Source organism: Euphorbia lathyris, chromosome 10 (genome assembly GCF_963576675.1).
Source record: "Euphorbia lathyris chromosome 10, ddEupLath1.1, whole genome shotgun sequence".
NCBI lineage: Eukaryota > Viridiplantae > Streptophyta > Magnoliopsida > Malpighiales > Euphorbiaceae > Euphorbia > Euphorbia lathyris.
Window position 1 is genome coordinate 44,978,324 of NC_088919.1, and position 72,089 is coordinate 45,050,412.

The 72,089-nt window shown below is 40.0% G+C and overlaps 2 protein-coding genes across 4 annotated transcripts; one reads left to right on the forward strand and one right to left on the reverse strand.

Moving 5' to 3' along the window:
• Window positions 1-8,021: 8,021 nt before the first annotated feature.
• On the forward strand, window positions 8,022-18,559 carry LOC136208805 (uncharacterized). The gene is made up of 18 exons (XM_066000048.1): window positions 8,022-8,254; window positions 8,953-9,022; window positions 9,316-10,245; window positions 10,331-10,477; window positions 10,600-10,713; window positions 11,233-11,291; window positions 11,606-11,672; window positions 11,824-11,875; window positions 11,983-12,075; window positions 12,200-12,283; window positions 12,414-12,802; window positions 13,484-13,545; window positions 14,013-14,082; window positions 14,498-14,578; window positions 14,713-14,814; window positions 15,167-15,291; window positions 16,111-16,207; window positions 18,010-18,559. Exons 1-18 carry the CDS (start codon window positions 8,208-8,210, stop codon window positions 18,100-18,102), a joined length of 2,682 nt encoding a protein of 893 aa, XP_065856120.1. The 5' UTR covers window positions 8,022-8,207; the 3' UTR covers window positions 18,103-18,559.
• Window positions 18,560-46,519: 27,960 nt separating this feature from the next.
• Window positions 46,520-50,610, reverse strand: LOC136208385 (WRKY transcription factor 44). 3 transcript variants are annotated; one of them, XM_065999231.1, is made up of 7 exons: window positions 50,182-50,610; window positions 49,985-50,061; window positions 48,649-48,959; window positions 48,438-48,566; window positions 47,602-48,290; window positions 47,234-47,380; window positions 46,520-47,141 (listed from the first exon to the last, which is right to left on the reverse strand). In XM_065999231.1, the coding sequence occupies exons 3-7, from the start codon at window positions 48,865-48,867 to the stop codon at window positions 46,955-46,957; spliced, it is 1,371 nt and encodes a 456-aa protein (XP_065855303.1). In that variant the 5' UTR covers window positions 48,868-48,959; window positions 49,985-50,061; window positions 50,182-50,610; the 3' UTR covers window positions 46,520-46,954. The 3 variants fall into 3 exon arrangements, with proteins under 3 accessions (XP_065855303.1, XP_065855306.1, XP_065855305.1); XM_065999234.1 differs by lacking the exons at window positions 49,985-50,061; window positions 50,182-50,610 and adding an exon at window positions 49,424-49,633; XM_065999233.1 differs by lacking the exons at window positions 49,985-50,061; window positions 50,182-50,610 and adding an exon at window positions 49,176-49,633.
• Window positions 50,611-72,089: the final 21,479 nt, after the last annotated feature.

The following is a 72,089-nucleotide window of genomic DNA, read 5'->3' on the forward strand; positions in this document are numbered from 1 at the left end:
GCGTCAATTGAGACGGCTTATAAATATACTTGCATCAAATGAGACGGTTTATGAATATAATTGCGTCAATGAAGACGGCTTATGAATATAGTTGCGTCAATTGAGACGGCTTATGAATATAATTGCGTCAATAGAGACAGCTTATGAATATAGTTGTGTCAATTGAGACGGCTTATGAATATAATTGCGTCAATTAAGACGGCTTATGAATAATAATTACGTCGCTTGGGACGGCTTATGAATAATAATTGCGTCGCTTAGGACGGCTTATGGATAATGGTTGCGTCCCTTGGGACGATTTGTGAATAATTGTGGCGTCGCTTGGGACGGTTTTCGAGGAGTAGATGAATATATACACGTCCGGAGACGGCCTTTGAGAATAAATGAAATAAATACACGTCCAGAGACGGTCTTCGAGAATAAATGAATATATACACGTCCGGAGACGGCCTTCAAGAATAAATGAAATAAATACATGTCCGGAGACGGTCTTCGAAAATAAATGAATATATACACGTCCGGAGACGGCCTTCGAGAATAAATGAAATAAATACACGTCCAGAGATGGTCTTCGAGAATAAATGAATATGTACACGTCCGGAGACGGCCTTCGAGAATAAATGAAATAATTACACGTCCGGAGACGGTCTTTGAGAATAAGTGAATATATACACATTCGGAGACGGCCTTCGAGAATAAATGAAATAAATACACGTCTAGAGATGGTCTTCGAGAATAATAAATGAAATAATTACACGTCCATAGACGGTCTTCGAGAATAAGTGAATATATACACCTTCGGAGACGGCCTTCGAGAATAGATGAAATAAATACACGTCCAGAGACGGTCTTCGAGAATAATAAATGAAATAATTACACGTCCGGAGACGGTCTTCGAGAATAAGTGAATATATACACGTCCGGAGACGGTCTTCGAGAATAAGTGAATATATACACGTCCGGAGACGGCCTTCGAGAATAAATGAAATAAATACACGTTCGGAGATGGTTTTCGAGAATAAGTGAATATATACACGTCCGGAGACGACCTTCGAGAATAAATGAAATAAATACATGCCCGGAGACGGTCTTCGAGAATAAATGAATATATACATGTCCGGAGATGACCTTCGAGAATAAATGAAATAAATACACGTCCGGAGACGGTCTTCGAGAATAAGTGAATATATACACATCCGGAGACGGCCTTCGAGAATAAATGAAATAAATACACGTCCGGAGACGGTCTTCGAGAATAAATGAATATATACACGTTCGGAGATGGCCTTCGAGAATAAATGAAATAAATACATGTCCGGAGACGGCCTTCGAGAATAAATGAATATATACACGTCTAGAGACGGCCTTCGAGAATAAATGAAATAAATACACGTCCGGAGATGGTCTTTGAGAATAAATATATATATATATATATATATATATATATATATATATATATATATATATATATGTCTAGAGACGGTCTTCAACAAATAAATGAATATACACGTCTAGAGACGACCTTCGAGAAATAGATGAATATACGCGTCCAGAGACGGCCCTCGACAAATAAGATAAATATACGCGCACGGAGACGGCCTTCGATAAATAGATAAAGATATACACGTCCCGAGACGGTCTTCGAGAGATAGATAAATATACACGTCCGGAGACGGTCTTCGAAAAATAGATAAATATACGCGTCTAGAGACGGCCCTCGAAAAATAAGATAAATATACGTGTCCGGAGACGGCCTTCGACAAATAGATAAAGATATACACGTCCCGAGATGGCCTTCGAGAGATAGATAAATATACACGTCCGGAGACGGTCTTCGACAAATAGATAAATATACGCGTCCAGATACGGCCTTCGACAAATAAGTGAAATAAATTGCTCGTGTACGATGGAGGGATACTATGTGCTTATTCCAAATGAGGAATAAAGAATAATTGCTTCAATATGTCCAGAAGTATTATGCTCTTGTTGAAAAATATTAGTGCTTGGAAAAATGTTGTTTAAAGTGCTTGCTTCCAGATATAAGGTAATAATGTAATTATGTATGAAATGGAAGTGTCATTGTGTAAGGATGAATGCAGGATACATCATAGAAAATATTATATCCATGATAAGTTAATGATCTCTTTAATTTGTGCAGTTTGTCATTTCGTAAGACATGTGTCCTCAAAGTGCCAATCAATAAGCCATGCATCATCAGGGAAATTGGCACATGGCATTCATAGTAAAAAGAGAGTTAAATAGGATACCTCTCTAATTGGCTTCTATGAACTTTAATCCCTCCTCTGCATGCTTCATCTTTTCTCTGCATTGAGATTTTTCTCTACTCTTTATTTTATGGGTTGACTGGACCGACCTCTACAGATTTAGAAGGAGCAGCTCGATGCGGACACACTCGGGCGGTGCAGATTGATACCAATTTTCAATATGCCTACTAGTCGGATGGGCTTGAATCAAGTAGCCATGCTCATGATAATCGGACAGCTTGAATCGAGGCAACAAAATTCATGATGAAAAACAGATCCGCAAATGTGTTCGGATAGCACAAACAGTAGATGCGAAGAGGTCCGAGTTGGCTCTAGGTATCGAGCGATTGTGAATCGACATTAGAAGGACCTCAGATTACAGGTGTTACTCGGATGCGAGGGTGATCTCAAGTTTCGAATAGCTTCTAACTTCGAGAGTAATTCGAACAAAAAGGGGTCGATTTGGATAGAGCTTCGAATGAGCTTCCGATTTCGAAACAAGTACTTTGACGGGGCTTCCGATTTCCCGAGGAGGACTTCGACGGAGCTTCCTATTTTAGCGGAGAGGTTCCGCCTTCGAACTTTGATTGGATTCGAGGACCTACAAGTGAGCTTGTTAATTATCTTCTATGTATTTTCACACTCTTGTTTACTGCTTTGTTTGTTCCTCCTATTTGTTCGACCTCCCCCTGCCTTTAATGTGTAGATTTGTGTGAACCGACATCTATAGATTTGGAAGGAGCTGTCCAACATGGTCACACCCGGACGGTGTAGATAGACACCAATTGGGCAATCCTGAGGAGGTCCAAATCGGCTAGCATATCCAAAGGGTGTGAATGGTAGATCCGGGGAGGTTCGGATTGGCTTCAGAAGTTCGGAAATTGCCGAACAACATCGAAAAGCCCAGAGATCATGGATCCACTTCAAAATGCTCGGAGAAGCACACATCGTCTTTGAAAGGTGTGTGGACCCGTTTTGAATAGTTAGAAATGCCGAAGGTCTGATCTCCACCTTTATGAATTGCAATATCTCTATCAAGGACCACTTTCCTGACCCTTTTTTAATGAAAATATGATCCAGGCCCACTAGAGCTATAATTCATGCTTAATGAGGCTTAGATTTGACGAAAGCTTTGCAACTCTCCAAAAATCTGAGTTTTATGCTCCTGGACTTTTGAAACTCGTTGGGTATTGATCAAAACCAAAGATTCCCTTCCATCAATGGTTAAAGGGAGAGACAGATTTGATGAATCGTGTGCTACTCCACGCTCACCGCACCAAATAATGAGGAAGTGGATCTTCGGAGTTCATCGGGTACAAAAGGCGAGGTTGCTTCCATTCCGCTCGTCGGACTTGCATCGGGGGAGGCCCCCGGTGTACACTCCGATGCTTAAGTTAGTAGGAGTATATAAGTAGAGAGATAAAGTAGTGTGTAGAGAGAGAGAGCTATACCTTCCATTTGTAGGGGTATTTATAGTGAATGTGGTGGGCTTATGGGTTTAGAAAGCCTTCGATCCATATTCCTCATCACTACCTATCGTATTATAGATGAGTATCACACATACTATACTCCTATGGCAGATATGGACTCACTAGTTTTTTCACTGCTCAATGAGTATGGAACCTTATCTTAATGGAAAAACTCAAGTGTACATGGATTTTCTCATATCTAATTCTTCTATCAAATCTACATCTATGTATTATTCTAATTGCAGATCTTTTTAGATAACACCGAGATTAAACTACAGTTGCTATAAGATACCATGCTCTTTTATAATAATTCAATATGCGTGTGTGAGTTGGACTCATATCTACTGAGTATCCTAATGGCATGACAAATATTTGGTCTTGTACACATCATAACGTACATCACAACTATCTATGATGCTTAGCATAAGGAACATTTCTCATGTTCAATCCTCTTTGTTGTGTTAAAGGACACATTTCAATGCGAAGAGACATACCATTGCCTATTGGACTGTCTACAGGTTTGAAATGTTGATGATGTATGTCTTTTAATACAATTGCAACAATTTGTTTAAACAATTTCTTGAAACCTTAATTCTAGGGACATATGTTACTTAACCTATGTAATCCATTTCAAAATTGAACTTAACCCGACTTTGATTTGGCGGTAAATTTCACTCATGGTGTACAACCTTTACTCTAAATCACACTTTGGTGTACAACCTTCAATTTGTCTCACTAATATATATGAACTTATAGGTGACCTCCCACTATGGTGTATAGCAGGTAAAAATGACCGGTCAACTCGAAGTCAACGCACCACATCAGCCGTTTGACCGGTCAAAAAGTCAAAAATTGACCCATCATATAAAATTACATTTATACCCTTGTTTTCTTCTCTCCTTCTCTCTCTGGTAATATTAATGCCTAAAGCTAAATTTGTGAACATCAATGGCAGTAACAGCTTCAACCTTGAGTAAATTTCTATCTATCTTCATCCTCTTCCTCCATCTGGGTTTGCTTCACTTTTAAATCTAAATATCAACCTTCCAAAAATACAAAGTCTCTCTCTCTTAATTTTTCCATTTCTTATTTATCTTCTTCGCAAAACTCTCTCTTCCTCTTTACCCTCTTAATCAACACTCCAAAATTTTTATAGATTCTCCCAAGACTTATTCTGCAAATCATGTTAGTCTAAATGAAGGATGCACAAGAGCTTGGGGGTACAAATCACATCTCATATATATTTATATATATATTTGGGTTTACTGAAATTTAAATTAGGATTTTAAAAAATAGTTATGATTAAGAATCAAATTCGATGGAAATGTCTCTTGCTTCTTAGTCCAGTTTAGCAGATGATCTTCTCAGACGAATATTTATTAAACTCAACACTGGTTTAGACTTTCATCGGAGCCATCGCGTCTGCTTCTCATGGTAACTAGTTGTCTCCGCCGTTATCTCCGCTCATACCCAGATACCGTTTCTATTAGTACTCAATAGAGAAGAAGAAAGTTGCAGTCATTTCGATACCCTGAGAGAAAAAAAATAATAATAAAACTGAAGAAATGGATTTATGAATTTACAACCACTAGATTTGTAATTCAATGTCTAATGGGTGGTTACTAGCCTAGATCTTTATTGTACAAAGGTCATCTCTGAAACCCAATTTCAGAAACTAAAATCTTTCTTTCTCCAGCAACCACATTTTCATTCGTTTGATAAAAAAAATTCATGGTCTCATAAAAAAAAAGCATCACCTCAATTAATGAGAAATATTGTGTTGTTTTGGTATTATGGGTCACAAAACCTTGCATTTTACAGACCAGCTCTTCAAACAGGCTCATCACATACTTAAAAAGAGGTTAGATAGAGAGAGGAGTTAAAGAGAGAAAAAAAATTGGAGAGAGAAAAAAATAGAGGGGAAGAGGATGAATGAATAAGATGAAAGGATGGGGGATAAGGGTAAAAAAGAGAAATATATAAAATTAATTTTTTTATAATTTGAGGGTCCCACTTTTATTAATGAAAATGATGAAAAAGGCTGATGTGGCACATTGACTTCGAGTTGATCGGTCATTTTTAACTGTTGTACACTATAGTGGGAGGTCACCTATAAGTTCATATATATTAGTGAGACAAATTGAAGGTCGTACACCAAAGTGTGATTTAGGGTAAAGGTTGTACACCATGAGTGAAATTTACCCTTTGATTTGGTTTACATATACAATGCCATTTCAATCTATGAGGATGTCATCAATGTATAATGACAAGAAGATAAATTTGCTTTTAGAGCATAACGGTCTTCTTCAATTGGATTGAAGTAATTCAATATCAATTCATTGTGAAATCTAATGTACCATTGTTTATAAGATTGTTTCAAGCCATAAATTGATTTACTCGATTTGCGAAGCTTTCGTTCGCAGTCTTGGTTCGATGAAACCTATAGGTTGACCCATATAGATTTCTTTGTTTAGTTCTCCATTTGAGAAGGACAATATTTACATCCATTTGATATAACTCTAGGTTCAAACTTGTCACAATAGCTAGAATTAGTCTCATTGATATAAACCTTACAATAAATGAGAATGTCTCCTCAAAGTCTCTCATTTTCTATTGTGTATAGCCTTTAGCGATCAAGTGATCTTTATTTCTTTCAATATTATCATCAACCTTTCACTTTATATTGAGAATACACTTGTTCCCAATTACTTTTCGCCCCTATGGAATACACTTATTATTCCATTGCTTAATCCACTTGCCCTCTTCGGGACATGCGAGAGCTTTTTGGATATTTCTGAGCTCCGTGCCGTCTTGAGTAGTTAAAGGAGTCGTGCTTCGATACTAAATCGTCAGTTTTAGACTTTTACCTTTTAGTACCACGCGTTTTCGAATCTAGATAAACATATGTTGTACATTCGTCATAGTTTCGAGTACTCTCACTTGAGCCATATTCCATACTCCCACTTAAGGCAAGATCTAGATCATTCGTAACGTTTTGAGGTACCATAACATTTTCTTGCTCCTCAAAATTTCTCCCACTCGAATGGAGAGGTCGGTTTGAGTAATTCTTAGAACAAAGTAAGATCATGGTCAATTTCGCCTAAGTTAGGGAACTTTTTCTCTAACAAGATAATGTCTTTGTGATTCAAATTTTCTCACTCTTCATTGTTTTCTCCTACTAGAACATATCCTTTCGATACGTCTGAATATCTTATAAAGATTTTCTTTTACCTCTTGGGACTAGTTTCATAAAACTTGTTCGAGGTATTATGATAAAAACAGTGTAATCCCATAATTTAAGTTGACTTAAATTGAGTTTGCTATATAACCATAACTCATATGGAGTAGAGGTGACCGATTTGGAGGGCACTCAGTTCAGAACATAAATGGTTGTAACTAGAAAATATCTTTTCAATAATTATTAAATTTGCTTTAGCCAACATAGACCTAATCATATTGAGAAAAGTTTAATTCCTCCTCTCGACAACATCCTTTTGTCACATAGCGCGCTGTATTGATAACTAATGTTCAATTTCTTTTCATCACATAAAACTTTGAATTAATCTAAAATATATACCTGATCATGCTCAGTTCTTAGAGCTTTGATCTTTCTATCTAATTGATTCTCAACAAAGTTCATAAACTTTCTGAAACATATTAATGCTTTAGATTTGTGAGAAATCAAGACCATACTAGATATAGTCAACAACGAAAGTGATGAAATAACATAAAGCCTCATGCTTTGTTCTCACATTTATCGAAAGCGGATAAATTCTCGTTTTTATCAAAGTGCAAACATAAGATTTTTATTGTTTAAATGTCATGCAAGACAGGCTGAGAGGAGCAGTAGCTTATGAATTGCTCACTAATTTTACAAATCTAATTACGACTTTTTGAATCAACATGTAATGAATAAGTGTGTAAGTATTATACTTTATTCAACGTAAAATATTTTTCTAATATTTTTTTATTTAATATTTTTCAAAATATAATATTTTTCTAAAATTAAACATAACATATTCATTATTTTTGTTTTATGATTTTTCTTATTAATTTAGAGAGTGTTTTCTTGGCTATTTCAATTTTGTATCCTCTTTAGTTTGAATTTATATAAACTTTTTCTTTTTTAAGAATATAAACTTTATTCATTTTCGTGTTTTTCTTGTATTTTTTTTTGCCTTAACAAAATAATATATGATATATATATATATATATATATATAAATGGTAGTGTTACAAATTAACTGCCAAAAAAAATAAGAAGCACGTGAGCATTGTTTTTATTTGTATCCTTCCTCCCAACTGAACATTCATTAACGACTATGACTCAGTTGCAGAATCACCATTTTCAACTCTTCTTCTTCTCCCTCTTCTTCGAATCCCCAAAACAATATTTCCAATTCTGTTACCTCAAATCAAGGATCTTGACAAATCTCGCCAAATCCTCATCCATATTCCAAGTTTGTTGATCGAATATGACGGATAACACCTTTAATCTCCTCCACAATGTCGATAACCGACGGTATATGCTTCATACCTACCTTGCACATTCACATACTTTCAAATTCATATTTGCTTCCACGCGTCACTTTCTGCTAAAGTTTCGCTAATTTCTTTGAAGAGTTCTTACTCTTATTTTCTTTTGATGCAAAAGCTCGTATGTTGATCTTTTTTGAACTGCTTCCTTTGGATTCGTAGCTGAATATGTTACTGTCGAAATTAAAAAATTTGATTGATGTTGTTTTTCTTTTCTTTTCTTTTCTCAATTTCATTGCGCTTTAGTTGATATCGCTGATGGAAAATTGAACATATAATCGAACTTCTCTTGTTCTTGTTCTTGTTCTTATTCTTCTTATTCTATTGATGATAACGCACGGATAGGGCTAGGCTAGATTGTTCGTATTTTGTGGTATGAGGAATAGAGTTGTGAAACTGGTTTAATAGAGAAGAGAGCTATGGGAATTAGAATTTTATTAATATTTTGTATGAAGTATGTTGTTGTCCTTGTTGAGTAGGCGCTCATTGGAGGTTGATTCGAGGTTAGTTTCGTTTCGATTCGGTTCACATGTCTTTTCTTCTTCCGTTTTTGCCTTATTTTCATTCTTTCTCTGCGCAATATTTGTGTTTTTACAATATTGAATCTCCTTACCTCAAGGATCTTTGGGGTTCGTTCAGTTAGTTTTACATGTATTATATCTAATAGTATATCATTCTATTTAGGGATGCCTATGGATTTGCTTTGAGACCTCAACATATACAAAGATATAGAGAGTACGCAAATATATACAAGGTATACTTCTGTTCTGAAGTGCTTTTCATGGTAACAGGACAGTTGATGTTGTTCCTATAAAAGTTTTCTTCGTATAAGGAATGAAATGATAAAAGAGACAAGTTTCCGCTTTTGTACATGCAATATTTCAACTTCCTACTTTATTGTAAACTATCCTTAAGATGTCACTCCTCTAGATTATTTGATGAGATGTTTTCTATTGAGAATAAAAGAATGGATTGTGTAGAAGTAAAAAGAGAAAAAAGATATGTTGTTTTTTCTTGTACTTATTAGTGAGATATTCATGATATCAGGAGGAAGAAGGGGAAAGATCAGAAAAATGGAGATTTTTCCTTGAACAGCAAGAAGAATCTGATCAATCTTGTTCATTTAAAGAGGAATCTAAAGCGAGATTGGAGACTGAAACTTTTGAATTGGGAGAAGAGAGCATTTCCAAAAGGGGTCAAGAGGGGAATGATTCAAGTGAGAAGAAGGATTCTGATGGTTCAACAGAATGTGATCATAGAAAGGAAGTGCAACCTTCTGCGGAACCACCTGAGACGGATGGGGAACTTTCACTGGAGCCTGAGACCAAGGTACAACTTTTTGTGAAACCTGAGTCAGAGGTGCAACTTTCAGGGAAACCTGAGGAAGAAGTGAAGTCAGTTGAACCTGAGGCAGAGGTGCAAGTATCAGTGGAACCTAAGGCAGAGGTGCAGCTTTCAGAGGAATACCAGAAGAAGCTGCAGGATCCAGAAGAACCTGGAAAGGAGGTACAGAACTTTGGAGAACCTGAAAAGGAGGTAGAGCATTCAGGAGAACTTCAAAACCAGAATTCCACAGAAACCAAAGAGCTAGTTCAGCATTCAGAAGAATCAGAAAACAGTGTGCTGCTTTTGGAAGAACCTAAAAAGGAGGAACAGCTTTCAAAGGAAGAAAGGGCTAGTAAAATTCGAACATGGGATGGGATTAGACAATCCCTTCTTCCACTTGAGAATATGATGAGGTCGCGTGTCAAGAACATAAAGACTACAAAAGAAAAAACTGCAAGTGGAGATCATCTTCTGTCCACAAAAGAGTCAGAGGATGTTGAGGGGGAGGAGGTCTGTGTTAATGATGCTTTAGATGAAAAGATCAGTGTATCCGCAGAAGAAAAAAATGCTTATGAGACTTCTTTATATGCTTGGAAAGAAGAACTTGAGTTCCTTGTTCGTGGAGGAGTACCGAAGGATCTCAGAGGAGAGGTAAAGCTGATACTGTGGATTTTTTCATCTTCTTTGGCTTCTTACACTGTAAAATAAATACATGTTCATGATTTCTGCACTATAGGTATGGCAAGCTTTTATTGGTGTAAAAGCGCGTCGTGTTGAGAGATACTATGAGGAGTTGGTGGCTGAAGAATCTGATGCTGACAAAAACGAAGACAATAGTAACTCCGCTGGTGCATTCAGGAAATGGAAAAGGCAGATTGAGAAGGTCGTTAGATGCATGCGCCTAGAACTTTATCGTTCAATCTTTTAATTTGTAGGTGCTACTTCTTTTGCTTTGGGTTGTAATCGGGGTTTCTCTTTAGAATGATTTTTATGTATAAATTGCAGGATATACCACGAACTTTCCCGGGTCATCCTGCTTTAGATGAACATGGAAGAGATTCCTTGAGGCGTTTACTTTTAGCATATGCACGGCATAATCCCTCTGTTGGTTATTGTCAGGTAGTGGGTTCCTAACCTAATCTTTGTCTGTGTAATCTAACTCACAAGCAAATAATGTTTGATTTATTTGTTTCAATCTTTGCTGAGTAGGATTTGTGTACACATTGTTATCTGAGTAAAACTGAAGTCTCCTGAACATTATAAAAGACCACCCATCGAGAAGGAAAAGAAAATAGAGTCCTTGTGGCGAATGCTAGTGTTGCTCTCCTTATGACACTCACCTTCTCTTCCTTTGTACATGAAAAAGGGAAAAAGAATTAGGAAAGCAAGTTAAGGAAGTCCTCCTTAGGTCACCCAAAAGAATAATTTTGCAATGTTGAATAATATGATATATTCTGCCGCAAATGATGTTATTCCCATTGGTTATGTTGGATTTATATGCTAAGGGTTGCACTTAGTCGTCTTCTTACTATATAATCCTTGTATATCTTCATTTATGTGGAACCATCAAAAGATTTGATTAGCACAGATTTGTATAACCAATTCTCATTATTAACTTTAGTATGAAAATAAATGCAGGCTATGAATTTCTTTGCTGGATTATTGCTACTTCTGATGCCTGAGGAAAATGCCTTTTGGTATGTTTGAGAAGTCTATCTCTTTTCTCTTTCATTATTACAAAACCAAAAATTTATTGACACTTCGTCCCAAAAAAAAAAAAGCACACCTCTCATTGGAGATTGGCATATCTGGAGCCAAGCGTTTCATCTTTCTCTCTCTCTGCAATGTAAAGATTTCACGACTTCTTTAAAAAAATATTACACTATCCTGTTATCAATTGTCTACTGTACATGAGTATATTGCATATTTATTGATGGTTTTATGTATTCTTATGTATGCAATTAAACAGAGAAGCTTGATGAATCATCGGCTTGTTTTGTTGAATTTTCAGGGCATTTGTGGGCATTATTGATGACTATTTTGATGGCTACTACACTGAAGAAATGATAGAATCTCAGGTGCGAGTCATCCATAGTCAAAATCAGTTGTTTCTACTTTGTCATACATGTAGATCTTTGTGTGTATTATATGATAGCCAAACTATTTATGTTGAGAGCAGTGACTTTTTAGTTGTTTGATCTTTTATTAAACCAGTTCTTTTATCATTAGGTGGACCAACTTGTTTTTGAGGAGTTAATGCGAGAAAGGTTTCCTAAACTGGGTTTGTCTATGTTCAGAACTGGTTATGCTAGCATTTTCTGTTTTCTTCTTATTCTCATAGGATCTGTGGATAGTTTTTTTTATTCTATTTATATGCCTTTGGTGCAGTTAATCATCTGGATTACTTGGGAGTGCAGGTGGCATGGATCTCCGGACCTTGGTTCCTTTCCATCTTTGTGAACATGCTTCCCTGGGAAAGTGGTGAGCTTATGGATTTTGCATGTCAATAAAATCTCAAATTGATTTTCTCTTTTTGGTTGATTATGTTTTATACTATTTTTAGTTTCAAGATTGATTTTGAACCTGCTGATTTCTTTTTCTTCAGTCCTCCGAGTTTGGGATGTTCTTCTTTTTGAAGGAAATCGGGTGATGTTGTTTCGAACTGCACTTGCTTTAATGGAATTATATGGTACTGGTTAATGCATATAATCAAGTATTCTTGCTTTTAATATCTTCCATATTCAAATTTTTCAGGTAAATTGTAATTTATATGTCTAGGGCCTTAATAGAATAATTATTTTTCGTGCCATTTTCTGTAGGTCCAGCATTAATGACTACCAAAGATGCTGGGGATGCGATTACTTTGTTGCAATCCCTTGCTGGGTCAACATTTGATAGCAGCCAACTCGTTTTTACTGCTTGCATGGGTTTTTTGGCTGTAAATGAAGCTAGATTGCAAGAGTTGAGAAAAAAGCATAGGCCATCTGTTCAAATAGTAATTGAGGAAAGATCAAAAGGTGGTAAAGTTTGGAAGGATTCAAAAGGGCTTGCATCTAAGCTATATAGTTTCAAGCATGAGCCCGGATCCCTAACTGAAGACAAAAACACTTCAGAAGGAGAGAAGAAGTCTAAATCAGCTACTAGTCTGGATGCTTTGCTTGATAGCCTAGGAGCTGAAGGTGATTCGCTACCAGATCTTCAAGAACAGGTACCTTTCTCTTTTCCTTCTCTTCTCTTTAGATTGTTGATGCCTAATTGTAATCTGCTACCTCAATGCCAGTTCAATTCTTAAAAGTCCGAACCAGCCATTCTGGGTTCCTTTTTATCATTGACATATCATTGAAAAGTGAAAACTCTCTGTGGCCTTCATCTGATGTTAGATGGTGTGAACTACTTTGGTGCTAAGACCTATGTTTTACGGAAACAGACACCAGGAAACATTATTTCTAAAAAAACATAGCTAGGAAACGGAAAGAGAAACAGACACGAAGTGCGAAAACTCTATTGAAGAGTTTCTGTGCAACATAGGCTAAGGCTCCTTTAACCTTTATGAAGCAATATGATGGTTCAGTTTCATAAATGATAATGAATTTTAACGCTATTTGGGAACTATTACTGAAGCCACTAGAAAATATATACTTGGCCTGAGATGTAGTAATAATAAACATTAATTTTGATCATAAGATTTTATGCCACATTATGCTACTTAAAATGGTTTCGTCGAACTTATACTCATGGTGGATGATCAATGTCAAACATTCCGTAATCCAATAATGTTTAAAGAAATATGGAGTTTATAATCTTCTTTCTTTCTTTGTATCATACACATTTGAAGAAAGAATCTGTTTCTAATCATTTTAAATTTCAGCAATTAACAGTTTTTGTGCAGGTGGTTTGGATGAAGGTTGAATTGTGCAGGCTGCTGGAGGAAAAAAGATCTTCCACACTCAGGTTCATACTTCTCTTGTGTCTACTTACTGCAACTTCTTAGGATGTATTAGTTTTATTTAGTGAATATGGCACAGTGGAAATGAAATGCATTCATCCTAGGAGTTAATATCATGCTGTCAGAATCCATATTTTTATTTCCTCATCAAATCCGCAGATTATGATGTCTGCAACTTGCATCGAAATATTCAGCTTCATTGTTTGTGTTGCTCTTATTATCCTGTATCCATTTTTCTGTTTAGCCTTCATGCACACCACAACAGAAGAGGTCGACGTCGAGTTCTGTGTCTAATAGTAGTTTCATCATACTGTTGATATCATTGGGACACTCGTGTTAACCAATAAGTGGAAACCAGTTTGAAAGCTATGAATGACTCATAAGAAGAATGTTTGATACTAATTTACCTATTATCTTGTAAATGTAGCAGTGAAAAGTTCATTTGTGTTTATTCGATCCTGTCCTTTTCCAGATCTGAAGAGTTGGAGACAGCACTCATGGAGATGGTCAAAGAAGATAATCGACTTGAATTGAGTGCAAAGGTACACTCAAAGTTTTACTTGGTAAATGATTGTTGCTTCTACTTATATTGAAAGTTATATGAGCTGAAGTTGGGTTACTGAGCTAGCTGAGTAACTCCCACTTGAACTTGATTGACTAGGCTTAATGCTCCAGCCAACTGAGTTGGAATTACCTGAGGGTTACTTGCTTGTTAACTCCATAGGCTCGACTGCTATTAAATCAACTTGACATCTACTAACTTTCTCCATTGCAATCTGAAGCAGTGGTTGCAGTTGTAATAAAACCTGACAAAGTGAATAAAACATATAAGATAGAGAGAAATACATCAACGATACACTAGCAGAAAGATTCTTTCATCTCTTCTTAAGCTGAATGTTCTTTATTTCAGCTTATTGCCACTTAATTTGCTTCTAATGCTTGAGATCCATTCTGCAGATTGAGCGATTGGAGTTTGACGTTAACGAGCTTCGGCAAATCCTTTCTGATAAAAAAGAACAGGAAGCTGCAATGATCCAGGTTAACATAACAAAATTTGTAGTCATTTTTTTTAATAGGTGAATATTTACTCTAATATCTGCTCATGGAAGAATGATCTATGCTTATCCTGTGTGTAGTCCTATATATATAGTTTATTATTGTTTAATTTATAGGTCCTAATGCGGGTAGAGCAAGAGCAGAGGATAACTGAAGAAGCTCGTGTAAGTGCTGAGCAAGATGCAGCTGCTCAGAGATATGCAGTAACTGTACTTCAGGTATTCTCCTCTTCTCTCTGGGTTTCTTGTTATTTCTGATTGCCATAGGTAGATCTATTCATTTCTTGAAAATGCAAAGATTGCTAAATTCATTTCTTGGAAGAAGCATATTCTTCACTTTCCAAGCTAAATTTATCAATATATTAGCATCCTCTTGGCACATTTTACTTGTACCTGGTCTTGGCAAGAAAAATTGTGAAACAGTCGTTTAATTAGATAACTGGAGGTTCATGTCTTCTTTAATCAAAGCATAACAAATTAATACCTCAGGAACTTGAACATTATTTTTCCTCTCTCCATTTTTACAGCATACATACAGCTGTATTTATTCACAATACAATTATATGTACAGGAGAAATATGAGAAGGCTATGGCTTCACTTGCTCAGATGGAGAAAAGGGTCGTTATGGCAGAATCAATGTTGGATGCTACAAGAAATTATGAATCTGGCCAAGCTAAAGCTCTATCTTCTCCAAGGTACAAGGAAAATCATCAACTTTTCTTGCTTTTATGTAGCAAAGATCATATGCTTGAAAACAATTGATATTAGCCACATGAATATATGTAATATGATGCCATGAGAAGTAATTTAACAATTCAAGTTATGCTTTCTGAAACTCCTATTACCCTGTCCAGCCAACTGCAAGCAAATATCTATTAACAGGTTATCGCCTTTCTCAGTGGGATTTGTTTTAGATGTTTCGTTGTCATTGAGGAGGCAGATGTGCCTCATGAACCATTCACCTCGATGTAGAAATTTCTCTTTGTGGTATTTGTTTGGAATTTCAATTTGGCAAAAAAATCAATATACCATGAACCGAAGTCATGCATGTCACTCTAGGTATAACCGCAACTAATTTCATACTACCTGATTTGAAGAGACTTATTCCTTATTTTCATCTACTTCCAGTAGTGGTAGACGTCCGACATTGCTTAATTAGGAAGCTCTATGACTCCTTATATATGTGAAACAATTCTCTTCCTTTAAAGTACCTTTTGGAGCGAGGTAGGTCTTTGTTTACATGGTATCGGAGCCTTGTATTTAAATGTTGGGTCACCCATGGATATTTGTTTCACGCTCCACATGGTTCTTGGTGTGAGGGAGGTGTGTTAGATTAATAAGTGCTTGCATACTTCAATGCATATGGTTGGTTGTGACTCTTGATTTTTTTTCACACTTCTAGAGCCAGATTTTTTTTTCTTTCTCCATCAACATCTCTGTTTTGAGGATTTTATGCATGTGTGTGAATATGTTCTTTAAATCCATGTAACAATAATATGCAATTTCACTTATAGGTTAGGGTCAGCAGCAAGCAATCAAAGTTCTGTGTCCAGTCCTGTAAGAAAGTTGAGCATACTGAAATTTGGCTTTGGCTGGCGTGACAGAAGCAAGGCAAGTGCTTATACTTTTACCAAAATTTTGGATAAATTACATTCATGGCCCCTAAACTATACGGCTACTCACATTATAAACTTCATTTCTTGACATAAAATTCTTGAACTTTACATTCTATACCATTAAAGTCCAAATCAACAAAAAATAGTTAAAAAATTAATGAAAGGATGAGGTAAAATAGGTACTTCACTATAATTTCATGAATAAAAAAAGAGTCAACAACAACAACAACAACAACAACAAAGCCTTAGTCCCGAAATGATTCGGGGTCGGCTAACATGAACCATCATATAAAACCGTGAAAATCAAGTCGTGTCAGCGACACAGATTCGCTCCCTCCACTCCGTCCTATCCACTACCATATTTTCCTCAATTCCCAATAAACTCATATCACTCTCGATCACCCTCCTCCAAGTTTGCTTAGGTCTTCCCCTACCCCTCACCACTACATCCCTTTGCCACTCTTCGGTTCTCCTAACCGGCGCATCAAGCGCTCTACGTCTCACATGGCCAAACCACCTTAGTCGGTTTTCTCTCATTTTATTCTCAATAGATGTAACCCCTACTTTTGTCCTAATTATTTCATTACGCACCCGGTCCTTTCTCGTGTGACCACACATCCATCTCAACATACGCATCTCCGCCACCGACATCTTATGGATGTGGCAGTGTTTCACTGCCCAACACTCCGTACCATATAACAATGCTGGTCTAATTGCCTTCCGGTAGAATTTTCCCTTCAATCTATTAGGCATGCCGGGATCACAAAGGAAACCCGTAGCACTCTTCCACTTCGACCAACCAGCTTTAATCCTATGGGCAACATCTCCATCTACTTCTCCATCCGTTTGGATAATAGATCCTAAATACCGGAAGCAATCCGAGGCCTGAACAACTCTCCCATCTAGGGTGATTGTCCCTGCCTCCCTACTCCTACGGCCGCTAAACTTACACTCCAAATATTCTGTCTTACTTCGACTCAACTTAAAGCCTCTAGATTCTAGAGTTTGCCTCCATAGTTCCAACTTCATCTCCACTCCTTCTTTCGTCTCATCAACCAACACAATATCATCTGCAAACAGCATGCACCATGGTATACCATCTTGAAGTGAACTTGTTAGTTCATCCATAACGATGGCAAAAAGAAATGGGCTTAGTGCGGAACCTTGATGCACTCCAATCGTAATAGGAAACTCTTCAGTTTTCCCAACACTAGTACGTACACTCGTGCATACTCCCTCATACATGTCCTTTATGATGTCAATATATTTCCGCGAAATGCCTTTCCTTATCAAGGCCCACCAAAGTACTTCCCTTGGTACCTTATCATATGCTTTCTCCAAGTCAATGAAAACCATATGCAAGTCTTTCTTCTTATTTCGATAGTGCTCCATTAATTGTCTCATTAGATGGATGGCTTCCATAGTTGATCTTCCCGGCATAAAGCCAAACTGGTTTTCCGAGATGTAGCCAAATTTGTCTAGGTTATCATTTCGTTAAATTGCCTTGCGGGTTTTTGTTGATTTGAAACTTTAATGTTAAAGAACATAAAGTTCAAGGATTTTTATGTCAAGAAATGAAGTTTAGGGGCCATAATGTTAGGGGTCGTAAATGTGTTTTACCCAAAAAAATCTGTTGGCTTAAGTTCATCCTCAAAGAAGGTTGAATGAATGCTAAAAATCTTTTAGAAAGCAGTCATAAATTGACAGAGAATAGTTGGACAAGAGTTCGTTTACATGTTGAAATGCAGAGAGTTCAACTCTAATTGTGGTTCTTCATCTGTTTTTAATATGTGACAGAACGCAGCAAATGAGGAGTCGGTTGCCAGTACAGCCAATAACGAGGAAAAAGATGCACAACAGAAAGAAAACAAAGACGAAGCGAAGATGTAGAATTTTCGGGAGCTTCATAGCATTCACTCAATTCTATCTGTAATCATGCATACAAAGATAGACCAAGTGATTCACTCATTCTTTGCTTACTCCCTTCTCTGTCATCTGTTCATCTTCTTCCAGAGAACAACCATATGTAAATTACAGTTCAGTTATAGCATTCTTTAATGCCATTGTTATTATTTAGATGAGTTTAACAGTGGAACTGGTTTTGTAAATATTTTTTCCTCAACATTTTCGTGCACGATGAACTCAGTTCGTTTTTGTTATGATGCATCAAAGTGAAGAAGATGCAACATGAAAGACAAGCTAAGCTGAAGACTGAGGTGTGATTTGAGTGATACCTGGTTTGAATTAGTTGTCACAGACTGAACTGTAACAACAGAACTGTAAAGAGTACAGAATAATGTTTAACAGGAGGATACATCTGCAATAATACTCCATTCATTGTTCTCTCTCTCTCATTTTTCTTCTGTAACTTCCTCTACTTTCTATCATTTTCTCACAAACCAATCAGCTATCCTAGTAAATAATAGGAAAGGCCGGAGCTTTCAATAACCTGTTACATTACAACACATACCGCCTTAGGTGTCCGTTTGATTTTCGTTACCGTGTATAGAGAGTATTTAGTTAGGAATTAGAAACATTTGCTAACTTTAGTTAATGCTGCAATTACATGTTGAAATGTTAAAAAATTTCCAGGTAGTGTAGTTTTTTAGGATGAGAAAGCGAAAGAGCCCAGCGAGAGACTGAACACAGCAAGATAGATCTCTGGGCATACAACAAACTGCTCAGGTTCTAAATATACTTCTGAGAAAGACATGTAGACCGGTATGCCAATGATGCAAAAATCGATAAGTAGGCGAAAATCAGATGTGTTATCTGCATAAATTCTTGAAAGCTAAAACCTGTACATAAATATTTGCTTGCCGGGCATAAATTCTTGAAAGCTAAAACCTGTACATAAGTTTATATTTGCTTGTCGGGTACCAGGAATCGAAGCTATTTCGGAGAAGCAACAATACAACATTTCAAATCGCGGTATATGACAAATGTTCCCATCGCCTCCACACTATATGCGTCCCTATAAGTGGATCGTGCTTGTGCCTTAACTATCATATTAGTTTAGTGTGAAATGAGTTAATCCTAATCCAATCTAAAAAATTCGTGGCATGAACATGTCACCAATCGGGCTCATATTGTATCGTGTTTGTCGCTCACATGTAATTTTACTACCTTTGTTAATGGGGATATTTAAAATTATAAAAAGATATAGTAATTCGAGATAATGTGTTGTTTCCAATTTGGTGTCTTTCTATGTCTCTCACACATAAAGAAGAAAAAAACAAATAATTTTATGTATGAGTCTTCCTAGTCCATATAATATTTATTTTAAATAAATATTAATTTTTTATATGAGAGGGACATAGAAGTGGACAACATATTGGGGATATCAGATTTTAATACTTCTAAATATTTATGTGATTATTGGATTATCATTAACTCTAACCTCAAAAAGCTTAATCCAAAATCTATTTAACAAACTTTTAATTCATTTATATTATGTTGGGGTCGTGTAATGTGTTTATGGGTAACAATTGTAATTTTATTATTAAAGTGACATGTAAAAATATGAAAAGATACGTAAATTAACCCTAATCCAACTCAAAATATAAGTATCAATCCAAAAATTACTCAAAAACAATAACCCATTAAATTTGTGTTAGATGACATATTAGTGTTAGATTCATGTCATGTGACCAATTACCACACCTACTTTAGGACTACTCCATGTTCAATTTAGATCTAAGCATCATGCATATGAAGGGCATTAGTGTCAATTATTAACATAATTTTACAAAGATAACACTACACTCTTTTGTACGATTATCCGTATCATAAGTGAGAATATACATCAGGCCCAGGCCCATAAAAGTCCAACCGCAGGACACCACCTTTACGTTCCAAACTCTCTCCCTAAATGGGGCTCCAAGAGAGTCTACATCCACCCATATGCATACGGGACAGATCCAAGAGCATATTTGTGAAAAATATAGTAACACTCCCGCCCTGTTTGTTTGAGGGAAAATATTCTGCAGGAAAATATTTTTTCAATTTTCCAGTGTTTGTTTGGACAGGAAAATAAGTCAAAGAAAAATAAGTGGCAAGTCAATGGAAAATGAAGGAAGAAATAAGGGTAAAACATTTTCCCCAAAACATATGCGTTTAGAGAAAAATGGGGAAAACGTTAAAAAATGTAAAAATACAAAAATATAAAACACGGAAAAACATGAATAACGTAAAAACGTTACAAAATACGAGAATATGAAAAAACCCCGCAAAAACATGAAAAGGTGAATAAACGTGAAAAACACAAAAACGCAAAAAAAAAGAGCAAACACTTGAAAAAGCACAAAACATGAATAACGCGAATTATACAAAAACGTGAAAAATACAAAAAACACGAAAACGTGAAAAAATACGAAAAACATGAAAACGCGAAAAATGCTAAAACACAAAAACGTGACAATAAGTGAAAAACACGATAAACATGAAAGGACGAAAAATGCAAACAAAACACGAAAACGTAAAAAACACAAAAACATGAAAAATACGAAAAACATGAAAACGTGAATAACACGAAAAAGTAACAAAGTGAGAAAAATAAAAAACGTGAAAAACCGAAAAACTAAACGTGAAAACACGAAAAAATAAAGTACAATGCAAAAAAACACAATAACGTTAATAACACGAGAAAACGTACAAAAAATGCCAAAAATGTGAAAAAAAACGTTTTTCGTATTTTTAACATTATTTTTTTTCACATTTTCGTGTTTTTCCACATTTTTCCATGTTTTTAATATTTTTTTTTTACTTTTCGTGATTTTCGTATTTTCCACTTTTCGTGTTTTTAACAAATTTTTACGCTTTTTTTTGTGTTTTTTTCACGTTTTTAGTGGTTGGAAAATATTTTCCAGTGTTGTAGCCAAACACCGAAATATATTTTCCAGTGTTGTTGCCAAACACAGAAAAATAATATTTTCTCTGCATAAAATTTTTCAAAACATAATATTTTCCCCTCAAACAAACGAAACCTTCTAAACATTTATGTGATTATTGAATTAGCACGTTAACTCTAGCCTCAAAAGGCTTGACCCATAATCTATTTAATAAACTTTTAATTCCTTTATATTATGTTGGTTTTGTGTAATATGTTCACGGGTGACAATTGTAATTGTATTATTAAACTAACATATAAAATTTTGAGAAGATATTTATGTCATTTTTGAGTTTGTAAGTAATTCTAATCCAACCAAAATTTATAAATCAACCCAAAAATTACTCATTATTTGCTTGATAATACAATAACCTAATAAATTTGTGTTAAATTCTTGTCATGTTGTCGGTAGTGTATACAATAACCATATCTACTCTAGACTACTCCATGTTCAATTTGGATCTAAAAGCAACTCCAACAGTCTTTTAGTTTGGCTCATAAATTAAAATTTGAAGATAGAGAGTTAAAAATCAACTCCAATAATCTCTTAGTGTCTTTTCAAATCACTAAGAGTCTTTTCATCGGCTTTATTAACAGAACATCTCTCCACTCTTAGTGTCATCTAGGGTTGGATACAGTTCGGTCCAGTCTGGTGATTCCTAAAAAAGAATCTCCAAGATTGGATTGAAAATTTCGGTCCGGTCCTATTCGGAGATTCGGGGATTCGGTTCCAGTCCAATCTGGTACAGTTATTTGACGAGTCAAATAATAAAATATCTATACTTTTACAAAAAAATAAAATAAAAATATAATTTACAAGATAATAAATATATAAAAAAATTTAATCAAAATAAATAACATGTGTTTACAATACCAAATATTAATTTCAACCTAAATATAGTAATTGGTGAACCGAATTGCTAAAGAACAAAATCTAAAATCAGTTGACTTGAGTTCTAAAACCATTTGCTTCCTCCAAATGTTGCTTTACATTAAAAAGAACTCAACAATCCAATTGAAACAGATACAAGATATGCTGCAACTTTATGACTCCTTTATTACTTTCTATCAACGAAGTGAGCAGTTAAACACATGTATGACAAATTCTGGAGACTTGTCCAAGTATTTGTAATGAAAGACATTCTTTGACATTGAGTATTGATTAAAGTTTTCAATTTCATTTTCTCCGTATTGAAAAGAGAAAAACAATCCCTATTAATGGTTCTCCTGGAAGAGATTTTGAATTCTGGAATATTATTAGTATAAAACTTCCTAAATCCACGTTTCTCAACTATCCTAGACAATTCATATATCACAATCATTCTAACCAAATCTCTTCTAGAAACTTCCTGATCAAAACGATGAAAAGATACTTTTGCTTGCTCATTATCAATTGGCTTCTTAAAGACTAAAGTTGACTGAGTTTTATCTTTATTTTTTTGTGCTTCAGCTAAATCTTGTTTATGTGGAAACTTTTTGCAAGATTCTCTAAAATGTTTCCACAAACCTGAAGTGTCTTTCACAGGTTTTCCTTAATAATTTCCATTACACCAAATACATAAAACTCTTACAGTTTCAACTTCTTTTGAATCAAGAATTTTCTTAAAGTTTTCCCAAACTTGAGATCTAGACTTGCTATCTTTTTGAGACACAGATACATCACATGTTGTCTCCGGAGGCGCAGAAGATCCAACAAGGTAACTTTGGATATTTGGCTCACTGGACATAACATTATATATTGATGAACTATCACATGTTGATTTTCTCTTGCTACCCGCGGAAGACATTCTGTTTCATTACAAAATAGAATAGATAATTAGTATTAGCATAAAATTTCCAGAACCTTTGTATAAACTGTGTCAAATGTAAATGGCTAATTATAAGGACCATTTTTAATAGTTAGAATGAACATAAACAGAGAAATTGTCAATGGGTAAAACAACTAGCACAAAAACTTGATAGACACACATCTTCATAGGAAAAATAAAATCAACTGGCAAAAGAAATTGGTAACTTAGTTACAAGATTAACAATTTTAATATCTTAACACAGACAAATCTTAAGAAATGTACAACTTAAGCTAAACACTAACAAATTAAAGTACAATAGCAGAAAAAACTTGACCAGATTCTAATAAGTTGAAATTCAATAACAGAAATCAAAATTTGACTAAAGGAAAACGCTACCAAATTAATTGATCTATTTTGATTGTCATATGTACAAAAAATTTAGGATTTAACCAAAAACCAAAAGAAATATGATAACATCGGGATATTATCCACGGGATCAAGGAGGATATTTGCCAAAACGGCAGCGTATTTGGGCGGTCTGGAAAGCAATGGTGTATCAAGCAAGTCATTTTAGTGGCGGATCACCTAGACTCCGCCACACGTTATCCGTAGTCAAACCTACATGAGACCCGGCATCACGCCTCGATCCGCCCGCCGAACGGTTGAGCTGATTCCCAATAAAGGCAATTAATGGTCTGTTAATGAGCTAACGGCCACGCTTAAAAGAGATCCATAACTGCCATTAATGAGGCATTAATGGAGACTTTCTAGTTACTGGGAGTTACAACTACATGAATATAAATAGCTTGCATCCCAAGCTATTGAGGTACACATTCATTCACATTCTAGCTCTAAACCCTTCTCTTATCAATACAGTTTATTCATTATTCCTATACTGACTTTGGCATCGGAGCTTCCCCCCGTCGAACCCAATGACGCCCCCCACAGGGAAGGAATCCGATCAGAAGTTCATCACCCGTTATCAATTGGTGCAGTGATCGTGGAAGTCCTAACCAGAAAAGGACTCAGTTCACAACCCCAAACATGACAAGTGGATGGTCTAACCCCTCAACGGGATCTACAATACCACCCATACCACCATCAATTAATCCTACTACAAACGCTAGTCGCGTTGATCCCAATGCACCAACCGTCCATGATGAAAGGGACATGTCTCCGGAATCCTTTTGGGACATTTGTGCAGGTACAATAGGGAGAGAACATGGACCCATTATGGAAGTTCGACTAAGATCCTATCTATTAAACCAAGATGTAGGTGGACCCACATCTTGAATTGTTAACCCACTGAATCGCCGTCAGCCGCCAAGACCGACCCTATCACAATGGCCAAGCGCCTATGTGGGACCTAATGCTCGCCGTGACTCGTCATTTTTCCTCTCTCAACCCGTGGATTCGACAGTTGTAAATCAGGGGCTCGGCAATAACCCGCCGTTAAACCGAAGGCTATTTGATGATGTACCAGAGGGAAGCCGCAGGAATGACCAACCTCCCTTGGGAAACACAACGAATCCAGGGATCATTATTGGCGAACCTAGAGCTCCGCCAGCGCAAACGGATCGGGGACAGAATAACACAGTGGTGAATCCACCAGAAGGCGGACGCGATAGTCACAGGCATGGGAAGCGGACCAGATCACATAGAAAGGGATGATCCCGATCCCGTTCGCATCACATGCATAGAACCGGATCCCCCCGGCGTGGAAGGTCGCCACCACCTGAACGAAGGGAGAACGAATGCCAAGCTGGGTCACCACGCCAGGTCATACCACATCCGCCACCAAATCGAGGTAATGGAGGATGATCTCCACCAAGAGGGCGTGGCGGCGGCGGGAGAAGGTCACCATCGGACCCCTCGTCAGAATCTAGTTCCTCATCCTCGCAGCGAAGCAGGTCTCATAGTAGGAGACGCCCAAGAAGGGGTCAAGGTTCCATGGCAGATCAGATCAGGGAAGAGATACGTAGACAGAATGAAGAGAATGCCAGGCATAATCTGTTCGCCAATCGGGAATCGCATTTCACTGCGTGGATTGAAGCCGAGGAAGCGGATAGGCATTTTAAGATTCCAAATATACCGGCTTACTCTGGCGAAGATAACCCCAAAGCCCATGCAAGGAAGTATCACATGTTGCTTGGTCTAAACCGTGCAAGCGAGGCAGTGCAATGTCGGATGTTTATCACCACACTAAAAGGTCTAGCCTATGACTGGTTCCAATCTCTTCGCTCGGGATCGATAAACAACTGGGATCAGTTGAGTAGGGAATTCTGTTCAAAATTCACAGGAAGCATTCCCCCGGTGGTTAAATCGCGAAAACTCTTCGACCTGAAGCAAAAAGAAAATGAATCTCTCTGGGAGTATGTCGACAAGTTCAATAAGTTGTGTATCTGCATTGTTGATGTAGATCTCTCCATGGCAGTGGAAGCACTTGTAAAAAACACAACATGTAAGAGCTTGCAGGAGGATCTAATCAAGGACAAACAAAAAAATATGGCGGAGCTGATAGAAAGGTGTAAAGACTTCATGGAGGTCGATGACATTCGAAGAGAGTCGGCATCTCCACCAAAAAGAGGAAAAGGCGAATCTCGGAGACAGGATAAGGAAAAAGAAAAGCTTCCTGACTCATCCTCCCAAAACAGGCGAAGAGGCTCTAAGAACAAATCGGCATATACGCCATCGTTTACGCCGTTGAATGCCTCCAAAAGCGAAGTGCTAATGTGGATAGAGAACAGCCAGCACAAGCGGAGCATTTCATACCCCGAACCAAAAGGGGGAGAGTACACCAACACGGAGAAAAACCCCAAGAATTATTGCAAATACCACAGGAGGAACGGTCATGATACAGATGCATGCTGGGAATTGGCCAGGGAGATTGAGAGGCTTATCGAGAGAGGAAAGCTAGACAGGTTCATCCAGAATGACAAGAAGGGAGATGGTGACAAACCCAGAGAGGAGCCAAAGAAAAAGACTAAGGGGGTCATTAATTTTATTGCAGGCGGACCATGATATCAGCTTACGGTAAAAAAAGCAAAAACCATTGCTCTAGATAGAGCATCACTCAACCGTCCCTTTGCGGATGTCGGTCCGGCTATCTCCCCACATGCAGACGCTCTCGTCATTACTATGATGGTGGAAGGATGGGAAATGAAGAGAGTGATGGTAGACACTGGCAGTTCTTGTAATGTCATTACTAGAGGAGCATTCGCCAAACTCAAAGTTGATCCTATTCAGGTTGAGACCACCATCGTGGATATTCTGGGAGTGACAGGTCACACAATCCAGACAAAGGGCCAAGTGACACTGGAATGCGAGTTAGCAGATGAAGATCAGGTGTGGATGGGAGATCTGGAGTTCTCCATCATGGACGGTCAATTGGCATACAACATCATCTTAGGGCGGCCTTTCATCTCAGAAGTGGCGGCTCTCATATCAATTCGCCATTTGACGATGTACATCCCTACAGCTAAGGGAGGTGTGATGATCAAAGGGAACCAGAACGTGTCTCAGGAGACATACTCTGCAGCCTTATCGATTCGCCCCCAGTCCAAAGAGGACGAAGAAGATGAACTCGTCACAACGGCCCTGTGAGACACAGAAATGTTCCTCATTTCAGATGGTAAGCAGGTACGGATCGCCAAAGGGCTAAAAGTTGAGGTTAAGGAGGATGTTACGAAGGTTCTCCTTGAGTCGGAAGATGTGTTCGCTTGGAAGGATGAGATCCTCACAGGAGTCAGTCCAGACGTGATTACTCACAAACTCAATATCGCCGAAGATGCAGTCCCAGTGGCTCAGAAGAGAAGGAATCATGGGCCAGAAAGACAAAAAGTAATAGAGGAAGAGATATCTAAACTCAAAAAGGCGGACGCCATTGAGGAAGTTATTGACACCCAGTGGCTGGCAAATGTGGTCCTGGTTAAAAAGGCAGGCGGATCGTACCACATGTGTATTGATTTCACGGACCTTAATAAAGCTTGTCCCAAAGACAACTACCCTCTGCCTTGCATTGACATCCTTGTCGATGGAACCGCAGGACATGCAGTATATTCCTTCACGGATGTGAAGTCGAGTTATCACCAGATCCTCATGGAGCCATCAGACAGGATCAAGACTTCCTTCGTAACTCACCAGGCGACTTATTGCTTCAAAGTCATGCCTTTTGGGCTTAAAAATGCTGGTGCTACCTACCAGCGAATGATGAACAAAATATTCAAAGGAAGAAAAGGTGACAACTTCTCAGTCTATGTGGATGACATGATCATCAAAAGCACCACTATGGAGAGACATGCAGAGGACATAAAGGAAGTCCTCGGAGTCCTTCGTCACCATAAGATCAAGCTAAATCCTGAGAAGTGTACTTTTGGGGCAACTTATGGAAAATTCCTGGGATACATGATCAGCCAGAAGGGAGTAGGTCCCAATCTAGATAAAATCAAAGCGGTGCTGGAGATGAAGGCGCCACAAAATGTCAGAGAAGTGCAACGCCTTAATGGGCGGATCATAGCACTTGGTCGATTCATCTCATGCTCTGCTCGTAGATGCCAACCTTTTTATGAAGTAATCAAAAAGCAGAAAGGCTTCGAGTGGAATGAAGATTGCAAACAGGCCTTCGAAGGGATCAAGCGTTTCCTATCAGAACCGCCTCTAATGAGCAGACCTTTGGAAGGTGAGGACCTGTACCTGTATGTTTTTGTTACTGATAAAGCGGGTTGCACAGTCATAATAAGGGAGGAAGATGGCCAACAATATCCGATCTACTACGTAAGCAAGGTCTTAAAAGATGTCGAGACCCGATATTCAAGATTGGAGAAGATGGCCTTGGCAGTGGTCACCACTTCAATCCGCCTGAGACCTTATTTTCAGGCACACACAGTCATCGTTCATACCAACATACCTATGAGGAAGGTATTACAAAAGCCGGAAACTTCAGGGAGGCTAATGGAATGGGCAATCCGCCTGGGCGAGTTTGATGTCCATTACGAAGGTAGATCCGCCCTGAAGAGCCAAGTCTTGGCAGACTTTGTGAACGAATTCACTGAGGAAGGTATAAATCTTTAAACCAAAAATAGAGGAGTGGACGATGTACACTGATGGCGCCTCTTCAGCAGAGGGTACAGGAATAGGGGTAGTGATCAAGGGACCACACTACATCAAGCTACACTATGCTGCAAAGTTAGACTTTCCTGCAACAAATAATGCTGCAGAATATGAGGCACTGCTATTGGGACTACGCTTGCTAAAGGAGATTACACCAGAGCGGATCGTGATCTATAGCGATTCCAAGCTGATGGTCAACCAAATGATCAAAAACTTTGAGGTGAAAGATGAAATCCTGGCCAAATATGTAGAGGAGGTCAAAAAGCTATTAAACTACCTCGAGATCAAAGAAACCAAATGGGAACTAGTCCATGTGCCTCAAGGTTCAAACACGGAGGCAGATCACCTAGCTAAACTGGCTTCTAGCAAGGATCAGTGGACATGCCTACAATGCCCGTTCGAGGTGAAAACGAGGCCGACATTTGCCTCAAAAATCATGACACTTCTTACACCCGTCGTGGGAGATTGGAGATCACCGATCCGCCAGTACCTAGAAGATGGAACTTTGCCTGAATACAAAGAAGAAGCTCGGCGGACAGTAAGGAAGGCAGCATACTTCTCCATAATAAATGATTGCCTGTACAGAAAATCTTTTGGACAACCTTGGTTGAAGTGCGTGACGACAGAAGAGGGACAACAGATCCTCAAGGAATTGCATGAGGGTGCTTGCGGAGCCCACGAAGCATCCGCGTCCATGTTGAAAAAGTCCAGATTGGCGGGATTTTATTGGCCCACAGCGGAACTTGATGCTCAAAAGCTAGTGGAGTCCTGTCATAATTGCCAGGTCCATGCAAATGAATCTCACACGGCTAAACACCTGCAAAAGCCCATCATCGAAGGATGACCCTTTGCCATCTGGGGAATTGACATTGTCGGTCCTTTTCCTCCAACCAAGAGACAAAGGAAATATGTTGTAGTAGCCGTGGACCACTTTACGAAGTGGGTAGAGGCCGAAGCTGTCTCTTCCATAAACACAGAGCGAATGGTCGAGTTTGTCAGGGACAACATAGTCGGAAGATTCGGGGTTCCCCATACGATTATCACTAACAACGGGATGCAGTTCAATTGTGGAGAGTTCAGAACATTCTGCGAAAGCCAAGGCATTCAAAACAGGTTCGCCTCTGTTTACTACCCCCAATCCAACGGAATGACCGAGGTAAAAAATTGAACGATTGTCAAGGGCATAAAAAAGAGACTGGGTGAGCATAACAAAAAGTGGGTGGATCACCTAATGAATGTCCTATGGGCATACAGAACCACTCCTTGAACCGCAATCGGCGAATAACCGTTTGCCCTCACCTATGGCGTAGAAGCTGTGATCCCCATTGAAATCCAGGTCCCTAGTGACAGAGTCTTATTTTACTGTGAAGACAAGAATGACCAAAGGTTGAGGGAAAGCCTCGACCAACTGGAAGCAAAAAGGGAGAGAGCGTATGTACGAATGGCCGCCTACAAATAGAGGATCGCGGCGTACCATGACAGACACGCCAAGCTCGTGGATTTGAACCCAGGAGATCTAATGCTCCGGAAAGTGGACAAGATTCAATCCGTGGAGGGCAAAGGAAAATTAGGGGTCACCTGGACGGGGCCATACAAGATAATCACTAAAATTGGACCCGCCACCTTCAAGATCCAAGATATGGAGGGAAACACATTGCCACGGATGTGGAATATTCAGAACCTCCGCAAGTATTTCGCCAGAGAGTAAAATGTAACCAAGGTCTTGAGTACTCTTTTTCCTTTAGTAAGTTTTTATCCCATGTGGTTTTTCTTATTAAAGGTTTTAACGAGGCTCACACATAAGACCAATTTGTTGTAATAAGGCGAATCGCCATTTAATAAAGAGTAATTTTCATCGTGCAAATTCTTTCTTTGAGCATTTTTCTTGCTGTAATATAAATATTCCAGATTCAAAAAGGGGGAGGCAACAAACGTATTCCCACAGTAGAATAATGCTATCATGGCATAACTACTTTCTCCTCAAAGATAGGAGAATAATCTCAGCGACGGATCAATTCACCTCAAAGATAGGAAACAATTGATCACCGTCAGAGACAAAGTTAAAACATTTCTCAGACGTGAGATCTTTACACTCTCATACTCTTTCCAAAGAAGAGTTTCAAGTCCTAGTGGTGGATCGATTCACCTCAAAGATAGGAAGCAAATCGATTGCCTAAGGCAACTTAACTTCCTCTAAAGGAATAAAAGCTTCAAAGCCTTCAAAAAGGCTCACAGTCCAGGGTACGGCTGGCCACCTACCTTGAACCAACAAAATAAATCCTAAGACCTATAAATTTACTTGCTGAAAGATATAAAGCGTAAAGTAAAGATTGGTCGAAAAAAGGATTAAAATAAAATTGTACTTAAGTTACATTTAAACATTTACAGGAGTATCCTCCTTAGCATCTTTCTCTAAAGATGCGCCCTCTGGAGAAACCTCCTTCTCCGTAACAACAGTTCCTTCCTGAGGAACCGTACAATCAATTATCAAATCATTGCTCTTGTCACCCGCCCCCTGGGATGCTTCGCCGAGGTCACTTGACTCAAGATCAACAACAGGCTTGCTTTCCTCGACTGACCCGCTGAGCTCCTTCTGAATTTGATCGCGGATGAAATCCTTAACGTTCGGGATCTTGCGACATTTAAGGCAATCCTCAACCTCGGGGACCACGTACTCCGGGTCCACAAAATCAATTTCGGGGTGGGAGAGCTTAACATACGCCATAATCCATTCGTCGTAGTAATAAGCACATTCTCCCGCCAGGATCTCCGCGTTCAACAAAGCAGCCTTGTGATTTTTAGCATCCTCCTCCATCTCCTCCATCTTCTCCTTCAGGCTGCGGATCTCGGCGTCTTTACTCTCATTAAGGGCAACGGCGGAAGCAGCATTAGCATTGGCGACGGCAACCTCTTTCTCCAGCCTTTTTATGGTCGCTTTATCCGCGACCCCTTGAAGCAGATCCGCCTCCATGGCACGCATGTGCGTATATGCCTGTCGAAACAAAGGAGGGTGTAAGAAACAAAAGTCTCCCCAAAGGAGATCACTCTTTCATCCAAAAATGTAAAATAAGGAAAACCCACCAAAAGGAGATCCCTTTTCCCCATCTTAGCATGGGCTGATCCAGAGAACTTGTTCTGGTTCTCTTGTACTTCACCGAGTTGACCGAGGGCCTCATCAAGATCATTGATAACTGATTCATTCCTCAGGGACCCTTTATCACCATACTTGGCGAGCCAATGCCCTCCTAAGTTAGGCTTAACCACTTATGTAAAAATTAGAAGGCCCAAATCAGAATCCATGATAGAAGAAGGGAAAACGGTAAAGTAAATGTACCTACTCAAGCACCAGCCTAGGTTTCTCGGCTCTTATGGCATCCCCCAACAACTTTTCTCCACCAGAAGCGACAGATCTCTTTTTCTTAAGAGGAGGGTCCGTGACGCCTTCAGAAGGACGCTTCCTAGAGCTCCTACGGGGATCCGCCACCTGCGTATCTTTTTGAGCCTCCAGCTCCTTCTATTTTTTATGCATCTCTACAAGGGCGCGACTGGCCTCAGACAAACCCCTGACAAGGGAACAACGAAATAATCAAAGTTCAAGGAAGAAACAAAGTTACCTTCATCAAGTTGAGTAAACTTCACGTAAGTAATCACATCCCCCACACGGCGGACCAGAGGAATGTCATTCATCATGAATTCCAGAGCATCGGCGTACGTCCAAGCATCCGACTTAATGCTCTTCATGAGATCCGCCACCTTCTCATCACTATCAGTCAATATATGCAAATCCCCAGCCATGTGTTGGGGCTTAGCATTCCAATTCAATGGGAATCCAAGGGGCTCGTCCTTTTTCACCTTAACAAAGAAAATTTTTTCGTCCCAGAGATGGACGTTCGACATCTTACCGCAGAAGGGCGAATAACTTTAGAATTTGGCGAAAGTGTAGAAAGACTTGGATTTACGCTTCGTGGGTTTGTGAAGAGACCAGAAGACACGAGGATTACAGACTACCCCCAGATTCGAAGCTAAATAACAATCTAGGGCAATATCCAACCAGCCATTTGGATGCAGCTGGCAGACAGTGATCCCAAAAAACTCCAGGATATCCGTCATCATCTTAGGAAGAGGAAGACGAAATCCTCTCTCCACATGACTACTATATACAGATAGGTACCCTACAGGAGGATAGGCGGGTCGCTGATGGGCAGCCGCTAACTCGGTCTCATAATCCTTAATCCACGGATATCGATTCACCAAATCGGCCAGATCCGCGACACCCATACGAGACGGAGTAGTCTCTGCACGAGGCATCTTTTTCCTAATCGGAGTCGAAGAGGAAGCCTCCATTCCGGAAAAGCTCCTAGAATCTATTACCGGAGCAGTTTGGGTCACAACGACGGAAAGGGTCTGGGCTCTAATTAAACAACGACGATGATTCCTACTCCCCCTCACCGTGTTACCTAACTCCGATAAATCACAACTAGAGGTACTCTCGGACGAACTCGAGTCCTCGGAAGAAGACCAACTAAAGGAGGGCTCAAAAGGGGAAGTCAAATTAAAAAGTTCAATGGTAGATTCAGAAGAAGAACTCATAGAAAACCCAGAAACACGACGGGAAGTTTCACTTACATGGAAAATCGAAAGTCTCGAAGCTTCTTGATGCCGGAAAAAACTCTGAAAAAACTCGAACGAAATGAAAGGAAGATAACAAATGAAACGGAAAGAGAAAAGAGAGATTGAAGAAGGTATCGCCACTTACCTCGAGCAGCGCGCCTAGGACACATGTCACTCGATAAATGGCCTGGAACAGAGCAACAATAAATGCGATTCATCATGACAGCGTGCAAGGAAGTGCAAAAGCCCTAAAGGACTTTAATGGAACTTAGGGGGGGCTTCTGATAACATCGGGATATTATCCACGGGATCAAGGAGGATATTTGCCAAAACGGCAGCGTATTTGGGCAGTCTGGAAAGCAATGGCGTATCAAGCAAGTCATTTGAGTGGCGGATCACCTAGAATCCGCCACACGCTATCCGTAGTCAAACCTACATGAGACCCGCCATCACGCCTCGATCCGCCCGCCGAACGGTTGAGCCGATTCCCAATAAAGGCAATTAATGGTCCGTTAATGAGCTAACGGCCACGCTTAAAAGAGATCCATAACCGCCATTAATAAGGCATTAATGGAGACTTTCTGGTTACTGGGAGTTACAACTACTTGAGTATAAATAGCTTGCATCCCAAGCTATTGAGGTACACATTCATTCACATTCTAGCTCTAAACCTTTCTCTTGTCAATACAGTTTATTCATTATTCCTATACTGATTTTGGCATCGGAGCTTCCCCCCGTCGAACCCAACGACGCCCCCCACAGGGAAGGAATCCGATCAGAAGTTCATCACCCGTTATCAAAATAGTAGGAGAAACAGTACCTGAAACTGAAATTGCATACAATTAGATTTCACTTTAGAGAGAAAATTGAGGAGATGATGTCAGAACTAGGATTCTGATGAACTAGAATTTTAGAATGGGAAGAAAAAAGAATGAGAATAGAGAGAATAGAGAGAAAAATATAGAAGAAAGAAAGAAATATTTCATTAATCAATTGCATAATCCATTACAGACTGATTCTCTTAAATAGGAAACGGGACAAGAAAGTACAGATGGCCTAACAAACCATCGCCCTAATAATTCTAACTTACCTTAAATAAGAATAGGAAATACAACCTACCTTAAATAAGCATACGAAATACAACCTACCTTAAATAAAAATAGGAAAAAAACAATTCACTAAATAGGAAAAAAATAAAACTTCATATATAAAGTATAAATTTAATATGATAAATCTTCAATTCTTTTAATCCAGTTCGGTTCAATCCAATCCAATCCGATTATTGGTCCAGTCCTGGATAATTTCGGTCCAGTTCTTTAACAAAAAGTCAACAGTCTAGTTCGGTCCAATTTTGGATCTTTTTATTCAGATATTCGGTCTAATCTAGTTTCTCTAGGATCCATGCCCAGCCCTATTATTCTATTTTTTTATTAATAATTTATTATTGCTGAGTCTCTCTCCTCTCACTATTGGTAAATATAACAATAATTAATAATTTTAATAATAAAATAATAAATAATGAGTGAGCATAAGGAGTATTGGAGATTATATGTATTAGTCACTCCTCAAATCACTAAGAGTCAATTGTTTAATTTTTTTTTTTTGGTTACAGGGAGGGGCTAGGCCCCGAGCAAAGAAAAAGAAAAACTAGAAAACTAAAAATAGGACAACACAAACAAAACGAAAGTTTCCTCTCGCTAACCTATCTCTAACCATACTGGTCGAGCCACTCTATCTCCTATAGAGTCAACAATCAAAACTTCCTGGATGCCTACAGGAGGCATACCACACTCGTGATAGCCTGGGGACAACTATCTTGTGAAGTTCGCCATCCAATTGGCCGCCCGATTGCCTTCTCTGTATGAACCACCTTCACTTGCCAATCCCTTTTAAGAATCTTGCAACACTTTCGAAGCAAGCCATGCCGTCTAAGTAGCGGTTTATTCCCGTGCTGCAACATCTGAACCAGCAGCTGGGAGTCGAGCTCCATAATTAAGTTTCTGATCCCTTTCCTCCAAGCTAGATCCAATCCCAGATAAGCTCCTCATAGTTCTGCCACCGTCGATGTGCTCGTGCCAATCCGGGCTGCAAAACCACTAATCCAATCCCCTTTCCTGTCACGTAACAAGCCACCGGGCAAGGCAATACCTAGGTTGCCTTTACACGCACCATCACAGTTGAGTTTGTACCATCCGTGTTCCTGTGGCCACCAATGAATGATTCTCGGCCTTTTCTTTTACTGCTGTTAACCTGCTCGCTGCAAACGCTTGCTCGCTTTCCTTGATCATTGATGAGAGGAAGCAGTGTTTATCCAAAGGATTGACGCGTCCCGGGTCCATTGCTTGCTGGCACCTCCATCTCCACAGCCACCAGTAGATAATTAGAAAGCCATGGTTCCACGGCCTGCCGCTGATAAGATCTGTCCTGCTTACATTTCTGTCAATCCACCATTGTAATGTGTCCGATAGAACCATCCTCGCTCGCCTCTTAGGAGAAATTGGTTCCAGACCCTCACAGCTACCGGGCAGTCTCGTAGTACATGGACCGCCATTTCTCTGTTACCACAACTTGCACACGCTTCTGAACTAGCCAGGTGATGTTTGACTTAGTTTGTATTGCATAGAATCGCGTCATGTCCGACAAGCCAAAGGACGACACGAATTTTCTCCGGGACTGAGAGCTCCCAGATATTCTCCCAGCGAATGTCCAACGGTTGGTTGTTGTTCACCTGTTCATGTAAGGAATAAGCCGAGGTGACTTTGAACTGACCCGAACTCATCCCTTTCCAAATCCAGTCGTCATTTTCAGACATCTCCAGGAAAATTCTCACAGCTGCAATTTTCATAAGACTCTCTTCAGGCAGAAAATCCTTCAGCATCTCCCAGTTCCATCCGTTATCTAAATCCCAGTAGTCCGCTACTGTGCATGTTCTTGCATTTCTCAGGGACATCAATCACTGAGTCCATTAACGGAGAGTCCCTTGCCTAATTATCAGTCCAAAATAGCGAGCCATTCTCATTAGTGATCGCTTTTCCAATTCCTTTTTTCAGAAGATCCGCACCTGTCACTATGCCTTTCTATAGCCGACTTTGTCCCACCGTGAACGTAAACATATCAATGCCTATTTTATTTCTGGCGTACCTGTGTCTCATCACTTTTATCCAAAACGCCTCATTCTCTATCAGAAAATGCCAGTTGAGCTTCGCCATGAAGTCTAAGTTTGCCTCTTTCGTGACCATTATGTCTAATCCTCCTCTCCTACGCGAGCGAGTGACCACGTCCCATCGAACCAGATGGAATTTTCTTTGCTGATCAGAATTACCCCAGATAAAGTCCCTATTTAACTTATCTAACCGGTTACAGACGCTAGACGGTAAAAGGGAAATCTCCATGATGAATGACAGGATTGCAGAGGTTACCGCTCTAACCAGCGTCGTGCGTCCAACCATGGTCAAACACTTCGTTTTCCATCCTGTTAGCCGATGTTGAACTCGGTCCACCAATAATTGAAACTGAGCTTTGGTTGTGCGACCTTGGTGAAGCGGGAAGCCCAAATATTTCCCTAGATCCTTCATTTCTTGAATACCTAGCTCTAGGCAGATAGTGCTGATTACATTCGCTGGTGAATTATTTGAAAATAATATCCTCGATTTCGTACGACTGATCTTCTGGCCAGAGCTATTGCAAAATTTCTCTAGGACTCCGCTAATAACTCGAGCCTGCTCGTCGGACGCTTCACCCAGTAGAATTATATCATCGGCGAAGAAAATATGGGAGAGTTTGGGACCTCCACGAGATATCTGAATCGGTTTCCAATCCCCCGTATTAATCGCATCTAGAATAAGGTGACTCAGCCTTTCAATACACACAACAAACAGATACGATAAGAGCGGATCCCCTTGCCGGAGCCCCCTAGAAGGGCAGAAGCTGTTTGAGGTTTCCCCATTCCAGGCCACTTTGATTGAGGCCGAAGAGACGCATTGCATGATGAGGTGGGTCCAGTTATCAGGCAATCCCAGACAAACTAAGGTTTTATGTAAAAAGCTCTAGCTAACCCTATCATACACTTTTTCCAAATCCATTTTTAGAACCATTGCTCTTGTCCGACCCGTTTTGTTCTTAAACGACTGTAAGACTTCCTACATTAAGATGATATTATCAGTTATCTGTCTGCCAGGGATGAAGCTGTTCTGAAACGGGCCGATTAAATACTGTAAGTGATGTTTTAGTCGTTGCACTAGGCATTTGGCCACCATTTTATAAATAACGTTGTAGAGACTAATCGGGCGGAACTCAGACAGGTGGCTCGGTCCGGGGATTTTTGGATAAGAACTAAGGTAGTCTCATTCATCTTTTGCTCCAGGATACCCGAGTTTAGGGCGTTTAGGACGCATTCAGTGGTGAGCAGACCAAGGTGGCTCCAAAATTTCTAGAACACCGCTGTAGGGAAGCCGTCTGGGCCAGGCGCCTTTAACGGTCCCATTGCAAAAATTGCAGATTTGACTTCATCACCGGTAAACGGGGCCATCAACGATGCGATTCCATCATCTAGCCATGACATGAACTTAGTGGATGTGTTGAGCAAAGGTCTGTCAATAATTTCCTCTGTGTAAACATTTCGTAAGTAGTTAACTGCCATGCTACGGAGATCCTCCTCATTCCATATCCAGATTTCATTCTCATCCCGTAAACCCTCAATTCTGTTCTTTTTTCTACGGATTAAAGTGGAGGTGCGAAAGAATATGGTGTTACGATCTCCACAAGTAATCCATTTTTCCCACGATTTCTGATGCCAGAGGACCTCCTCTTGGCGCATAACGACATTCAACTCGTTTGTCAGATGGCGTTCAAGTTTTAGTAACCCCCCGATGACTTGTTGATAGATGTGCGCTTGAAGTCCACCTAGTCTAGCCAGAAGATGCTTTTTTCGATAGAAAATGTTCCCAAACTCATTGCGATTCCAGCTTGTCAAATTTTACTGAATGTTAGTCAAGGATTCCATTGCATTTTGATGGTCTGAAAGGCTAGATACAATTTTCTATTTACAACCCGGGTGAAGCAGCCAGGCCGCAAGGAAACGGAAGTCGACACGAGACTGTCTGCGTGCGCTGAGACCAAGGTTAAGGTGGAGGGGAACATGGTCAGAATTATGTCAGGCTAGATATCTCAAAGACGCCTCCGGGAAACAGTGCTGCCACTCAATGTTGCATAGGACCCGATCAAGTCTGCAGGCCACACGGGTCCTTCTAGAATGCCCTCTGAACTAGGTGAAAGGTGGGCCAATAAACCCAATATCAATAAGGTGCAGTTCGTTGATCCAGTCAGCAAACATCGAATAATGAGAAGGTGGGGAAACGGATCCTCCTTATTTCTCCGCCGCTTCCTTAATGCAATTGAAATCTCCCGTTAATACCCATGGGTGAGTAATGGAACTTCTTGAGTTTCTAATGTCATCCATGAACTGTTTCTTGCAATAGATTTGGGGATGGACATAAACCGCGGTTAGTTCAAAGCACCTTCCTTATGATCCTCCTCTAGTGAAATTTACCAGCGTGTGTAGATATGGGTGATTCTCAATAATTTCAATTGTCACTTTGTTAGCATTCCAGTACATCCAGATGCCACCCCTAAATCCCTCTGTGTCAATAATCTCCATATTTATGAATCACAAAGCAATACGTAAGCTCTCTGCCCTACTTCTCGGTAATCCAGTTTCCACGAGCACAAGAATCTCCGGTTTCTTCACATGGACTAAATGTTTAATCGTTCTCTGAAAGCGGCCTCCTCCCGCTCCAAAACAGTTCCTAATTATGAATTGCATTAGAAAGTCAGGTAAAAGAAAGAAACTCAGTATCAAGCTTACCTAGATTACTAGGCAAGATTCACGCCTTCCATCCCGGAAGCCTCCGGATCATTCCTTTCTATAGCAGCAGTATTCTCGTGCCTAGTATCCCCGAATAACGGTAGACTTCCTTCCTCCAACTCCTCAGAAAAATTTGACAGGATTGAGAATGGGTTATTATCAGGCTCCATCCTAATTCGCTTGCCTCTCTTATCCATCTCCTTTCCTCTGGATAGCAGCCGTACTGGTGAGGCGGAATTTGCCATGGTTGCATTGATCTTGCTCATCACAGAGGACTTAGAACTTCCTTCTTCCAAGCGCCGTCTTCGCCCTGTCGAAGTTATCTCCAAGTTAGCAGCATTGTTTCTCCCGTCCTCTCTTATCCGGTTATCAGAGTGTCCGTGGTTCTACATTTAGTTCCCCGGTTCTGACGCAGCAAACTGAAATTCAGCGAGGTTTCTGGGCTTGGTTGTGGATCTGTCGTTCAGTTCTTGGTCACCCTGAATGGGGCTTTCCTTTGACGTTGGAATCATGTTTCGGGGTCGGTTGAACTTTCATCACGGGACTATCATCCACGGGTCGTATTCAATCTGTGCTTCAGCAATACCAGCTTCTGAGGATTCATGGTTCAACATGGTTTGGTCTTCATTCATGTGCGTGGAGGCATTGTGTTCTGTCTGGATCACCACGATGTCAAATAGACAATCTTTTTGTATGTGTCTGTATTGTCCACACCGAGTGCAAGTGGTATAGAGTCCCTCATATTCCACGCGCTGTTCTGATCCTTCTAGGGAGAATCGTGCAATCAGGGGCTTTTGGAGGTTAATCTCGACACAAACCCTAGAAAATTTGCCTCTGGCCGCTTTTGCTGTGTTCTCATCGACTTTCACTGGTTTCCCTACCGCTTCAGCCACTGCCAGTAAGAGGTTTTCATTGTAATACCATAAGGGGAGCTCAGGAAAGCGTATCCAAACCATGGTCGTGTCCACAAGTGCTTTTGAAGGAGAGAAGTCGGCACTCCACATTCTTACTGTAAGGTAATTACCCTGTATCATCCATGGTCCATCTTTTATTACATGTTCTCTATCCAGGTCGTTGTCGAGTTTAACCACATAGAAACCATGCCTCAAGTCCATCACTGTAATCTCTGATTGGTTTCCAAAGCTCTTTGATTCTTCTGCTTAATGCCAGATAACCTAGGTTGTGCCTTAGTGACTTGACGATCAAGGCACTCTCCCATTGCTTCATTAGTTGTTTTTTCAGGTTTGGATCGATGTTCACGACAGGTTCCAACGGGTTCCTATCTTCAAAGTTAATTCGAACTTGGCCTGATTCTCGGTAGTTAATACGTACCTGGGGTTTTCTGTTGTCAGCCTTTGTTGTAAGTAAGTCCTTGCATGATGCTTTTGGTGTCGATTTCCCAGGCTGCGCCTGCGGGTTCTCATTCTTATCCGGTGGAACGAGGGTGTTCGGGGTAGGGAGCGAGGGCGGCGGCTGCTGCATTATCGTTTCAACTAAAATTACATTCTGTTTAAATTATTTTGAAAGAGTACACTAAGAGTCTTTTGGAGATACTCTAAGATTTATTCTCACGTTGTACATTTATTACATTCACCCTCAAATGGGAGCATAAATATTAATCATGATCAGTTTGCTATAGATTTAGGAAGGGAAAATTACAAAACTGGGTCAAATGGGAGACCCATTTACTCCACCTATTACATATCTAGACTTTATTTTTGTGACTTTTCCAAAATACACTAATCTTTCATCTTCCCCTTCCCCTTCCTCTTCTAAATGCACTATTTCTCTTCTCCTTCCCAGTCTTCTCTTGAGATCAATCAAGATAAATCGATCGATCATACAGCCCAGAAATTCGATTGGCCTTCGTCTGCCTCGATCAATGCGAAATTTCTCATGATTGGATTGAAAATGTGTAAGTCATCACAAAATCCTGTAAACTGCATCTAAGTCTTCTTTCTGGGCTTCTCCATGAATTGTTGAAATTAGAGATGGTTCAGCTTCCACTGGTTCTTACGATGATCTTATTTACTATGAATGCATTCTCTTTGATTTATAGGTCCCTGGCAGGACGACTTTGCTTAAGACCGTAATGCTACACCCGTTCTCTCGTTGAAAGAGGAAGATGCGGTGTGATCCAAACGAAGACTACGAAGTTCCACTCGTGAAGCCATCGCTGTTCTTCCTAGAACCATCGATGTTCTTCCTAGAGCCATCGCTGCTCTTCTCGGATTTGCGAAGTATGCGAATTAGTGAATTTTGTTAAAAACACATCCAGACTTTGCATATGCTAATTAAAATCATCAACTAAACCAAACATTAGCTTCGCAGGCTTCGCATATGCTAACTAAAATCATCAACTAAACCAAACATTAGCTTCGCAGGCTTCGCATATTAGCTTCACAAGCTTCGCATATGCTAGCATCTGCGAAGTCAGATGGGAGGGAGACAGCGGCGCTGTAAAATTACAAACAGATTGAGGGTATTATGGGAAATTCACACAAAAACAGTCTAGATATATAGTAGGTTGAGTAAATGGGTTAAATATGTATATAGGTCTCCCATTTGACCCAATTTTTTAATTTTCCCATTTAGGAAACAACTTGCAACTCTCCTGACATGCAAGTTTCTCTCGGGTAATGACTCACTGTTTTTCTAAAACTGAACAATAGAGGCAAAAACTCAAAAATATAAAATATATGCTCAAGCGCAATCTCAAATCAATATCATTCATAGAAACTCAAATTTATTTAGGATATAAAATGTAATTTGGGAAACACAACTCAGAAGAACAAATCACACAAACAGATAAGGGGAGATGACATCGGAACAACAACCTCGTTGGAAATAGATAGAACTTGATTGAAGCAACATTTAAGAGGCTTCCAGCAATGTTAACACAAAGAAGGAGATTCACAAAAAAAACAAATTGGACAGACAAAGAAAGAAGAGAGAGGTGATGGCTGAAACAAGCCTCATCGAGTTGGAGCTTCAACGCCTCAGCAGCCCTACAAAGTTAAAATCACAAAGAGTGGACCAAAATTACCCACTAAATGGAAGTAGGATCCATAAAATCAAAATCAAAATAGTCGAAGGAGCAGCAACACAATCCACTAGTATCAAGGATGGAGCCGAAATTTTCGAAACTGCACACCAACACTAGAGAAAAAGGAGAAGTCATCAAGAAAATGCCAGAAAGCGACCATTAAAACCCAATACAGTATAACAAAACCCAGGAAACTTTGAACATTCTAGATAGAGAGAAAGAAGGAGAAGGAGAAGGAGACGATATCGGAGAAAAAAGGAGCTCCATCAGAGGACATCACATGTGTCCTTAAAAAGTTTCACAGAACATTGTCTCTCTAAGATAGAAAACAAAACAATTTCAAGACAGTACCTAGAAGCTCTACTAGGCGAGAGTCACTACGCATGTGCTTCACATGCTGAGAGATTGGTTATCAAAATCTACAGATCCAAATGTCGGTGACAGAGGAAGCTTGTGGCAAGGGTGGTAAGAATAATTGAGGTGAAGAAAAATGTCACCTAAAGACCACCTTCTATACAACAGAAGAAACCTTGGAAAAATCAATCCAGAAATTGAAGCCAAACTAGACTCTAATACCATGTGTCACGTGCAACCAGAACACATCCATAGCATATGCCAAGTCAAATGTGCAACGAGCCTGCAGAAAGGGTCGATGGGCAAATAGGTCATTTTATCGTGTCTCGAGATTAGGCGAGATAAGTAATGTCACTAGGAATATGGGAAAACAGTCATAGAGGCAAAGGCAACCAGACAGTGGACAATTGACTTTGGGTGAGAGTGAGTGTCCCTTATAGTGTGGCTTATACCGACTTAGTGGCTGGCAGGACTGGGCGTTCGTATGTTCCATTCACCACCAGTCCACAACAGGAGCTACAGAGGTAAAATTGGCACCAATATTTATGGGTTAATTCTTTAGACCATTTATAGCCTATGGAACTTGGGTCATACGGGGAAATATTTAAGAATGTGAAGATTTGACTAAAGGCCAACCTGCAGTCCCGGAAGAGTCTACCTACCTACACCAACAGACTTGCGCGTGGGTAGGACGCCCGCCTAACCTCTAAAAATGACCAGCACCAAAAAGTAATCTCCTTATTGGTAAGGAAGACTCCAAATAACCCCAAAGACTTTCTGAATAAAGAAATGGGATGTCAAATATGACCAAGGAGTGCCCATATGTGATAGGAAGGTTCCTAAATCAATAGAGTAGACTTGGACCTTTGAACATTGACTTGGGCTTGATATTATTGACTGGAGCCATGTGGCTGTATCTCGAGCCATGTGTTTAAGTCTAGATAAGGAGAGATTTCAGGAAGGAATCTCTATCCTTTGATTGTTGTAATCTTAGCCTTTCATTTCTAGCTTGCATGCCTATAAATAGAGGTAAGGACATTTCATTTAAGAAGGTCAAATAGGTTGGATTAATTGTTCCGGTAAAAGCCTTTCACTTGTATTTATAGATTTGTAAACCCATTATATGTAGAGCATTCTTTTTATAAATAAAATTCATTGTGTAACAGTAGTCTTCTGTTGCATTATAGTAATTCTATTTCGTTGCATTTCTTGCTTGCTTCATTTCGTTAATTGAGCATGATTGAGTTAAAACTAACTAGCAACTAGAGACAGAATTGTTAGTGCTGCACAGGGTTCAATTGCCGAAAGAATTATGCCCGTGAAAGTTGGTATCGGAGACAGAAGTTAGGACAGACTGCTAACGAATTTTCAACAAATTGCACAATGACAGGGTCAAGTGAAGAGGTCGTACTGACTACAATTTAAGAAGAGCAAAAGAAGGGAAGACGATGTTGATCCAAGTAAAAAAATGTCTTAGTCGAGTTCAAAGGTAGGCTGGCGAAGTGTGAAATTATTGTAGCTGAGAGCCTTGAGAAGTTTGAGGAATTAGACAGTCGCCTAGAAGAGGTCCCAGGAGTGGCATTCTGGGATGAATTATTTCCAGCTTTGAATTGTGTTGCCATTGGTGGGAAAGATTGAGACGAGACTTTAGGAGCCACCTTCTAGAATGAGATTTCCGCTCTTAGGCAAAAGATAGAGAGAGCTCTTGCAGAAGTAGTCACCTTTAAAGCTGAACTTGGAGGAACCATGAGAATGTAGCCCTTTGTATGTGGGCAACTGCAAATTGGGTTGCATCTATATCAACCGCCTTTGGTCACCAGAGACTATAGGTACCAAAGGAGAAGGCGTATGGTGGTGCCAGAAATTCCAAAGATATCGACAATTTTCTTTGGAGCTAAAAAAGTACTCCGGAGTGCTTGGCGTCGATGATGCCAAGGTGATTAACATAGTGCCCTTTTATTTGGAGGATTCTACCATGATATGCTGAAGAATGAAGGAAGTAAAAATGCAATGATGCATGTGTTCGATTACTTCGTGCGACGATTTTGAAACCTCAATTTTATCCTGAGGTGGTGAGCTAGAAAAGAGAACAAGATTGAGGCATATGAGACAACGTGGCAGTTTGCGTGAATATGTGAAACAGCTTTTTGAAATTCTACTGGAACTGTCGAGTTATCCATAGGACGAGGCCTACTATCTATTCATCGATAGGCTATAACTATTGGAAATTTTAAAGTTCAGAGGAGGAGTGCCAAAAATCTTTCCTCGGTCATAGTTATTGTTGATTCACTGGTGTAGTTTGATAAGTTAGAGAGACATACATCCGGTCAAGATAGAGGGACAAACAACATGAGCGGGGGAGACAAGACTATTGAAACTTACAAACCCACCAATCAAAAACCTAGAAACTCACAGCCACCCAAAGGTAAGGAAGTAAAAATATGGCACAACATCTTAAATTTTTCTTTTGTGAGGGACCTCACCAGACTAGAGAATGCACTAAGAAAAAAAATTGTTTGTACTAGTGCACGAACTTAAGGAGCAAGAACGGGAAACAGAACCGGAGCCAGAGCAACACATAGGGTCTTTCTAGCTCTTAAATGCCATCAAGAGGGTAGAAATGTTGCGGAAGCCAAAACATAGGGGTTAAATGATCGTCGAGGTTACAATGGGTCAGCGGGTTGCAAAAGCATTGTTAGACACGAGAGTAACCCACAACTTCCTCAATATGAGAGAGGTGCAAAGGTTGTGCATCAAGATCTATAAGGAGCCAGGATGGCTCAAAGTTCTGCATTTTGAGCCTATGCCAATTCATAGTGTGGTAGAAAATGTTTCGATCAAGCTTGGCACGTGGACAGGCTACATGAAATTTTCCATCGTGAAGATGGACGATATCCTGATTATTCTTCTCATGGAGTTTTTCAACAGCATCCAGGTAATGCCCATTATGTTCATGGATTCCATGTGTACTATGGACAAAGGGGACGTGAGAACGGTACCGTTATACCAAGATGACATGGGAAAAGCCAAGGGAAATGTAGTTGCTAATAGGGTTACAAAAAGTCGAGCTATCGGAAACACTGATGGGTCAAAGACCCCTAGAGAAAGGGGAATGCATAAGGGCCAAGAGTGTGGCGAAGGCAAGAAGCAATGCGGGTGACAAAGTCATCACCCTACCGGATGATCTTCTACAACAAGCACCAAGGATAAAATGGTGTGTCTGCGGGACAGTAGGAAAAGAGCAAGGTAAAGAAAATCTTGCCGATTGGACCGTGAGAGTGGACACTTGTCTACCAGAGGAAATTCCAACATCGAGCCATAAAGGCACAAATCGAGTAAAATCCCCAAGCGACTAACCGAAAGTGGGGACAAAGCAGTTGCCAAACCACTAGAGGCAATGGGGGCATTTCCTATTGGAGTGGGGGAGTATGTCACGTGCGGTCAGAACTCATCTGTAGTGCGGGCCAAGTCAAACATGCAATGGGCCCGTGGAAATGGTCAAGGGGTAAACGGTCATTTTACCGCGTCTCGGGACTAGGCGAGACTAGTAAAGTCATTAGTCACGTGGGACGATAGTCATAGAGGAGGAGGCAACCAGGCAGCAGGTAAGTGACTTTGGACAGAGTGAATGCCCCGCAATAGCGTGGCTTATACCGATTGAGTGGTTGGTACGAGTGGACGTTTGTATGTTCCATTCACCACTAATCCACAACAGGAACTACAGAGTTCCAATTGGCACCAAACTTTGTGAGTTGATTCTTTAGACCATTTAGAGCCTATGGAGTTTGGGTTGTGCGGGAAAATATTTATGAATGTAAAGAATTGGCTAAAGCTCAAGCTGAGGGCTAGATAGAGTTTGCTTCCGTGCATTAGTGGGCTCGTGCGTGGGTGGCACGCCCACCTAACCTCCAGAAATGACCAGCACCGAGAGCTAGTCTCCTTATGGGTAAGGAAGACTCCAAATAACCTAAAGACTTTCTGAGTATAGAAATGGGACGCCAAATACGATCAAGCAGTGCCCAGATGTGATAGGGAGGTTCCTAAGTTAAGAGAGTATACTTGGACCTTTGAACATTGACTTGGGCTTGATGCTATTGAATATAGCCATGTGGAAGTCTCAAGCCATGTGGCTATGTTGTATAAGGGGAGATTTCAAGAAGGAATCTCCACCCTTTGATTGTTGTAATATTAGCTTTTCATTTCTAGCTTGCATGTCTATAAATAGAGGATAGAATATTTCATTTAAGAATGTTGGATAGGCTGGATTGCTCCAGCAAAAAACCTTTCACTTGTATTTATATATTTATAAATTCATTGTATGTAGAGCATTCTTTCTACTAATAAGAGATATCATAAAACATTCTTTATATCAATAAGAGATATCGTTAAACTGTTCTCAAATTCAAGGTGCAACACTTGAAGTATTCCGTTGCATTCAAGAATTCTATTCCCCTACATTTCCTTCTTGCTTCGTTTCGTTAACTGAGGAGGATCGAGTTAAGGCTGACTAGCAATCAAAGGCATAATTGCTAGTGCCCCACGGGGTTCAATTGCAGAAAGAATTGTGCCTTTGACACATGTCACAAACCATAAAAATATAGAAAATTCCATGAGATACCATATAGATTAAAAGACTAGACGAATATGTTTACTTAAGAGCAATACATATATACAAGGCATTCCTAAAATTACTCTCTAAATTAAGGAAACATAATAACCCTATTAGTCATCTATAGTTGTCTTGTAGTAGACTATATTCAACAAGTATGTAAACAATCTGTAAATTCTAGTGTAAACTATTATCAAAAGGGTCAATAAGGTTCCTTCAAAAAAGCAATTACACATGAATCTCCAATGCAAAGTCACCACTTATTGTGAACATAAGCAACTTGTCTTGAAGCATAAAATTAGTGAATTACAGCTGCAGGCATTGGAGTTATTAAATACCATGATATTCTAGGATTCACAAATAGAGATGTTTTTAATGCCTATGAGTGTTGAATTGAGTTATTTCAGATGCCTGAGTATTCCGGCAACCAGTAGATGCTCGAGCCCCCACCCGACCCGTCTGGATCCGCCACTCATGTGATGGGTTTGGTTCTAGTTGTGGATGCCTTTGCATTATTAGGTTCAGAATTTGATCCCCTAACAGGCATTTCATGGTTATGTTTTCCCTCATAGGTTGTAATAAAAGCTCCTGGATCTTCTGATACTCTCTCCACATACTTCCTCACGTTGCATTTCGGACCCGTACATCTGTAGTAACTTCTGCAAACACAAAGTTCATTTCTTTGATTCAAATGAGATAGATAATTAGCAAACAATTTATAACATCTTAAACAAAGTAATTGAGTTCTAACCTGGGATATGGATTTCCCTTGACAACCTTCTGCCCATATTTTCTCCAGCGAAAACCGTCTCCTACAATGTCTGTATCTGTAGAATTCGGCACTGTTTGACGGGTTGGCTCTTGAGCTGCTGCTTCATTTGATTGATTCTCACTCTTCCTGGAAAAAAAAACCCATCACTTCAGTAACAGCAAAAAAGACCAAATTAGTAGTCTGCAGTTTAGAACCCTCCATAGTCACATTATGGTTCGAGTTCGAGTTTGAGTCGTATTACGAGCAGATACTCGACTCTATGAAAGTATAACAATACTAAAAAAAAAAGACAATTTCCTTTCCCTCTTTTTAGATTGACTATTTAAAAATGGTTAAGCTTTCTTTACCTTCTTTTACTTTTAGGTTCCTCTTCATCTGCTTCTAATGCCTTGCTTCCTTCTTCGCATTCCCCGCTATGACCACAAGAGTTTTCAGAAGTAACAGCATTTCCAACAGGATCAATGGAAGCTCTACTCTGCAAAATTGGATGAACAGCCAATCCTATTTCATTCTGATTTTCAGAACCTTCATTTCTTTCATTTGGCTGATTATTCCACAATGGAAAACTCGTATCTTGAGCATTAATGGCATCAGGTACAACACCTAGCCCTTGCATTGCTGATGAATTCCGTTTCGGAGGAGGCGGCTTTGAATGGTTGTGTTCACCCTTGTATACAATCTCTGCAATCTGTCCATCCAATGATCTTTCAACCTTCTTCTTCACAGGACAATTCGGATGCGTGCACTTGTAGTAACTTCGCGGATACTCGCTTCCTTTCACTTGCTTTTGTCCGTATTTTCTCCAGTTATAGCCATCGTAAGAAGGACGATCCGCGCTACAAGCTACAGACTTAGGATCCTCCTCTTGGTTTTGGGATGATAATCTTGAGGGTTCAGTTGTCTGATCCATTTGTATATGAGATGGAATGTTCTGCTGAAAGTTCGAGGCGGGCTGGGATTCAAAACTCTGTTTATCTTGGTTTGGATGTCGAATTCGAGCCTCTGCTGATGGTAGATGACTAGCATTGAAGTTTCCCTGGTAAGAAGAAAATGTTTTATTCTTGCTCTTAAGTTTTTGTCAGAAGTAGAGCATAGATTTCTGCAAATTCAACATCATATGATTCACATGAATTCCACGAGAACACGACTAAAGCAAGAACCGAAGTAAAAATTAGCTACTCACCATGTTTGCCAGAAGAGAAACAGTTGTCTTTGACACAAGCTTGGCCTGTGGTTTGTATAAAGTAGGTCTGCTATCCAATTTCAAAACATTATCAGATACATTCTGTAGTGCAGTTTCCGAAAGGCCAGCCTGATATTTCAAGAAACAACAAAGTTCAGAGGAAAGACTCGTGAAGAAGACCGAACTTATTTCAGAGGTAATCAGTGATCACCTGGGAAGAACCTGAAGCATGACTTGGATTGAGCACTGCCTTGAACCTCACTGTTTTTGGTCTGATAGCCACAAATGTGTTTTCAGAAGATACATTAGGTGGAGGAGAACTATTGATGGCGCCCGAAAGGAGCTCTGTGAAGGACCTGAAATTGGAGCAACTAGGCCTCGAAGCTACTGGCTTCGATACAATTACCCTCTCTCCTTCCTTCATCTCCATTTTCACAGATTATTTGGGAATGTCAATTACGTTTTATTGACGAGTTATGTGCCATTTTGACAGGATTCAATCAAGCAGCAGAAGGATCGAACCTGCATTTTATATAAACTATGTCAACACTTGCACAAACTTAAAATCGAATAGCACCCGTTAGTAGTATTAGACCTATCAATTATTTAGAGAAAAGTTGAAAGGTAAACACTGTTAGCAGACAAGTGGAAAACAATGAGCATAACCCGTCTGTGAAGACCAAATCGAGCAGCAAACAATTGAAGATTACATTCATTCAATACTAGTAGAACATTCACCTTCCCAATTAAATACAGGATGTGGAACCATTTCTAGTCTGAAATCTAACTCAACAGTCTTAAGTCTCAACTACCACTGGCTTTCCTGATAAGAAAGAAACATAAAGTCTTCGACTTTATTCGTCTATTAATCGGGGTTATCATAACCCTGATCGCGTTAGATGAGATGCGAAGAAAAACTGAACCAACTCCCTCCCTGAAAGAATATTAAAAACAAATGTATTGGCTTATCAGCTACTTAAGCATACTTCTGAAACTCCATTGAAACCAAGAATCTACAGCCTTTGCAACCACATCCATATCCATTCTCTCTAGTAAGAAAAGGCTAATTCTACTTCCGATCGCGGGTTGAACAGTTTGTGGATATTCCTGCCAGAATTATGCTATGAACATCACTATCCTCCTAAGAAACAAAGTTCAGATATTGAATAAAGCTTATTATCAACAACCAACTAATTCTTCACCTAAACATGTATCATTTATCACCAAAATTAACTGAAGTTGTTTGCCTAATTTTTCTCTATCTTCTAGAAGGGCAGACCGACACAGAAGAAAAGAAATCCAATAGTTGAGTAGTATTAAGTAAAAGTTACCATAAATAATCAAAAGTGACAGAATTGACAACTGAACATAATTTATTTTTCTTAAAGTTCAAAAATTCAGAACCAGGAACAAGAGATTATTAGCACAAAATGTTCAAACTTCAAACCCTAGAAATTAAAACATGCTTGAACACATTAAATAAAACAAAATATGACCCAAAAAGGAATTAAGCTAAAGAAGAGGATAAAGAGAAAGTGAAAACTAACCCAAATGTCAGTAAGAAAGAAAGGAATCAATTTGAATACACAAATTCTCCTTTACTATTTGGGTGAGTTCATACAACCTGCATTGCAGAAACAAACAGCAAAAGCAACCCACATAAGAAATAAAAGGAGATAGACAACTTAGACAAAGAAACAGAAAATTAACATGTAAAAAAAGAAAAATGTGCAGCAGCCTTGACCTTGGACTTGGAAACACAGCAAGTTCAACTATTTTTCAGCCAATGGATGGAAGTCAGACAAGTAAAGTTTCAGTCTTTTTGTGTTACTTGAAAGGGGAAAATAACAAAAAGATGAAGAAACAGTCTACAAGTAAGCCATTTTTATTGAAACTGAAACTGTGCAAAAAAGAGTGAGAGTGGGTGGTTCCTCTGTAGAAGAAATAAAACTGAGTGAAACTGAGTGAAAAGCAATACTAAAAAACAAGAGGAAAAAGGAGGAAATTGAACAAAGAATTATCTTTATTTTTGTTTAATTATTTCTATGACAGAGAAGAAAATGGAAGAAATTTAATTCTATTGATTTCTGTGCAGCAATAGTAATAATAAATAATAATGATAACAGTAAAAAGAATAAGGGATGAAGAAGAAGAAGAAGATGGTGGATTGGAGAGGTATAAATGGGGGGCGTTAGATAGAAAGACTAGTGATAGTGAATAGGTACAGCCAACTAACTGTCTCTCTTTGGAAATTTGACTCTTGCTCCTATTTTTTCTTTTTAAATATTAGTAAGAGTGGAGGAGCCACTTCCCAAGGCTCCAAAACTTAACCCAATTCTAGTAGGAGACTTCTGAAGTGGTCCAGGAACAAACGTTTCCGAGATCGTTCAGATGATACCATATCAACGGTTAAATCAGTTCAATGATATAGTCTCAGAACCACGTCGACCAGATGATCTAAGATTCGATTCCTGATAGATTCATTTATTGATTTAATTGCAGGATATGGTAATATGAGTCTGTGTTGTACACGTTGTAAGCACAGCTGACATTTGCGTGTAGGGTGTGTCGGAGATTAATATAAGATCTATGATTGAGTCTTAACTATCGGCTTGAACTTTTGGTTCAACTGGTTCCATGATATGGTATGAGAGCCTCTTGGACCATCGAGCAGTTTTGTCAATAACAGTTAAGATTCAATCATAGATCATATATTAATCTCTGACAAACAATACCAACATAATATCATATGAGCAGTTTCGGATCAGTTTAGTCTGGGACCATTTCATAACTTTTCTAATTTTAGTACACAGTAACGAATTAAGGATTTACTCTATAGCTGAATTAATAAATTTTTTGGTGTTATTTGTTCAAAAAATTAAAGTTTATATACAAAAAAAATTAAAGTTTATATACACTTTTCACAGAGTTTCTAATGGTTTTTCAATGACCAGTAAATGTTCAAGCTCCCTTACTCCGTGCATTTGTTCTTGCTAGGACACTCATGTCCTCTTTCTAGATAGAATCATAACGTCACCTAGAATCTCTTCTTACAATGTGGAGTTTTGGGTGGATGAAGGTGTAACAAACCCCTCGCACTCTCATACTCTCACCTTCAAAATCCGATTTAATTTATCGTATTAGTTAACATTAATGGTATTCTAAAACACGGGCAAAGATCATTGTGTTTTCAAATTATCTTTCAAGTGTGAAAAGGATTCAAGAAAAGATAGAAACAATTCACCATATGTTTTACATCAAGTAATATATGGAGTGACTTTTGATATAGTAGTAAAAGCAATAGGTTTAGATGGATGACTCATTAAGTTCTCGTTGAAATATGATTCGCGCAAAAAGAAATATTTGTCATTCCTTGGTTATTAGGAACAACTAAAGAATGTCTAGAGATGGGAAATTACCTCATGACTTTTTATTTCACTAAGACTAGATAATATTTGCTTATAGAGACAAAAAAGACCGAGTCATTCCTCAATTATGTATTATAATAGCACATAATGAGGGTATGTTTGGTTATATTATTAGTTGAGAGTTGTTTGATGTTATTGTCAGTTATTTATTATTAGCTTATTGATAATTAGTGTTTGATAAAATTCTGATAAATAATTTTTGTTGGTATATAAAATATCTGCTATACATATTTTAAATTAATTAAGAAAATTAAAAAAATAAAACAATAACAAAAATAATATAAATTAATTTATGGTCAGAAAGTCCCCTAGATTTTATTTGTCCATCTTTATATTTTGATTTGCATTAATGTCTTTTTTTTTCTTAAAAAAATAACTTATTGAACGGAACAAGATGTTCTTACTTCAATAATAATATTATCGAGATGGAAATAAAATTAAAAAGCAAAAATATTTTGTGAAAAAAAATCATTTTATCAAAATCATAGAAATAAATAAATAAAAATTGTAAAAGAAACTTTTCATGAAAGCAACAAAAAAAACTATTTTCCATTAAAAATCTAACCATTATTATTTTATAAATCTAATTAAACATTATATACTCCTAAAAATTGGGTAATTAGAGTAAAAAACTAAAAGTGTAGAAACAAACACCATTTTAAGCATATAGAAAATTGAGTCTCCGTTAATTAATAAAATAATTAATTCTAAACATAAAATTTGATTAAAATGTTTAATACATATTTTATATGTATTAAAAAATGTACATTAGATATATAAAATAATATTTTCAGCTCATTAAAAAATCAAATTCAAATATATATGAAATAAATAATATACTTTTAATCGAATTTGATATTCATAACACATTTTTTTTACTGGATGATGCTTAATATGTATGAATCTAATTAGTTGAATGTTTACTCTCTTAAATACAAAACTTATGAGTTTAATCGGCTAAAATCGAAAAGATCAATAGCCTCAAAATGTTTGTTTCGTTGATATTATTCATGATTTTGATTTATACGAGTTTAGAGTATAAATCACATTTAAATAACTATTGTTGGGTCTACTCCAACTTTTGAATTGGCTTTTTTAGCTGCCTATTGATATGCGTTAAGATTGGTTCTATTGATACACTCTACCAAAGTTAGTAGTCAAGTATATAGAAAGTAATATCTAAGCGTAATAATGAAAAAATAGGAGAAAATTATCTATTTATAAGCTTCATTCATATGAAGTTTGCCTTTTACCTGCACACTAGTGTCGTTTCCTTGTTGGCTTCTCCTTCATTTACTTTTAGAGGATGATGAGCTTTAGAAAGCGAACAGGATATTTGTTTGGACTTGGCCCGAAACAGATGTCCCCTCCACCTTCTCATTTTAAACATTATGTTTAGAGGTAGACTTCTTTGATTATAGTCTTTGGTGAATTGTCTTTTCTTGTCTTGGAGAAATGTTTTTGAGGTGTGTAGATATAAAATCTAGAGGCCGCAGAATAAGATCCACGCTCACTACTACACTCAATAATATTTGGTCGAGTCCAATTTCTAAATTGACTTTTTTTAGTTGCTTGGGATAGACTCTCTAAGTACATTCTAATCCTAATATTATAACCAAACAGAATATAAAAAGTTATGTCAGAGAAAAATAAAAATTACCTATTTACAATTTTTCATTAATATGAAAATACCATTTTACTTCTTACCTAGGCGGCAGGCCCGTCCCTGAGCATGGACGAGAGGGGCGCCTGCCCAGGGCCCATGGATGAAAGAGGCCAAATTATAGTAATGTATGGTATTATTATAGGCTTTTAAACTATACTTGATTAAATTCAAAAAGAAAATATACTTCGATTAAAAACATTATTATAAGATTCTTTCCAAATTAAAAATCTTGACATTAGATTAAATTCAAAAAGAAATTATACTTGATTAAAAATATGGGCATCAGTTACTAAGTAGTGTTTCTAAATTCTCTAATTTATCTCACATTATTTCCAAATTTCTTAATAAAAATGTTGGACATCAATTCCCTAATTTATCTCAGAGTCTTTTCATAATTATCTCTCTCACCCATTATTCCTAACAAAATTTCTAATTTATCTCTCTCGTCTTTGTAAAACTCTATCAGATTCTGATTTACTTGGTCTTCAAAGACAATTTGGAAGAAACACATCAAAATCTTCCAATTTCAAGAACTAGCCACTAAAGCCCGTTAAGTGAGATGATTTTCAGAGTTGATTTTTCATTTTTCTGTTATCATAATCTATTAGAACTATTTCATAATCTATTAAATTTGAATTTGAATTTAGAAATGCTCATAGACATCATTTTGTATAAGAAATTGGGTAATTAAAGGAATATAAAATGTTTTTTGATATGAAATGTTTTTATTAGATTGTTTGTTAAATGTAACAAAAAAATGTCATGTTTAAAGTAATATTCTTTTATACAATTGACTTTTCTATTTTATTTCTTACTTGTACTTATTTATTAGGGCCTCAATTAGTAACTTACCTCTGGGTCTCTAAAACCCCAGGATCGGCCCTGCTAGGCGGTGGAGCGATGTCTATTGTGGATCTATCCGAAATAAGTATTAATTGAAATTTGGATTCAATAACACATTAAAAATGAAAAAGAAATAAATATACATATAAGACTAAACACTGTCTAGTTCCCATCTCATTCTGGCGTTTTTATTTCATATAGATGATCTTTCTCTTTCACTTTTTTTTTGGTAAGAAGGGAAGAAAAAAAAACAAACAAACAAAAACCTAACCCGGGATCAGTCTAGGAAGACTGACCCCAATCCTATCCTCAAGAAGAGAAGGTAACAGAAAAGAAGGAGGAACGGAAAGGGTAGAAACACCTAACATCCCCCCATGCCCAGCAGCTGCCAAGCGATCCGCCACGCGGTTTTGCTCCCTATAAATATGGGAGAAGGTAAGAGAATCGAAGGCAGGACGAAGCCTCAAGATGGCTTTAATGAGATTCTGACTCTTAAGACAAACAGCCTGTCTATCCGAAATCCTGTTGATAGCCTCCAAATTGTCAGACTCCACCGAAAGTCTTTTAACACCCATGCGAATGGCGAGTTTAATGCCAGACAAGATCCCCCAGAGCTCTGCAGTAAAGGAGGAGCCCGTACCTAAGTTATGGGTAAACCCAGCCAGCCAGGCGCCACTAGCATCCCGAAGAACTCCACCAGCAGCAATTCTGCCATTACTAAGGCAGGAGCCATCCGTATTCAACTTGACAACCCCTTCCCTGGGCTTCCTCCAACCAACTAACTGGACCTCTTTAACCGGGGAGGGGTGAACCAGGGGCTCTCCTTCAAAACTCTTTGTAATAACAGAGAGTTTTTTCGAGAAGTAAAACCGGAGGTCAGGAATAAAGACAGTCTTCTCAGCAAATAACTCTTCATTCCTCCATTTCCACATTTGGTGACAAATAATAGCGAAGAGAATAGCCCCGTGCTCCATACTGGCCAACAAATTCCCATTAACGGCTTCAGAGAACCAGTCAATATCAGAGAACCCCATAAAGGAAGGAAGGATGTGGTGAGGAAGGACCCCTTCCCAAACCTTTCTACTATTCGGGCAATCCCTCAAAGCATGGCACAAGGTTTCCACATGGCCGCTGCATCTGCTACAGGCACAAGATACAGCCAAGTGCCTTCTGTGTCTATCTGCATTCGTGAGGAGCCTGTCTTTGACTCTCAGCCATAGGAAACTCCTAATGCGGTAGGGGACTTTGAGGGCCCAAATGGACTTCCAAATTTCCAAAGGAGGATCAGCCCTATTAGGGGTAAAAGCTTCATAGGCCGATTTGCAAGAATAAGAACCATTATTAGTCAAGGCCCAGCAGTGTCTGTCCTTATCCTCCTCCTGATTACTAATCTTCACACCTCTAATATTAAGGAGGGTCTCCAGGCTAAGAAAGGAGTCGAACTTAGACCAGATCCAGTCTCCCTCCGAGTCCACCACATCAGCAATTCTCCAGGAGAGGAGATCATTCGGCGGAGGGGCGATGCACACCTCAATCAACGGTTTGTCACCAATCCAGGTGTCATACCAGAAACTAATGGATCTCCCATTACCCACCTCCAAGCCAATCCCCGTACAGAACTCAGCAAAAACAGCACTAAGCCCTTTCCAGAGGAAGGAACAGCTGACAACCCTCTCCTTCGGGCCACCAAAGATTCTATCTTTCCTATACTTGCCGCACAAAAGACGAACCCAAAGGGAGGAGGGGGATTGCCACATTCTCCAAAGAAGCTTCATTAACAGGACTTTATTATTGTCCTTAGCTTGCCTTATACCAAGACCCCCCCTGCTCTTAGGCTGGCAGGCTTCCTTCCAAGGGACCAGGTGAATCTTCCTCCCATCCCCAGACTCTCCCCACAGAAAACGCCGATTAATTTTATCAAGGTCGTTGAGGACAGGCTCAGGGAGCTTACAGGCTTGCATGATGTGATTTGGAGCAGCGCAGTTGATAGACTGGATTAAAGTAAGGCGACCTGCAAGGGAAAGAGAATTAGCTTTCCAGCTAGCACACAAACCGTTAGATTTATCCAAAATGTCTTTAAAAGAGGCTTTGGACACCCTGTCACTATGAAGAGGGACCCCAAGGTATTTCCCAAACGATTGAGTCAGGGGAATGCCAGACATCTCACTCAGTCTTCTACACAAGCTATTATCCATATTCTTGGAACAAAGCATACGGGATTTATGGATGTTAATCTTCTGGCCAGAAGCCTCACAAAAGCAGTCGAGGATATCCATCACAGCCTTAATTTGTTCCTCATTACCCTCCACAAAAAGCATGACATCATCAGCAAAGAGTAAATGGGTAACAGGGGGGCAATGTCTGTTGATGGAAACAGGGTGGAGAGTCCCTTTGCTCACCGCCTCTTGGATCAGGTGAGACAATCTTTCCATGGCAATAACAAAAAGGAAGGGGCTCATAGGATCCCCTTGACGAATACCCCTGGATGGAGAGAACTCATCCGACATATCCCCATTGATCATAACCTGGAAAACAGGAGAGGAGATACACTTTCCAATCAAATTCCTCCAGTTCTCCGGGATACCAGCTTTGGCTAAACTATCCAGAAGAAAGCTCCAGTTCAACCTATCATAGGCTTTCTCCAGATCCAGCTTGAGAGCCACGATCCCTTTCTTGCCTTTCTTAATCTTCATAGAATGGACAACCTCCTGGGCAATAACAACGTTATCCATCAATTGTCTTCCAGGAACAAAGCTCCCTTGATTTTGGCTGATAATATCCGGAAGGATCTTCCAGATTCTATTAGCCACAATCTTAGTAATAGCTTTATACAAGACATTACAAAGACTGATGGGTCTCATCTGGAGAAAGGAAGAAGGCTTGGCAACCTTAGGAATCAAGACAAGGAGGGTTTTATTAACCAAACTGATATCGTTCGAACCACCAAAGACACCTAACACAAAGCTGTATATACCCTCTTTAACAGTGTCCCAGTGTTTATGATAGAAACTAGCGGGGATACCATCAATACCAGGAGCCTTAGTGGAACCGATGCTGGAGAAGGCCAGATCAATCTCTTTAAGCTCAATGGGATGGAAAGCATTATTAATAGCATCCTCCCCCAAACGAGGAAAGGAAATGCCAGAGTGGGCACTCTCTAGGTCCACAGCTTCCTCTCTGAACAGGTCCTTGTAGAAATCAAGGGCAAGGCGCCGAATGTCCTCCTCCTCAAAAATCCACTCACCACTGGCGTCTTTAATAGCCTCGATCCTATTTCGCTGTCTCCTAATGATCGTTGAGAGGTGGAAAAACCTGGTATTCCGGTCCCCGTCTTGAATCCAAGCCTTCCTAGATTTCTGGAACCACAGAAGCTCTTCATGTCTAAGCACAGCTTCCAACTCGTTCTGAAGAGCTCTTAGGTGACCATTCAGGCTATGATCAAAACGAACCTCCAAGCAACGCTGAACACCTTCCATTCTCCTCAAGAGTTTGTTCTTCCTCCTGATAATATGACTAAAAGTATTTTTATTCCAAACAGCCACATTCCTCCTGAATTCCTCAGTAGCGAGGAGAACATCAGAGTGGGGATGCCAATTGCTTTTAACGAAATCCTTAAACTCGGGGTGAGACTCCCAAGCCACCAGATACCTAAAAGGTCTATTACCTTTCAGCCGATTTCCTTTGACCAAATTAATGAGGATAGGGCAATGGTCTGAGTGACGGAAAGGGAGATTAAGTACCTTGACCTCAGAAAACCTATAAATCGCTGCAACATTAGCGTACACCTTATCCAACCTAACAAACACACTATTCCTTTTCCAGGTAAATTTGTGGCCAGCAGCACCCAGGTCCGAAAGCCCGCACATATCCATACTTTGCTTATGATTAAGACACCGGTTCACATAATGATTACCCCCTCCTCTCTGATCACTCAAGAGGGCAATGTCATTAAAATCCCCGGCAACCAACCACGCCTCCACCATGTTAGAGCTAAAAGAATGAAGGATCTCCCACAGCCTTCTTCGGTTAGTCGAAACAGGATCAGCATAGACGAAGGTAATAAAGAAGGGTTTATTACCCGGGTAACACACCTTACTATGGATGAATTGACTGTCCATAGTAACAATATCAATATTGACTTGACCTGGCTTCCAAAAGAGCCAAATCCCCCCTGCCCGGCCAGTAGCCTCCGACCTGACGCAATTCCAATTCTTAAACTTTCTAACCACCTCATCTGCTTTGGCTCCACTAACCTTGGTCTCAAGAAGGACAAAGCAGGAAGGGTTAAACTGTTTAATGAGATCATTGACATGAATGCGGGTAGCCTTGCTCGCCGCACCTCTAACATTCCAAACGAAGAAGTCCATCAGAGGGGGAGACTACAGACGCAGGCCCAAACCCTAGATCAGGTATTTATTTGGGGCTCCGGAGAGCCTAGAGGCGGTCCCAGAAGGACCCCTTTTATCCAAAGAATTCAAACCATGAAGGTTCTTTTTAGGTTTCCCTTTGGGATTCTTCATGTTTAACTTACTCACTCCTATAGTCTTACCAATAGGAGCATCAACAGGAGGATGTAGAGTACTCGCCTCCCTACTCAAACCCTTCCCAGCTGACAGGATAGACTGGGGAATCTCTTTGCCTTTAGCAGAAGCATTAGAGACAAAGAGAGGATTAATAGAATTACCCAGACTAGAGGCATGCTCTACCGACTCCAGACCAGGCATGCTTAAATCAATCTGCTTATCAGAAGGATCCGAGTCTTGATCTTCCTCCATAGACAAAACACCGAACCTTGACCCGGAACCCGAAGCTGAGTCCACTCCAGTCTCAATCCCCTTCTTAATATCCGGGGGTCTGACCTTGATCTCAGGAGCAATCTGGAGAGTAGTCATCTTCGTACTGATATCTGGTGAATGATTAGCATTAACATTAGCTCGTGGCTTCCTTCTCACTGGCCTCTTGGCAAGCATCCATGGGCCAAAGCTCCTTACTTCCCCTTGACTCTTCTCAGCTTCGCCTATGATAGGTTGCACCAACTCCTCCACGTCCTTCCTCCTCTTAGGACAACCCTCAAGGGTATGGCCAAACATACCACATTCATAGCAGATGTTGTGTATACCTTCATATTCAATATGATAGACCTTGTTTTGAGTACAGAACTGAGAAAGAAGAGGCTTAGCGAGATCAATATCGATACAGACCCTGGAAAACTTGCCTCTCACTGCCCCAATGGTAGTCTTATCAACATGGTGGACTTTCCCAACAAGGCTACCAATCTTGTTCAGGAACCTATCACTGTAGTATTCAAGAGGTAGGCCCGGGAACCTAACCCAAGTAAGGATCCTGTTAACAGAGCAATCATGGGGATCAAAATTTGGGACCCAAGGTCTCAGAGCCAACACATGATTGGAGATAATATACGGACCACCATTCACAACAGCATTGAAATCCTCAGCCCTTGTGAATTTAATGACATAATAGTCATTTTCAAGGTCTGTGATAGTAACCTTTCCTTTCTTTGCCCATTGAGCCTGGATCCTCTGGGCAAAATAATTGAAACTGATCCTTTTCCCCAACACAGTGACGATTAACGCCAATTTCCACTTCGATCTCATGACCCGCTTGTCATCTGAGGACAGCCGGATCCTAGGACACAGCGGGTTATCAGGCTCTCCATCCTCAGAATCGGAATCAGAGAGAAAATCCCCGGAATCATTCTCAAAAGCATCCACCTCCATCATGGGATCCTCCTTTGACACCCCTAGCAACTTATCCCTCCAGGAGGGGCCTCCCAAATCCACGGAAACTTCCGCTTGAGCGGCTTGCATAGTCTGTGCGGCTTGCGCGACTTGCGCGGCCAGCACGGCCTGCGCGGCCAACGAAAGTCGCACGGCATGCTCATCCTGCTGGGGAGAGACGGCCGGTACTCCTTGTGGCCCAAGCACCGGAAGCGGCCCTCTAACTCCGGAATCATACGCGCGTCCCTCCGTGAAAAACGAGTCCAAGGCCGCGGCCGCGGCACCAACACCTTCCAGCCCCCGATCGGCCGCCGCATCCCTAGAAGCCCCCAACGGCACCGACGCACCCCTAGCACCCCCCGTCGAAACCGCCGAATCTGCCTCCCCACCATCCACCCACTCTGATCTACTCCTATCCCTCGACCGATCCCTCCGAATCCCGCTGCTCCGCCTCCTCCCCCGAGGAGATCCCTCGGATCTCCCATCATCCGCCGCCGCCCACGCCTCATCGATCCCGGAGCCATTGCCCCGCCCGCGCCCCGCCACCACCAGATCCGACACAGGCCAGCCGCCTGCCTTCACCGACCCATCCCCCTTAACCTTCACGATCGCCTTGGTCATCGCCGAGAGAGAGAGAGAGAGAGATTTACTTTTCTTAAATTCTACTATTAGTTATAGTTAATTTAGTTATAACTAATTGAGAGAGAGAGAGAGAGAGAAAATTGAGTTATAAAATTGATCCTGTGTTTTAGAGAGAGAAGAGAGATCTGAAAGAGATGAGATAGATCTAAAAGAGAGAAATAGATCTGAGAGAGAGAAGATAGATCTCAAAATTCTCCATCTTCATAAAAATTCTTCACCATGACAACAGATCTGAGAGAGAGAAGCCAGATCTGAAAAAGAGAAGATAGATCTAAAAGAGAGAGAAAGATCTAAAAGAGAAGAGATAGATCTCAAAACTCTCAATCTTCATAAAAATTCTTCACCATGACAACAGATCTGAGAGAGAGAAGACAGATCTGAAAAAAAGAAGATAGATCTAAAAGAGAGAGAAAGATATAAAAGAGAAGAGATAGATCTCAAAACTCTCAATCTTCATAAAAAAATTTCACCGTGACAACAGATCTGAGAGAGAGAAGTTTCTCTTTCACTTTTAATATTGAGTTAATTAACTTTATATATACACCATTCATTTTTTATTATAAATTAATTGTTTGTCTTATTTTATTGAAAATAAATGGTATGTCTGAATTTCATTGGATGATATGATAGTAGTACTATATTGTTGAAATTTGAGAGTGATACTACATATGTGAAAGAGATATCGAGTTTCATAAATATATACGTAGCCTAAAATTGAGGAATCTTAATTGACGGAACTAAAAAAATCATGGATCTATAAGTATAATATATAAAATTTAACTAACTAAACTTAATGAATTTCCAATTCCAAATGGTGTAAAAATACTCTAACGTTTATAGGTAAGAGTAATACCGTTAACAACTAAAATGGTATTCCATCTGTTCCATATTATTAGACCCTGAGCAATATTATTTTTACTCATATCATTGGCAACCAAGAGCAATACTACCCTAACGTTGATAGATTGAGTTAATTTCAGAAATTATTATAAAACAAACATATTTTTTCTTTATTCTGCATCAATTGCATCGTAAGTGATTCTTAAAAAAAGATTTCATATTTTTTAAGATTTAATATTAGAATTAGAGATTAATATTTTTAAATTCGATTAAATATTTGATTTTTTTTGTTCAACTCGTACAAAATACAGTATATTTTTTCAAAAAAAATTCACGTTTAATCATATATTTGTGATATTTTACTAATAGTGGTAAAATGACGCATATGTGAAGTGTATATGACAAGATTCATGACCGATAAGATAATTTGATTAATAATTTTTTTCAATTGACCTAACTTGTCAATGCTAGAGATAAAATTACTCTTGGCAGTCAATATTGAGAGTAAAACTGCGTCATTTTAGCTTTTAAGAATAAAATTATTCCTAACTATAAACATTAGGGGTGTTTTTGCACCTTATCCTATTCAAAATCAATAATCAAATTTAGGGACAAAGCTTTAATAGTATGAAATGGTACAAATTTAACTCTAACGTTTCCAAACAATATCAATTTTAGTTCTACATTATTGAAAATTTGGAATATCAATTATAGCTCTACATTATTGAAAATTAAAAAAAATGGTTTGATTTGTATTTAACTACCACTTTAGACCTTTCAAATATCAATTATGTGTATTATTAACAAAATTACCAAATTTTTGTTAAAATACTAAAACTAAATCTGCCACATAAAAGTTAATTAGAATTTTTTTCAAACTGTCCAAAATATTTACTGTGTTATTAATATAGTTACAAAAAACCAACAAAAGAAACGTACGAAACTGCTTCAATTTATACAAACTTGTTTGGACGGTCCGGTGTGATAGTTAAATAACAATCTGATAACATCGGGATATTATCCAAGGGATCAAAGGAGATATTTACCCAAACGACCGCGTATTGAACCGGTCAAAGAAGGCCATGGCGTATCAAGCAAAGACATCTGATGGGCGGATCACCGAGACTCCGCCACACAAGACCCGTAGTCAAACCTACGTTAGATTCGCCATCACCCTTCGATCCGCCAGCTGAACAGCTGAGCCGATTCCTCAATAAAAGCTATTAATGAGCTATTAATGAGCTAACGGACATACTTAAAGGGAACCAGTAACCGCCATTAATGAAGCATTAATGGAGACTTTCTAGTTACTAAAGGTTACAACTTCATGACTATATATAGCTTGCATCTCAAGCTATCAATGTACACATTCTCACAATCCTAGCAACCCTATTTTGTCAATTCAGTTTATCCTTCCATATTCTATACTGACTTTGGCATCGAAGCTTCCCCCCATCGAACCCAACGACGCCCCCACAGGGACGGAAGCTAATCGGAAATTCTCCACTAGTCATCAATTGGTGCGGTGAAGGTGGAATCCTAACCAAATAAGGGTTTCGTTCACATTATAAGACATGACGAGTGGAGGGTCTGATCCCTCCTCAGGGATTGAAACGCCCTTAGTAACCCCATCAGCCAATCCTGTTACGAACGCTGGTCGCGTTGATCCCTTCTCAGGGATTGAAGCTCCTACGGTACATGGTGAGGGAAGTATGTCACCTGACACATTTCTTGAAATATGTGCGGGATCCATAGGAAAAGAGTTTGGCCCTGAGATGGAAAGCCGCTCAAGGTCGTACATGTTAATTCCCCCGCTTCGACGTACAGCACCAACTTCTACCGCATCCCAATGGCAAAATATCACCATAGGACCAAACGCTCGTGATTCCTCGTTTTTTCACTCTCAACCTGTGGATTCCACGGTAATTACTTCTGTGGTAGCCGGTGACCCGCCATTAAATCGGCGACTGTTTTCTGACGGAGCGGAAGGGAGTTGGAGAAATGATCAAGCTTTTCCTGAGGGACCTGCAAACCCAAGGCTTAACATTAGCGGGACTCGAGCTCTCAATAGTGCAAGGACTAATCCCCCAGAGGGTGGACCGGAGGGTCGAAAGCACAAAAAGCGTAGGAAGACGACAGGAAGAGGACGATCTAAATCTCCATCTCGCCCAAAGCATAGATCCTCCCGAAGAGGTAGATCTCCTCCACCCCCAGAACGCGGAAGGAGTAAGCGACCAATTGAGGAACCTCGTCAAGATAGACAGCATCCGCCTCCTAATCCAGGAGCTAATGGACAAGCTCCGCCAGGAGGACGAGGAGGAAGTGGTCCGCTAGGAGGGCGAGGAGGAAGTGGTTCGCCATCGAATCCTTCATCTAATTCCAGTTCATCATCATCTCCGAGTAGATCCCCACGTAGAGGACGTTCCAGGGAGAATCACAGGAATATAGAGGATCTAATCCGAGATGAGGTGCGCCGCCAAAATGAAGAGAATGTGAGACATAACCCATTCGCCAATCGGGATTCGCCCTTTACAACGTGGATCGAAGCTGAAGAAACAGATACGCACTTTAAAATTCCTAATATCCCAGTCTACACGGGCGTGGACAACCCTGAGGCCCATGCCAGGAAGTACCGCATGTTGCTCAGCCTTAACCGAGCTAGTGAAGCAGTGTTGTGTCGGATGTTTATCACCACGCTTGGTGGTCCCGCCTATGATTGGTTCCAGTCTTTACCTCCAGGATCAATAGACGGTTGGGATCAGTTGAGTAGAGAGTTTTGTGCAAAATTCGCCGGGTGCATCCCTCCAGTGGTCAAATCACGGAAGCTTTTTGAATTGAAACAGAAAGCAAATGAGCCCCTTCGAGAATATGTAGACAATTTCAAAAAATTGTGTATACGAATTGTTGATGTGGATGTCTCTATGGTAGTGGAAGCTCTAGTGAAAAACACCACATGCAAAAGCTTGCAGGAAGATCTAATCAGAAAGAAGCCCAGAGATATGGCAGAATTGATAGAAAGATACAAGGATTTCATGGAGGTGGACGACATTCGTAGGGAATCAGTATCTCCACCAAAGAAGGACAAAGGCGAATCTCATAGATGGGATAAAGAAAAGGACAAACATCCTGACTCGTCATCCAGAGGCAGGCGCAGAGGCTCTAAGAACAAATCGGCATACGTACCATCGTTTACACCATTAAACGCCTCCAAAAGCGAAGTGCTGATGTGGATAGAAAATAGCCAACACAAGCGGAGCATTTCATACCCCGAACCAAAAGGGGGGGAGTACACCAACACAACAAAAAATCCTAAAAATTATTGCAAGTACCACAGGAAGAATGGCCATGATACTGACGCGTGTTGGGAGTTGTCCAGGGAGATAGAAAGGCTTATAGAAAGGGGAAAGCTACACAGGTTCGTCCAAAATGATAACAAGAAAGGAGATAATGATAAGTCAATGGATGATCAGAAAAAGAAGGCGAAGGGGACCATCAATGTCATAGCAGGCGGACCAGGATATCAACCTGTGTCGAAGAAGGCAAAGACCACCGCTCTGTATAGGGCATCACTCAATCGCCCTTTTACGGACGTAGGCCCAGAAGTTCCCCCTCACACAGACGCTCTAGTCATTACCATGATGGTAGAAGGATGGGAAATGAAAAGAGTAATGATTGACACTGGAAGTTCGTGCAACGTCATTACAAGAGGAGCATTCGCCAAACTTATGGTTGATCCTGTCCAAGTGGAAACCACTATTGTGGATATCCTAGGGGTAACGGGGCACACAATCCAAACGAAGGGACATGTAACGTTAGATTGCGAGTTGGCGGATGAAGATCAAACCTGGAAGGGAGATCTAGAGTTCTCCATTATAGATGGTCAATTGGCCTATAATATCATCCTGGGTCAGCCTTTCATCTCCGAAGCAATGGCTCTCATCTCCATCCGCCATCTCACCATTTACATCCCCACGGCCAAAGGAGGAGTAATGGTCAGAGGAAATCAAAAAGTTGCTCAAGAGACGTATTCAGCATCCTTGATGATTCGCCCACAGTCTAAAGAAGAGGAACTTGTCACAATGGCTCTGGGTGAAACAGAGATGTACCTTATGGCGGATGAAAAACAGGTACGAATTGCTACAAGGCTAAAAGGTGAGATTAAAGAGGCTATTACAAAGGTTCTCCGTGAGTCAAAAGATGTCTTTGCTTGGAAGGATGAGATCCTCCCAGGGATTAATCCGGATGTGATCACTCATAAGCTCAATATTGCCAAGGACGATGTCCCAATGGCACAAAAGCGAAGGAATCATGGTCCTGAAAGACAGAAAGTAATAGAAGAGGAGATTGCGAAGCTTAAGAAGGCGGACGCCATCGAAGAAGTACTTTACACACAATGGCTGGCGAATGTGGTGCTAGTCAAAAAGGCGGGCAGATCATATCGCATGTGTATTGACTTCACCGATCTCAACAAAGCTTATCCCAAAGACAACTACCCTCTGCCATGTATTGACATTTTAGTGGATGGGACCGCGGGACACGCCATGTATTCCTTCACTGATGTGAAGTCGAGTTATCACCAGATCCCGATGGAGCCTTCTGACAGAATCAAGACTTCGTTCGTGACTCACCAAGCCACCTACTGCTTCAAGGTCATGCCCTTTGGGCTTAAAAATGCAGGGGCTACCTATCAACGGATGATGAACAAAATATTCGAAGAAAGCAAAGGTAATAACTTTTCTGTCTACGTGGATGATATGATCATCAAAAGTTCCACTGTGGAAAAGCACGCAGATGATATAAGAGAGATCCTAGGTGTACTCCGACATCACAACATTAAACTGAATCCAGAGAAATGTACCTTTGGGGCGACATATGGAAAATTCTTGGGATTCATGATCATCCAGAAAGGAGTGAGTCCGAATCTGGATAAAGTTAAAGCAGTCCTGGATATGAAAACACCACAGAACATCAGAGAGGTACAACGTTTGAATGGGCGTATCGTGGCCTTAGGCAGGTTCATCTCCTGTTCGGCTCGCAGATGTCAACCCTTCTATGAGGTAATCAAAAAACAAAAGACATTTGAGTGGAATGAGGATTGTAAGCAAGCCTTCGAAGGGATCAAGCGATTTCTCACGGAACCACCTCTGATGAGTCGGCCCCTGAAAGGTGAGAATCTCTACATGTATGTTTCAGTTATAGATAAAGTTGTTTGCACAGTCATGATCAGGGAAGAGGATGGACAGCAGTATCCAATCTATTATGTGAGTAAAGTGTTAAAAGACGCCGAGACCCGATACTCCAAATTGGATAAAATGGCACTGGCCGTTGTCACCACCTCAATACGCCTCAGGCCCTACTTTCAGGCACATACTGTCATAGTCCGCACCAGCATACCCATGAGGAAAGTATTACAAAAGCCAGAAACCTCGGGGAGATTAATGGAGTGGGCGATTCGCTTAGGCGAATTTGATGTTCGTTACGAAAGTCGATCTGCTCTGAAAAGTCAAGTTTTGGCAGACTTTGTGAATGAATTCACTAAAGAAGGCATGAATCTTCCCAAATCTAAGGTCGAAGAATGGACGATGTATACAGACTAGACATGGGCATGGGCCGGTAAGCCCGCCCGACCCGGGCCCAGGCCCATTTAGCCGGGCCTGGACACCCGAAAATACTGTCAGACCCAGCCCGACCCAAGCCCATATAAGCCTATAAAAAATTGGGCGGGCTTGGGCTTTGCTAATTTTACATCGGGCTGGCCCGACCTGGCCCGATATAAAATATTATAAAAAATATATAAATTGTAATATATTTTTTATAAAGATAAATATAAATAATTTAATTTTGTTGGTTTCATTATCTTTGAATTAAAAATTTTAGGTAGGCTTAGATCATTATTATTATTTTTTTGGTTGGAAAAATGGCAAGGAAATTTTGCAGATTTGCAGTGTGTGGATTACGGCGGCGAAGGATTGAAAAAATTAGGGATTTAGAAATAATAACTTTGATAATTAAAACAAAAAAAAAAGATAAAGTACTGATTTTTTTTTAATTACACATTAATATAAATTTAATTGTATTTTTTTTTTTAATATATAGATGGGCTTGGATGGGCGGGCTTGGGATTCATATCTTAGGCTCGAGCCCAGCCCGAGCCCGACTAAATTTCTTACGGGCTGGCCTGGGCCTGGGCTCGTCAGGCTTTATTAAAAGCCCGACAGGCCCGGCCCGATCCTGGCCCAGCCCGGCCCATGCCCAGGTCTAATACAGACGAGGCTTCTTCGATGGAAGGCGCATGTATAGACATCGTGATCAAAGGTCCCCAATATATAAAACTGCATTACACAGCAAAATTGGACTTCCTCGCAACCAACAATGCAGCGGAGTACGAGGCCTTAATATTGGGACTACGCCTGTTGAAGGAAATCACTCCCGAGCGGATCGTTATCTACAGTGATTCCAAATTAATGGTCAACCAGGTAATCAAAAATTTTGAGGTGAAAGATGACATTCTGGCCAAATATGTTGAAGAAGTTAAGAAATTGCTGAACCACCTCGAAGCCAAAGAAACCAAGTGGGAACTGATCCATGTTCCCCGAGGATCTAACATCGAGGCCGATCACCTAGCTAAAATGGCTTCAAGCAAGGAGCATTGGGCGGATCTACAGTGCCCGTTCGAGGTCAAGACAGCACCGGCATTCGCCTCAAAAGAGGTATCCTTACTTGCATCTATTGAAAGTGATTGGAGGTCACCTATTTGCCAGTACCTGATAGATGGCACCCTGCCACAAGACAAAGAAGAAGCTCGATGGACAGTAAGGAAGGCCGCCTATTTCTCCGTGATAAATGATTGCTTATACAGAAAGTCTTTTGGCCACCCCTGGTTGAAATGCATCATGACAGAAGAGGGACAACAGATCCTCAAAGAGTTGCATGAAGGCACATATGGAGCCCATGAGGCATCTGCCTCCATCTTGAAGAAGTCCAGGTTAGCAGGATTTTATTGGCCCACGGCGGAACTTGATGCCCAAAAGTTAGTGGAGTCTTGTCATAATTGTCAGGTTCATGCAAATGAATCTCACGCAGCTAAACACCTTCAAAGGCCCATCATCGAAGGTCGGCCCTTTGCAGTTTGGGGGATTGATATCGTTGGTCCCTTTCCTCCTACCAAAAGACAAAGAAAGTATATGGTGGTGGTTGTGGATCATTTTACTAAATGGGTAGAGGCCAAAGCTGTCTCCTCTATCAACGCCGAACGAATGGTGGAGTTTGTCAAAGATAATATCGTTGGAAGGTACGGGGTTCCCCACACGATTATCACTGATAATGGGACGCAATTCAATTGTGGAGAGTTCAAAACTTTCTATGAAAAGCTGGGCATTCAGAATAGGTTCGCCTCTGTTTACTATCCCCAATCTAATGGGATGACCGAGGTTACAAATCGGACGATCATTAAGGGAATAAAGAAAAGGTTGGGAGAGCATGATAAAAAATGGGCGGATCAGTTAATGAGCGTCCTATGGGCATACCGGACCACTCCACGAACGGCCACGGGCGAGACACCATTCGCGCTTTCTCACGGCGTGGAAGCTGTAATCCCTGTTGAAATACAGGTCCCCAGTGATAGAGTTGAATTCTATTGCGAGGATGAAAATAGCCAAAGGTTAAAATAAAGTCTCGATCAAGTGGAGGAGAAAAGAGAGAAGGCGTATGTACGTATGGCAGCCTACAAGCAACGGATCGCAGCTTATCATGATAAAAATGCAAAGCTTGTAAGTCTGAATGTAGGAGATCTCGTGCTCCGAAAGGCGGATAAAATCCAATCTGTGGAAGGAAGAGGAAAGCTGGGGATCACCTGGACAGGTCCATACAGAATAATCACCAAGATTAGGTCCGCCACGTTTAAAATTCAAGATATGGAGGGGAACACACTGCCACGTACGTGGAACATCCAGAACCTCCGCAAATATTTCACCAGAAAATAGAATGTAATCAAGGTCTTGAGTACTCTTTTTCCTTTAGTAAGTTTTTATCCCATGAGGTTTTTTTTTATTAAAGGTTTTAATGAGGCTCACATGTAAGACCTACTTGCTGTAATAAGGCGCATCGCCATTCAATAAAAAGCAACTTTTGTCCTATCAATTCTTTTTTAAGTATTTTCTTGTAGCAATATAAATATTCCATATTAAAAAAAGAAGGGGGGCCAACAAACGCATTCCCACACACATAGGATAATGCTTTCTCCTCAAAGATAGGAGAACAATCTCAACGGCGGATCTATCTACCTCAAAGATAGGAAACAAATTGATCCCCTTCAGAGATAGAGTTAAAACATTTCTCAGACATGAGATCTTTACACTCTCATACACTATTTCCAAAAAAGAGTCCAAAGTCCTAGTGGCGGATCGATTCACCTCAAAGATAGGAAGCCAATCGATCGCCTAAGGCAGCTTAACTTCCTCTAAAGGAATAAAAGCTCCCAGCCTTTACAAAGGCTCACACTCTGAGGTATGGCTGGCCACCTACTTCAACTCAATCCTAAAACCTATAGATTTACTTGTTGAAAAACATAAAGCGTAAAGTAAATGGTTATAGCAAGGATTAAAAATTGTACTTAGTTTTACAAAAGAACTAAACATCTAAAGGAGCATCCTCCTTAGCATCTTTTACACCAGATGCGCCCTCCAGTGGGGCTTCCTTCTCTACAGAAACAGTACCCTCCTAAGGAATGGTACAATCAGTTATCAGCTCCTCACTCTTATCACCCGCCTTTTGAGACACTTCAGCAAGGTCCTCTGGTTCAAGGTCGACAAAGGGTTTACTCTCTTCGGCGGATCCATTCATCACTTTGCGAATGTGATCACGGATGTAATCCTTAACGTTTGGAATTTTGCGATACTTAAGGCAAACCTCCACGTCAGGAACCACGTACTCCGGATCAGTAAAATCAATCTCAGGATGAGCAAGTTGAACATACGCCATGATCCACTCGCCATAATAGTAAGCTCGTTCCCCTGCCAGGATCTCCATGTCGAGTAAGGCAGCCTTATGCACTTCAGCATCCGCATCTATCTTCTCCTTCAATCTAAGGATCTCAGCATCCTTACTCTCGTTCAGGGCAACAATAGAAGCAGCGTTCGCATTGGCAACAACGACCTCCTTCTCCAACCTTTCTATGGTTGCCTTATCCGCCACTCCTTGAAGGAGATCTGCTTCCATAGCACGCATACGGGTGTATACCTATCAAGGAAAAAGCCAATTCAAGCAAAGGAATAACCGCAAACTCTCCCTCAAGGAGATCACTCTTTCATCCAAAAATGCAAAAAGAGATAGAAGAAACTTACCGTAAGAAGCTCTGTTTTTCCCATCTGGACATGGGCTGATCCCGAGATCTTATTCTGGCTCTCCCGGACCTCCCGTAGTTGACCAAGAGCTTCATCCATATCATTGATGACGGATTCATTCCTTAGAGATCCTTTGTCACCATATTTGGCGGACCAGTAACCTCCTAGGTCCGGCTTCACCAACTATGCAAGCATTAAAAAGCAGAAAATAAGATCCAAGTAAAAGAAGAGAAAATAATAAAATAGACGCACCTCTTCAAGCCTCGCCATTGGTTTCTCGGCTCTAATGGCATCCGCCAGTAGCTTCCCTCCACTGTTAGACACAGACTTCTTCTTCTTTGGGAGAGGAGGATCAACCAAATCGACGGCAGGTCGTTTCTCAGCACTCTTACGGGGATCCGCTACCTGCCCCTTCTTTCGAGCCTCTTCCTCCTTCTGTTTCTTGCATATCTCTACAAGGGCGCGACTGGCCTCAAACAAACCCCTGACAAGGGAACAATAAAATAATCAAGGTTCAAGGAAAAACAAAGTTACCTTCATCAAGTTGTGTAAACTTCACGTAAGAGATCTTGTCCTCTTCCCGGCGGATCAAAGGAATGTCATTCATCATAAAGTCCAAGGCGTCGGTGTATGTCCAGGCATCCGCCTTGATACTTTTCAGGATATCCGCCACTTCCTCGTCACTGTCCGTCAATATACGCATGTCTCCAGCCATATGCAAAGGTTTGGCATTCCAAACCGACGGAAATCCTAGAGATTTGCCCTCTTTTATCTTTACAAAGAAAAATCTTTCGTCGTAAAGATGGACATTTGACATCTTACCGCAGAAGGGCGAATAAGTTTTGAATTTAGCGAAAGTGAGGAAAGGTTCGGCCTTTCGCTTCGTTGGTTTGTGAAGAGACCGAAAGACACGAGGGTTACATACTATCCCTAAGTTCGAAGCCAAATAACAATCCAGAGCCAGATCTAACCAGCCATTCGGATGCAGCTGGCAAACAATGATCCCAAAGTATGCCAAGATGTCCGCCATCATCTTAGGAAGAGGAAGCCGGAACCCTCTTTCTACATGACAACTGTACACAGACAAATATCCACTGGGCGGATAGGCGGGTCGCTGATGAGCAGCCGCCAACTTGGTCTCATAATTCTTAATC

Bases quoted from the DNA above. Each gene is read 5' to 3' on its own strand.
- LOC136208805 (XM_066000048.1), top strand. From the start codon at position 8,208: ATGACGGATAACACCTTTAATCTCCTCCACAATGTCGATAACCGACG. The intron at 10,478-10,599 runs GTCGTTAGATGC...TATAAATTGCAG, and splicing joins GGAAAAGGCAGATTGAGAAG to GATATACCACGAACTTTCCC. The intron at 12,284-12,413 runs GTACTGGTTAAT...CATTTTCTGTAG, and splicing joins TGCTTTAATGGAATTATATG to GTCCAGCATTAATGACTACC.
- LOC136208385 (XM_065999231.1), bottom strand. From the start codon at position 48,867: ATGGAGATGAAGGAAGGAGAGAGGGTAATTGTATCGAAGCCAGTAGCT. The intron at 48,291-48,437 runs GTGAGTAGCTAA...TCTTCTTACCAG, and splicing joins TTTCTCTTCTGGCAAACATG to GGAAACTTCAATGCTAGTCA. The intron at 47,142-47,233 runs GTTAGAACTCAA...TTGTGTTTGCAG, and splicing joins AAGGGAAATCCATATCCCAG to AAGTTACTACAGATGTACGG.